At 36.5% G+C, this 72,089-nt stretch overlaps 2 protein-coding genes across 5 annotated transcripts in view; one reads left to right on the plus strand and one right to left on the minus strand.

Annotated features, from left to right (window-relative positions):
- Positions 1-5,051: 5,051 nt before the first annotated feature.
- On the minus strand, positions 5,052-42,349 carry LOC115219648 (AP-1 complex subunit mu-1). Of its 3 annotated transcripts, XM_036509603.1 has the most exons (12): positions 42,196-42,294; positions 40,136-40,191; positions 25,636-25,696; positions 24,788-25,012; positions 22,162-22,292; positions 20,982-21,126; positions 18,163-18,289; positions 15,717-15,862; positions 11,891-11,962; positions 10,301-10,459; positions 8,389-8,514; positions 5,052-5,221 (listed from the first exon to the last, which is right to left on the minus strand). In XM_036509603.1, the coding sequence occupies exons 3-12, from the start codon at positions 25,675-25,677 to the stop codon at positions 5,123-5,125; spliced, it is 1,272 nt and encodes a 423-aa protein (XP_036365496.1). In that variant the 5' UTR covers positions 25,678-25,696; positions 40,136-40,191; positions 42,196-42,294; the 3' UTR covers positions 5,052-5,122. The 3 variants fall into 3 exon arrangements, with proteins under 3 accessions (XP_036365496.1, XP_029645676.1, XP_029645677.1); XM_029789816.2 differs by lacking the exon at positions 40,136-40,191 and having other exon boundaries at positions 42,196-42,349; XM_029789817.2 differs by lacking the exon at positions 40,136-40,191 and having other exon boundaries at positions 15,717-15,859; positions 42,196-42,348.
- Positions 42,350-64,781: 22,432 nt separating this feature from the next.
- The window catches only part of LOC115219898 (E3 ubiquitin-protein ligase Praja-1), a 45,847-nt gene continuing 38,539 nt past the window's right edge, over positions 64,782-72,089 (plus strand). The window contains exon 1 of one of the 2 annotated variants that reach the window (XM_029790205.2): positions 64,782-64,889. The gene's annotated coding sequence lies outside the window, so the exon portion shown is untranslated. Of the gene's footprint in view, positions 64,890-67,453; positions 67,594-72,089 lie in introns of those variants that run through there. The other variant, XM_036509605.1, reaches the window with a different exon arrangement.

The raw sequence follows: 72,089 nt of genomic DNA on the forward strand, positions 1-72,089 counted from the left end.
CAGGAACTGGTAAGACCAGGGGGGTCACACCAGGTTCCACAGTCTGTTTTGACTTGGTTTCAACAGCTGCATGCCCTTCTTAATACCAGATACTTATTTTATCCACCCCAAAAGGATGAACGGCAAAGTCAACATCAGCGGGATTTGAACTCAGAATGCAAAGATGGATGAAATGCTGCTGAGCATTTTGCCCGGCATGCTAATGATTCTGCCATCTCACTGCCCTAACCCATTAGCCTTTATATATTCAGGCCATATCAGGCCCAATTATTCTACCTTGCTTTATGTTTAGACTGGCCAGATTCAGCCTCTCACACTTACCCTACAATGTCATTCTAAAAATAAACAATCACTTCATCAAAATCTTGAAGCTACATGTTCCTGCATGACTAATTCAAAACAATAAGCATCACACTTATTTCTTTACTACCCACAAGGGGCTACACACAGAGGGGACAAACAAGGACAGACAAACGGATTAAGTCGATTATACTGACCCCAGTGCATAACTGGTACTTTATCGACCCTGAAAGGATGAAAGGCAAAGTCGATCTCCGTGGAATTTGGACTCAGAACGTAGCGGCAGACGAAATACCTATTTCTTTACTACCCACAAGGGGTTAAACACAGAGGGGACAAACAAGGACAGACAAACGGATTACGTCGATTATATTGACCCCAGTGCGTAACTGGTACTTATTTAATCAACCCCGAAAGGATGAAAGGCAAAGTCGACCTCGGCGGAATTTGGACTCAGGATGTAGCGGCAGACGAAATACCTATTTCTTTACTACCCACAAGGGGTTAAACACAGAGGGAACAAACAAGGACAGACAAACGGATTAAGTCGATTATACTGACCCCAGTGCGTAACTGGTACTTATTTAATCAACCCTGAAAGGATGAAAGGCAAAGTCGACCTTGGCGGAATTTGGACTCAGGATGTAGCGGCAGATGAAATACCTATTTCTTTACTACCCACAAGGGATTAAACACAGAGGGAACAAACAAGGACAGACAAACGGATTAAGTCGATTATACTGACCTCAGTGCGTAACTGGTACTTATTTAATCAACCCCGAAAGGATGAAAGGCAAAGTCGACCTCGACGGAATTTGGACTCAGGACATAGCGGCAGACGAAATACCTATTTCTTTACTACCCACAAGGGGTTAAACACAGAGGGAACAAACAAGGACAGACAAACGGATTAAGTCGATTATACTGACCCCAGTGCGTAACTGGTACTTATTTAATCAACCCTGAAAGGATGAAAAGCAAAGTCGACCTTGGCGGAGTTTGAACTCAGAACATAAAGACAGACGAAATACCGCTAAGCATTTCACCCGGCGTGCTAACATTTCTGCCAGCTCGCTGGCCTTCAATTACACTTGACAGAGTAATCTAATTACTGAAGGGTTAAACAGCAGATTAGTAATTCTTTCTACTCAAGGCACAAGGCCTGAAATTTGATGGGAGGAGACTAGTCAATTACATCGACCCCCCAGCGTTTCACTGGTACTTAATTTATTGACCCCAAAAAGATGAAAAGCAAAGTCAACCACAGTACTTATTCTATCGGTCTCTTTTGCCAACCCGCTAAGTATATATATACATATATACATACATACATACATATATATATATATATGTTCTTTTCTCCTCTAGGCACAAGGCCCGAAATTTTGGGGAAGGGGACCAGTTGATTAGATCAACCCCAGTATACAACTGGTACTTAATTTATTGACCCCCTGAAAGGAAGAAAAGCAAATTGACCTCGGCAGAATTTGAACTCAGAATGTAAAGACGGACGAAATGCTGCTAAGCATTTCGCCCGGCATACTAACAATTGTGCCAGCTCAGCACCTTACAACAGATTAATAACGACAGTTATTTTACTATAGGAGTGGCTGTGTGGTAAGTAGCTTGCTAACCAGCCACATGGTTCCGGGTTCAATCCCACTGCGTGGCATCTTGGGCAAGTGTCTTCTGCTATAGCCCCGGGCCGACCAATGCCTTGTGAGTGGATTTGGTAGACGGAAACTGAAAGAAGCCTGTCGTATATATATATATGTATGTGTGTCTGTGTTTGTCCCCCTAGCATTGCTTGACAAGCGATGCTGGTGTGTTTATGTCCCTGTCACTTAGCGGTTCGGCAAAAGAGACCGATAGAATAAGTACTGGGCTTACAAAGAATAAGTCCCGGGGTCGAGTTGCTCGACTAAAGGTGGTGCTCCAGCATGGCCGCAGTCAAATGACTGAAACAAGTAAAAGAGTAAAAAGAGAGTATTTAAAAAAAAAAAAAACTAATTAAAAATAATCAAAATAAAGACAATATATTTCAACAGAAATACAGTAACAAAAAAAAAAGATTAATCAGTAATTACAAAAGAACGTTTTTCATTTAGTTATATTATATTCTTTAGAACACGTGTCAGTTTCATTCACAGGTCATCTGAAACTATGCAGAAAGAAGACAGATTGAAACAATGGGATAAATGCAGTAACTGATATCTGTAAGACAGTAATAGAGCGAGAAACTAACACTAAACACTCACAATATTTATTTCACCTTTCTAATATATACATGACAGTGATTAAAATGATTGCAATCAGTCATGAAGATTATTATTATTATTATTATTATTATTATTATCATTTATGATGGCCAGAACATGGGATCAACAGCGCAAGGATGATAATGGGGGTTTCCCAAAATAATGGATAGCAAAAAAAGAAAGGAAAAGAAAACAAAACAAAAACAACAACAAAGAAAAACAAAAAAAAAACACAAACAAACAAACAAACATGTAACAAAAAAAACCTCCTTTAACAAATACATCAGATACGAACAAATGTTGCAATTAATTAAAATAAAATTTTAATAAACATTGTATGTATCAAACAGCAGAGATGCTTAAAAACATCTGGTTTGATTTTTCGCTCTTCACCGATAAATCAAATTATTGAATTTAGATGGATGCAAGAAGAAGAAGAAGAAGAAGAAAAAAAAAAAAAAGAAATAACATTTTTCGTTAACAGTCAATTGAAATATTGAACAACATTAGTTTCTCATAGTTATTTATGATTGCTTCATTCAAATGTAGCTGCAATTAACTCCTCTTTCTTTCTCTCTTACTCGCTCACACACTCTCCCTCTCTCTCTCAATTTGTGTCTTTTTTTTTCTCACACTCTCCTCATTCCAAATAAGTTGCAAAACATTGAGAAATAGAGCAACAATAGATTGTCTGGGAACCCGAGCAATTAACAGTTGACTAGTTTTTTCAGTAAAAGTTGAACAAGTCAAGTCACAGTTAAAACACCAGAAAAATGTAGCAAAAATTGAGAAAAAAAAAAAGAAAGAAAAATAAATAAACAAACAAACAAATAAATAAGTTACAACTTGAAGGGAAAAAAATTGATTCCACATAGTGAAATAATTACCCTTATTAATTAGAGATATGTTGTAAAATGATGTCCAACAAAAAAAAAAAAAAAAAAAAAAAGATTTGATCTCATCGTCATTAGTAAACATTCTGCTAATCTTTCAAAGTTCGTTAGTTTTAGATTCACTGAAAATCTACAATTTGAATAAGGAGATTTTTTTTTTCTTTTTTGAAACATACAACATTAACATTAATCTGATGTATTTTATAATTAATGCATTCAGTTCTAATATACTGACAATATACAGATATTAACCTCATTAACAGTAAAAATAGGTAAAAGTTAACTAAACAACAACTATTACTACAAAGTTTTGGAGAGCCTGGCCTCAAGTGTCAAGAACTAGCCATAACACTTACTGGCTTTTTAAACATCTGGATGTTGGTAATTGGGGAAGATTAGGGACACTGAAGATGGAACAGTGGTCGATGAGTGATTGTGGCAGTCTCTTTCACTAAACAAGACAATATAAATAAATTGGATCTTAGAGAAGTAGATTCTGAGAGCAGACTGCACCAGAAAGAGGCTCCCTCTGAAAATCTATCTTGTTTGTTATCTTGGAAGATTATTTAAATTTCAGTCAGACAAAAATCTGTCCTATTGCGAAAAAATACAGATGTGGAAAATGGACTGGAAAGTGATAAAACCGTGACGGAATGGTGGCATAGAAGAACTGATTCTCTGGGTTTCGCTTGTATTCATGCTCTTTTCAAAAGGAATAAAGATAAGTCATATATTTTTTTTAAAAAAAAGGAAAAAAATAAAAGGAAAACTGAAACGAGCAAAATCTGTTCACCTTCAGATTTGCTCACTTTGTACCGAAAGAAAATGAGAAAGAAAAAAACTCAGTATTAAGTAAATACTAAACTTTTCAGTAGACTGACTTGTTCTAATTGTAGTAAAGATTATCAACAATATATTCTGATTTAAATTCAAATAAATCTGAAACCTAACAGAACAGAGAGAGAAAAGAAAAAAAAACAGTAAAGAAAGAAGGAAAATATGTTGTACAACTCAGCTACTTTGTAATCACTGAAAAACAAACTGATTGAGTTCAAGATTAAATCAAAAAGTAAGTGATAACAAAAAAAGGTGTCTACTTCAAAAGTTCAGTGAATATCATTGATAAAAACTGGTCATGTGTTTATAAAGTTTTAAACAAAAGAGTGAGTGTATGGGAGTATATGTGTGTGTGTGTGTATGTGATTGTCTGTGTGTGTGTGAGTGAAAACATGGAAGTATCTAATGTAAAATATAACCAATGGAAAAATAAATTTATTTTTAAAGGAAAAAAAATAAAGAAACAAAAACAATAAATTCATAAATTATATAGATAGTTAAGGTTTTAATTTATTTTTTAAAATAATTTGTCTAGATAAAAAAAAAAAAATGGTAATTGAATAATAATCTGAATGAAATTAATAATTGAGTTCACAAACATATACATATAAAAACGCATGGATATTCAACGAGGTTTACACGACCTGTTGAACTTTTCCCTAACTGTAAATAATGTCAGATAGAAGCAGCGGCAATATGTACCTGTGCCAATATTCATTTGGATCGTTACAATATTGATTGCACTCTATCAACATCTCATTCCCTTTTCCAATCTGTTAGTGAGTTTGTTTTGTTTTGTTTGATTTTTTTTTTTGTTTTTTTGTTTCTCATTCATTAATTGGTACGTAATTGGTAGTCTCCGTTTTGGGTGATATAACGCACCCATGGTAGAGCTTGGTAACCACTCTTCTCGATGATTTTCAAGTAGCGTACCTAGAAGTGGGAAAAGAGAGAAAACGTTACATGGAAATCAGAAATCAAACTTATAACCTTATGATCATGAGCCGAATACCCTAGCAATTTAGCCCCGTGCTTTCACCCAGTTATAAGGATAGTGCCTAAAATGTCCACCAGTCACACATCCACCATCCACCTGCATATTCAATTATGTTACAAGCTGTCAACCCTTTGTACATTGTCCTCAATACTCACAAAGCATTTATTTTCCCCAAATAAAATTTTAGAAAAATAAATATCAAATGGAAATTGTAGTTAAGATACCCGTGCCAGTGGCACATAAAAACACCATCCGAACGTGGCTGATGCCAGCGCCGCCTGACTGGCGTCCATGTTGGTGACACCAACTGATCGTGGCCGTTTGCCAGCCTCCTCTGGCCTGTGCCAGTGGCACGTAAAAAGCATCCACTACACTTACAGAGTGGTTGGCGTTAGAAAGGGCATCCAGCTGTAGAAACTCTGCCAGATCAGACTGGAGCCTGGCGCAGCCTCCTGGCTTCCCAGACCCCGGTCGAACCGTCCAACTCATGCTAGCATGGAAAACGGACGTTAAACGATGATGATGATATTCATTGTGCTACAACTGAAAAGTTACCATTTTCTAGTAGATGAATTATTTGCAGTAGTTTAACCCTAGGTCATAACCATCTCAGCCATAACAATCATTTTTTTTCTTTTCAGAGGAGTGTATATGGGACTATGTGATCCAATGAGAACTTTGCTGTCCCAAGGCAGTAGAGTTTGATTTGAAGGAATTTCAACTGCTTTTCTGAGCAAGAAAAGTGACCATAAATATAGTAAACTATAGAAGCTATAAAATATCTTTGATGAATTGTTCATGATAAACAACTTTCCTAGAACCATTCAAATAATTCATTATGGTTTGGTACTTCCTTTTCAGTATAGACACATATTTTGCAACAGTTTTGCACATAAAAAATTTTCATGCCTATAAAAAAAATCAAATGATAAAATGCAAGAAATTGAATGATTATTTTCATAATGTAGATATTTGTTGAAAGACATACTTATCTTCCAATTATATTCACAACTAAGTTCATAAATAACAAATTCTATCTTGAATGACGCACAATGTTTGTGAAGTTAGAAGTATTATTGATCAAACAGTCATAACTTCATATTGTATAAGGTGATATTGTTTTGCCCCAGTACAAAGCCAAACCATTGTGTACTTAATCCAGTTTGCTTGACTAAAGGAAAACAAGTTCCACACCTACTTCATGGACGAATGATTAACAATAGGTATCCAGCAATATAAATAACAAGTTTCAACAGTAATCATTCCACACATGCAATCATGAAAAAAAATACCATATTGCTTATTTCAATCACTTTTACAATCATGTTCTTTCAATGAATTCGAATCTCATCACGAAAAGAATCTTGCATAATATAATGTGAACAGAGTTTTTTAAAAAATACTGAACTTAGAACTTGTATTTTTTAAATATATATATAAATAATAATAATCCTTTCTACTAAGGGCACAAGGCCTGAGATTTTGGGAGGGTGGGGACTAGTTGATTACATCAGCCCCAGTATTTTACTGGTACTTTATTGGCTCCAAAAAGAGGAAAGGCAAAGCCAATCTCTGCGAAATTTAAACTCAGAACATAAAGACAGAAGAAATGCCACTTAGCATTTTGCCCCACATGCTAATGATTCTGCAAGTTTGCTGCCTTTATATAATAATAATAATAATCTTTTCTACTATAAGCACAAGGCCCCAAATTTTTGATGAGAGGACTAGTCAAGTACATCAATCCCAGTGTTTCACTGGTTCTAAATTTATCGACCAGCTTGGTGCCTTATCAATAATAATAATAATGATGATGATGATGATTTCAAATTTTTGCCACAAGGGCAGCTTGAGGGGTGGATTTAGTCAATTACATCGACCCCAGTACATAACTGGCACTTATTTAATCGACGCCGAAAGGACGAAAGGCAAAGTCGACCTTGGCAGAATTCGAACTCAAGCAGACGAAATACCGCTAAGCATTTCGCTTGACATGCTAACAACTCTGCCAACTCAGCACCTTATTAATAATAATAATCCTGTCTACTATAGATAGGCACAAGGCCCAAAATTTTGGGGGAGAGGACTAGTCAAGTACATCAACCCCAGTGTTTCACTGGTTCTAAATTTATTGACCAGTTTGGGGCCTTATCAATAATGATAATAAAGAGTACAGAGACTTGAACATCCACAAAATTTATTTTATAATCTTATACAGCATATTATAACGACCTACACACGTTTCTGCTGCAGCAACTGCTAACTGTTGCAAAAACAGTGTTGCAATATTGTTGGGGCAACTTCATCAGGGTTCGTCCATCATTTGGTCATCCTCTAAGTGATCGTTGCGATTAGCTGTTAACAGGAACTTAACCAAGCACTAACATGGTATCCGCCTGGGTAATATATCCCTCCAAACTCACTTTTATTTACATTATACATATATATATATATATATATATATATATAATATATATATATATACTACACTTTGATATATATATATATATTATTTATATTAAGGGCATTACTATACATAAATGCCTCATGCTAGGAGGGACTCTTAAGTCAAAACTACTATAATAACCACATTGTACAATGTGGTTATCAAAGTAGTTTTGACTTTAAGAGTCCCTCCTAGCGTGAGGCATTTATGTATAGTAATGCCCTTAATATAAATAAATATACTTATAGGGAATAATGAATAAATTTTTCCCTTATGAGGTTTTTCACGATAATTACTTGATAAATTCTTATAAAGATTTTATCCTATATTTAAATTATATATATATATATATAATTAATGCTACAGGTTTAATAATACAAACAAGAAAAACAGAACTCAAAACATGTGTGCATATGTGTACATATATATATATATATATATTCAAGAGTCATATGCATGGCACTTATCAAACAGTGCCATCCATGAAACTCTCATGCTTCGAGTCTTTTTGTAGCTTCTGTAGATTAAAAATAATATAAGATATGTAATAAATGCTCATTATCTACCCTCATCAATTCTATTTGATAATGACTTGAGAATGGTTTAAGATTATATTTTGAGCACCATCAGTAAGTTATTTGAAATTTTGCCACTTACCTGTATTCCTGAAACTGTAAAATAAGGAATTTCAAATTTGACTTGTATAGGGGGCTTGCCTTCTGAGTCCTCTCCAATAACACTTGGGAGACCAAAGTGAGCTCTCATCAAATATTCTTTCCCACCCTGAAATGTATAACAGCAGCACTTCAGTAAATGATGCACAACTAAACATAATTGTAATAATATCTATTTTAGGCACAACATAGCGTAAATCAATGTTAGTAATAGATTGACAGACATAGTTAACCCTTTAGCATATATATATATATATACTGGCTATATCCAGCCCAAATGTTCTGTCAGTTTTATGTTCAAACAAACAAGATCTTGTGTATCACACTTACCTTACAATGTCATTCTAAAAATAAACAATCACATCATTGAAATCTCAAAGGTACAAGATAATGCAAGTTTAATTCAAAGCGATGTGAATAAATAAGCATTACATTTGACTGCTAAAGGGTTACTGTCTAGCAAAGTGAATCCATGAGGAAATGAGAGAAATTATAGCAGTACAATGTGATAAACAGAATGCATCGACAGTTGGATAACCTATAACAACTAATAATAATAATATTGTAAAATGAATGAAGCAGTGTAGTAGAAGTTTGGCAGAAGATAGTGAAACCATTACAGCTGTTAGGAAATGACAGTAAAAAAGAAACAAAAACAATAGAATTGTGTAATTCGTGTCAACATTGAACCAGTAAAAACAATGCTATCAACATTGATGAAACCATTACAAGTGCATTATACAGCTATTTTGTATTGAAATATACAGTCTTAAACAACTGAAACATAGTTTTTTTTTATTCTTTAAACTATGCTAATTTTTCACACCTACTTGTATACAATACAGTAAATTACTTAATGATTCTTTCGTCTGCAGAAAGTATGAGGTGAGTCTGTGCTTTGTTGAGGTCTAAAAAGACCAAAACATATTCAGAGTTGTCTGTTGTACTTAATGGAATATTTAAAATATTAACTATTAACACGGTATCTTCCTTCCTACATAATTATTTTCCAATTAACTTTTTAATGCCTATTGCATTAAACAATATAGAAACATTAACTTGATTTTCTATCAATTGTATGCAAAAATGTATCGTATTGGACACATAAGCAAGACAGTTAATTCCGTTTTCCTTGATAGACTGTAGTTTCACGAGCAGCTTTTGCATATATTTTCTCTATATTATTAAACAGATTGCAAAGGCATGGCTATATGGTAAATAAGTTTGGTTCCCAACCATGTGGTTTCAGGTTCAATCTCACTGCAAGGCATCTTGAGAAGGTCTCTTCTATGATAACCTTGGACCAACCAAAGCTTTATGAGTGAATCTGATTGACAGAAAGTGAAAGACACACATTGTATATGTATCTGTGTGTGTCTTCTTGATTTGACATCAAGCAATAGTTGTAAACAAGCATCACTGTTGTTTAACAGTTTTATTTTCTATCTTCCATGAAAACACGCCCTGCTATTTAGAAATATTACCTTGCTTGGAAACAGCTAAGGATTGTGCTATAAATTATAATATCCTGTCATAAATTCCTTTCTACAATAGTAAATAATAGATAAAAATATACATATCTTATTTTGTATTGAGTACAAAAATGCAGCATAGTGTCAAATGATATTGATAGATGGATACTATCTTTGCTTAATATAAAACAATGCATCTTAATCGTTGGACAGCTGTGATTAACAGATTAAATGGCGAGCAGAATAAAGTTTGAATAAAAGCCTTCTCTGAATTGGTTTTTGACAGATTGGCAACATAAAGAGCATCCAGCCATAGAAAATCTGCCTCAACAAATTCCAAGTGACCCATGCAAAAATGTGGATATTAGAATGATGATAATACAGAACAAAAGAAAAATACGATCAAAATACATCAATACTCACGGGAAAAGATTTTATTGTCCAGATAACAGCATTTAATTCTGGGGTATATTTGCAGCTTCCAACAGTAGTCTTGAATTTAGGGGAGTCAGCATCTTGTGGGACTGGAATGATGATTTCCACATTGTTCGCTGTGGAACGGCGCTTGAACTGACTTTTAGCCTTTTAAACATAACCAAACAATTCATGAAACAGTCACTTTAACGAATTTTAAATCACTGATTTCAAACCAACTTATTACATCATATCACAGACAACAAGAAAGAACGTGGACTTGATCATAACACATTAACTGATGTTCTTCAGCACTCAGTGGAAGTGGTGGAGTATCTCACAGCCATGTTGTAGGCTAATAGAGGCTATTAATGTTCGTTATTTTTGTTTGTATGTAGGGATTTTTAAAGATTTTGGGGGATTAAGTAGGAGGAATGTTGTTATAATTTTACTTTAGGATGCAGTTGTAGTTGTGTTCTAAAGTTCTCTATATTTCTCGGTATTTGAAGGTGAAACAGTTGAAGATGAAGCTTGCTACAGCAACAAACACAACTTCTCACCTGTTCAGGTGGGTTTTTATTTTCAGCAATCTTGTTTTGTTGGCTATGATGCATAGTGAGACGTTTGGTATAGTTTATTGTGAATTGTGAGTTCATATAGACTAACAAAATTCATGATGAATCTAATGTATTGTTTCTACACCACTGCTGGGATTTCTTTCTACTAGGTAAATACAATATTTGTTATTATTCTAAGTATGTTTAAGGCAGCAAGTTGGCAGAATCGTTAGCATCCTGGGCAAAATACAAAATGGTATTTCATCTGTCTTTACGTTGAGTTCAAATTCTGCAGAGGTCAACTCTGCCTTTCATCCTTTTTTGGGGTCGATAATTTAAGTACCAGTGAAACACTGGGGTCAATGTAATCAACTAGTCCCCTCCCCCAAATTTTCAGGCCTTGTGGCTTTAGTAGAAAGGATTATTCTAAATATGTTCCTGCAATGTGTATTGTGAATGTGGAAGCGCACCATCTAACTCCTAGTATGCGTGGTATATTTATGTTGTTGAGTGTGATGGTTGATTATATATGATGTTCTCAAGAGTGCTGGCAAGGAGGGAAAACATTGAATTTTGCAGGTGCTAATTTAATAGTACATTATGTTGGGGTTGACTAACTGAATCTCATCACATCATTTAAGTTATAAGGAAATTTCACTGATATATTTTAATTTATATATGAACACTTGAGTACAGGTAATCTCCAGAATGTTGATATTAAAAAGTATTAAAAGGGTTAACATTGCCTCTATATCTGAGTCCCTATTGATTCAAGCCACTTTTAATATTAATACTTTTAATCTTGCATCCACACATACCTACAATTAAATAAATAAAAAATAAGTGATCATATTTATAACATTACGAATAGCACAACAGTCAACTGACTCAAACATATTCTGCTCTTCTAATTAAACATATTTATAAGCTACTCGTGGATGTGTGAGTTATAGGTATCCCTGGAAAGGAATAAACTGTAGAATATATTACAAAGTAATTTAATACGTGTTTCAAAACCAAACCAATACAAATATCATCTTACTTTAATCATATATTCGACACGGCTATGGGCGTGACGTTCAATCACAGACTCAACCCAAATCAGAGGTTTCACCTGGAAAACAGACAAGTGAATTGATCATCAGGTTTTATAAAACATGCAAGGAGATCAGATGATAATTATTTATTATCTTGAAATTTTATTTTGAAGCAGAGTGTAATGATAAAACAAATAGTAAAATATTTCTCGATTAACGAATCACAATCTTGTTAGATTGTAATTAAAATTATGAAAATCATAATTTGATACGTTAAAGTCACCATGTGTAAATAACTTTAAATGTCAACATCACATCAAAAAATCATGTTTATTGACATACACTGAACTTAACATATGCTCCCTTCTATACTTTCAATGGTGATGGTGACCCCCTTCAGTCAGACACTGACCATGGGTTTGCACCTAGAGAGTTACCCTCTGAGGCACAAGTCTGGGCAAAGTTGTTTTATGGAAGACCTGCAGTTGCCCATGCATACCGGCCTCCCCTCTCCACGTTACCGATGTTGTCCAAGGGAAAGGCAAGGGCCAATACAGCTTGGCACCTGTGACGTCGCAACTCATTTCTACAGCTGAGTGAACTGGAGCAACGGAAAATAAAGTGTCTTGCTCAAGAATACAACACGCAGCCCGGTCTGGGATTCGAGCTCACAACCTCACGATCGTAAGCTCAACGTTCTAACCACTGAGCCACGCGAGAATCCTATGTATAATATGTACTCTCATTAAGGACCTACTGCAACTGCTGGTTAAGTCAGTTGCTGGGGTACTGGAGTAGCAAATTGTTGTTAGTTTCCATCTTGTCATCTGTGCTGAATCCATGACAAAATATTTAATTCTCCATGGCCTAACCAACCTGTTTGAAAATAGATATGATGAGGTAGTCCAGCTTACAAGCTTAGGAACTAGTGGAAGCACTATAAAATTGACAAGTGTTTCTTTACTTTGTAGAGCTGAGTTCAGTTCTTGCTGTTTAGTCCACAAAACCCTCTTGATAGAACAGACCTATAATCAATGACATTCCAGACATGACCAACCTGTCCTTATGTATATGTAAGACTATACTGTCCAATGTGTTCTTCCTTTTTTAAGACAGTAGGGTGAGATTTGAAGAAATTCGACTGCTATTTCTAGCAGGTCAAGTGACTGTATAGAAGCTCCTTTGTTGTGTTTTTTATTTTTTTGTTAGTTCTATACATGAGTAATTTGGTGAAAAAAATGAAGTGTTGAGTTAAAAATAATAATCAACAATAAATAACAATTAATGCAATAAAAGAATCATTACAAGATATCTTGAGAAGTTCAAAATAACTTTAAAACAATTTTCTTTTCATTGGTCTTGCAACATTTTCAGACAATATTGAAATAACTTAATCACATCATCTGAAAGATTTTTTTTTGTTTAGCCCTAGGTCAACCCTGACTGAGCAGACCTATAATCAAAATCATTCCAGTTGTGACCATCTCATTTTTTTTTTGTGTGTGTATCCAAAACTACTACATTACACAATATTGTTATTTTTTTCTTCAGAAATGGCAGGATGTGATTAGAAGCAGCTTTGACTTCTGTTTGTAGCATATCAAGTGACTGTGTAAAGACTTCCTCTCTAGCTTGCCTGAAAGATGTCATGTAAAAATTAATCTGATGAATTCATCAAGATGTTCCACTTGAATAGTTTTAAACTTTCCAAATAATGTCCTCCAACATTGATATCAATTGCTTAAAGCTTATTTCACAAATAACAAAGATTTTCTACTTGGATTGTCATGAAATAGTGAACAAGTTGCTTAGGCAAGAGTCTTTTACTATGTATAGCCCTGGGTCGACTCAAGCCTTGTGAATGAATTTGGTTGACAGACACTGAAAAAGAAGCCCATTGTAGTGTGTGTGTGTGTGTGTGTAGTTTTGGGTTCTGTCCCACTGCTTGGCACCTTGGGCAAGTGTCTACTACAAAAGCTTTGCGAGTGGATCTGGTAGTCAGAAACTGACTACCACTAAAAGGCAGCGAGCTGGCAACAGTGTTAGCATGCCAGGCAAAATGCTTAGTGGTATTTCGTCTGCCACTACGTTCTGAGTTCAAATTCTGCCGAGGTCAACTTTGCCTTTCAACCTTTCAGGATCGATTAAATAAGTACCAGTTACGCACTGGAGTCGATATAATCGACTTAATCCATTTGTCTGTCCTTGTTTGTCCCCTCTGTGTTTAGCCCCTTGTGGGTAGTAAAGAAATAATAAACTGAAAGAAGTCCATTGTATATATATATATATATATATATATGCATGTGTGTGTGTGTTTGTGTATCACTGCTAACACAGTAGAACAAGGTACTGACTTACAAAAATGTTTAATATACTTTGTAATATATCATGGTTGCATAATGAAATACTATGCCCCTACAAATCATTTATATATATATATATATATATATGTATATTTTTTATGCATGTATGTGTTACTGTCTCCTTGCCTTGACATTGCTTAATAGCTGCCAAAGTGTGTCACCATCATGCAAATGGTGTCTCTCATTCCCAATCTTCCATGAAAACATGTCTGGTCATGGGGAAATATTACTTTACTTGGAAACAGGTGAAGGTTGGTGACAGGAAAGGCATCCAGCTGTAGAAAATCTGCATCAACAAATTCTGTGTTCAGCTCATGTGAGCATGGGGAAGTGAACATTAAAACGACGACGATGATGATGATGATGATGGTGACATATGTACATGTGTGTGTGTGTGTATCGTTCGTTTACATCTGCACTTGCTTATTTGAAAGTCATGTTGTTTGTTCGTATGGTGTTCTTGTTGGCATTTCTCCTGTCAATAAGTTGCTCATTCGCTTCATGGCTTTGAAGTCATATGGAAGACGAGATCCCTTACTTGAAAAATAGGTGAAGATTAACATCAGGAAAGGGCATCCAGCTATAAAAATAATGCCTCGATAACATGTAAGTCAAAATCTGATCCATACTAGCATGGGGGAGGAAAAAAAAATGACCTAAAAACAAATGAACAACCGAAGTGTATGAAGCGTCACTTTTGAAATTATATTTAAATTTTTGACAAAAATTGTAAATACTGAATAGAATTTCAGCTTAACATTTTAGCTTTTAAACTGACCATATCCTGCCTGAATATTCTATGTTTTACGTTCAAATTGGCCAGATTCAAACTCTCATACCTGCCCAAAAACCAAACAGTTATAGCACTGAAATTTCAAAGCTACAAGATAATGCATGATTAATTTGAAACACTGAATAGTTAAGCATTACAGTTGATAGAATAATGATAAGGGATTAAATGCTGAAAGATTGAAGTGATGAAATAATTTCTTTCAATAGGCACAAGCATGGCTGTGTGGTAAGAAGTTTGCTCCCCAACCACATGGTTCCAGGTTCAGTCCCACTGCACGGTGCGTTGGGCAAGTACCTTCTACTATAGCCTCAGGCCAACCAAGCCCTTGTGAGTAGATTTGGTAGACGGAAACTGAAAGAAGCTTCTGAGTGTGTGTGTGTGGTTGTGTTTGTCCCCTGACACCACTTGACAATCAGTGTTAGTGCACTTATGTCCCCTTAACTTAGCAGTTCAGCAAAAGAGATTGACAGAATAAGTACCAGACTTCAAAATGACTAGTGGTGGGGATTAATTCAACTAAAAATTCCTCAAGGCGGTGCTCCAGCATGGCTGCAGCTTAAGGACTAAAACAAGTAAAAGAACAAAAGTGAGGGTGGGGGGGAACAGGTTAAAAGCAAGAAAGAGAAACATACACAAAAAAAAACAAGAAAAACAAAAAAAAAAGATGATATTTACATGAGTGGTTAAGCGGTAAGACATAAGTTCAAATTCTCCATCTGGTGGAATGAAGGAGATGGTGCGATCATTTTCAAATCTTGACAACCGAACGCATTGATGGAATTTCACATCTTCCAGCTCCACAGACTTGCTTTTTCCTCCTACATTGGGTGTTAATGAAGAAAAATAAATTAAAAAGACAAAAGCGAGCCTTAAAACTAAGAGGAGACCTTTCCACATCGGAATTAACTTTACATACATATACAAGCACAGTTATGTGGTTAAAAATTTTAGTTTGCAACCATATACACCATTTCAGGTTCAGTCTCTCTGCATGCCACCACGAGCAAGCATCCTCTACTATAAGCCCCTAGCCAACCAATGCCTTATGGGTGAACTTGGCAGATGGAAACAAAGTGGAAGTGTGTTGTGTATGTGTGTGTGTGTGTGTGTGTGTGTGTGTGTACATGCGTGTGTCTTTGGGTTTGTCCCCATCACTTCTTGGCAACTGGCGTTGGTTTGCTTACATCCCTGTTACCAAGTGGTTTGGCAAGACACTGATAGCTTGAGGACCAGTCTTAGAAATAAGTACTAAGGTGGTTGATTTGTTCAATTAAAACATTCATGGTAATATCTCAATGACTGAAACAAGCAAATACACACACACACACACACGAATACACACACATATCACAAAGTCAAAGCACCATAGATTTGTCAGCTCTCTTTCTTTTTTACTTCCCTTCACCCTCTTCAGTAATTTCTCAGATTTATATTTTAATATAACAAATATTAAATAATTCTTTATTAAAATCAGTAAACTCATAAAATGTTTTTGCTTTCCTTCCCATCTGAGATTTTCTATTAAATACACACAAACTTTCTTGTAAGCTGATCCATTTTATTAAGAAGTAATTTAGCGAATATGAGTTCAAGGCACAGGCATGGCTGTATGGTTGAGAAGTTTGCTTCCCCACTATATGGTTGCAGGTTCAGTCCCACTGTGTGGCACCTTGGTCAAGTATCTTTTGCTACAGTCTCAGGCTGACCAAAGCTTTGTGAAACAGAAACTGAGGGAAGCCTGTCTTGCATGCATGAGAGTTGATGTCTCCTTGTCTTGACAATGTATCATCATCATCATCATCGTTTAGCGTCCGCTTTCCATGCTAGCATGACAGTTGTAAATGAGTGTCACTGTCAAAAAGCATCCATTTTCAATCTTCCAGCGAAGCAGGTGAAATTTGGTGACAGGAAAGGTATCCACAGGTAGAAAATCTACTTCAAGAAATTCAATCTGACTCATGCAGATATGGAAAAGTTGATGTTAAAACAATGAAATGATAACAACTCCAAACATATAAAAAACATTTGTCCTAGTGGATATTTATCTGTGTGAGATGCTTCTCTTTTATGTGATTGACTGGTGAAGCATGTTATATCAAATTACATGGATTATATTTATTTCCTTCATACAAGAAATGGTTATATGAGAGTTATAAAAACTAACAATAATACAGAATTTAACATCTTATTACAGTGATAATTTTATGAATTTCAACTAGTAAAAACACACTTTAATAACATTAAAATATTTTGTCAACAAAACTGAACACTAAAGATATCTTTAACTCAAATACCACATGACCTCAAACACAACTATATTTACATCATATATAAACAAACATAAGTTTGTTTTTTGAAGCGTTGAAATGTATTATAGACCAAGTAGTAAAATTAATTTTTTTCAACACATAAATACTGAACAGTATATATAAAAGATAAAATCCTTTTAAGAGCAGAAAAGTTTGCTGGCAACCAGCCATGCGGTTCGATCCACATGGCTGGTTGGCGGCAAATTTTTCTGCTCTTAAAAGGATTTTATCCTTTATATATACTGTTCAGTATTTACATGTTGAAAAAAATTTATCTTTCTACTTGTTCTACAGCTATATTTTTATTCATAGTTCCACTTTGCTATTGAATCTATCATATTAAAATAAGATATACAGAATGAATTAAACATGAACGGTTGCACATTAGCCATAATGACCAAAGACACCTGGGTACTTTCATCAGAGGTTGACTACAAAGTAAAGTACAGTTATCAGAGTGCTTTTGCTGTTTACAACAGTAACGTGTACTAACCAGTCAATAATATCAATTGATAGTTAAGTAGACTGAATTCGCAATAGGGTGTTAGCCATAGACATAATGCAATGCAGGAGATGGAGTATCGAATTTCATTGTTTTGGACACTAATCTGGCAGCCACTTTAGCACATAAAATCTCATACAAGAGAGTTTCATATAAAATCTCACAATAAGTTCTTTTCAAGTGAGAAAAGTAGACTATTTTCTTCAAGCTGCATGCAAATCAGACAAAGAGATTACACATACACACAGTACTAAGTTTCAAAACCAGTAATACAAGACATGACAACCAAGAATATGCTGTAAAAACTTACTTCCAGTACTCTCAAAGAGCACTTTATCGTTGAGACCAAGTCGAAGCTCTGGCATCCCAGACAGATAAACTCGCATCTTGATGCAGCCAACAATTTCACTACGCAAAACATTGCCGTTAGCACTCACCTAATGAATGAAAATTAAGAGTACTGACAAACTCTTCAAAAATTGTTTGGGGGAATTTTCAACTAAATAGAGGGTATATAGTTTTTAATTTACATCAAATTTTTCAGCATTTGACATTGGTGAAATGGGTTACACCTATTCTTTATCTGAAGTAGCTAGTTTCTACACAGAAAGTCAACATTTCCCTAAAGTTTTCTATTGGTATACCAGTGTGATCTTTTATAGAGGTATCCATTACTAGTTTGTCTTGAATCACTGAGTGCTTCACTGAGACTTTGGTAAATAAACTTATCACATCTAGACTAACCATCTGGTTAGATCCAATAGGAGTATCTTTGATCAATTCTGTGAAGTGTGTGGAATTCTTGACATATGATGTTGACTTACCAGCTAATAGACTGATTATATTCACAAGGAAACAGTTCAGTGGATGACATGCCGAACCTCTACAGCTCACTATAGGTCTTAATAGAATACCATCCTTGTGAATCTTAGAGAGTCCATACATATGTGGCAATTTAGTGTTGGATCAGTTGTCTGCACTTCCTTAGTATGAAGTGATCCTAGTTCTTGATTAAGATCTGTGACAACTTCCTCTCTATTTTCAGAGTCTTTCTTTATTTTGCTGTAGATACTATTACTTATAATTTTTCCGAGTATTCAGACTTGTTCAGCACCACCGTAGGATTGCCCTTGTCTGCTGGAAGTATTATAGTTGTAATGTTTTAATAGCGAACTTTTCTTCTTTAGTGATGTTTGGTTTGGGAAATTTCGCTTTCTCTAGTACCTGTATCACTTTCCACCCTAGTTCTGAGATTTTGGTATCTTTATGGCTACCTCCTGAATAGGGACTATTATGTCCAAATATGGAATACGCTTGATGGTTGTCACAAAGTTGAGACCTTCATTTAATACTGCTTCTTCAGAGTTGTCCAGATGTCAGCTACTTACATTAATTACTGCTTTCAAAGCTGGGTGATGAACTTCCGTCTTTATTCTCTGACCTTTGAGCTTCATAAGCTTCTTAATCTGGCATGTCTTCACCTTTTCAAATTCTTTCTAGAATGACTTTTCTAGATCTTGTTGGATTTTCTCTCTGTCATCATCTCTGGTTATTCTCCCAAGTAATGAAGATAACCTGTCTCTGATTTTGTTATTTAGTTGATATTTTTACCAACGGTTATAATGGATCCTTTCACAGACGAGGGCATGCCCTGCTCTTTCTGCTACTCTTCAAGCTTTATTTGAATCCACTGATGTCATTATAGTCAAGCCAGATGATAGTAGCTTTGAGTCTCTACATCCTTATACACTATTGAAGAAATAATGTTAGTACTTAATTCACTACCTACTATCATTATAAACTCAACTGTAATGTTCCAGTATTCTGAATTTAAGTATTCTAAATCAGAGGGAGTTACGCCCCTTACTTCAGGACTATACACTACAACAGTGGAGGCTGATTTTTGTTCCATCATGCAAAACTGCCAGTTTTTAAGTCTTAGTTTTGTACTGTAACTGCATTCAGATCTAGGATTCTTAAAATTGAAATGTAAATGTTCATTTTTTAGTTCAATCTTACATTGCTAGAATCCTATAAATATCATTCCAGCCACCAAATTTAATAATAAAAAATTTAGTTAATCTACTAAATCCCTCTAAATTATTGAATATTTTAAAAATTGATTAAAACCCACATTACAGTTGCTACAAAGCATTGTTTCTTTTGGCAAATTATGTATTATATCTGTTAGCCATTTAACATACAAAAACTGTAAGTACATGGAGACCAGAGGGAAGAAAACTGCAAAACGAAACAGGTCTGGCCCAAGAACAGTTGGTACTAAACATTTCAGGAAGACCTCAAATATAAGAGAGCCAGTTACAAAGGAGTAGAGAGAACTACAACAGATCGGCTATACTGGAAGAAGCTTGGTGCTGTATGTGTCTCACACTGCAGGAGACTACTAAGTTGTAGTCAGTTCTTCATCTAAGCCAGTGATTCTCAACTGGGGTCCTTATGGCCTAATATTTAATTATAAAAATTTAATAAGACTTTTTTCAAACATTCAAATGGCTAAGGGAGTCCACCGAGTAAAATAGGAATTAAATGAAGTCCACAGGTAAAAACATCATAGAGAATCATTGATCTAAGCAGTAATATGTGAGCTATTTGCAGTTTGTTGAGTTGTGAACTTTGGTTGAGATTTAGGATATATCTAGGAAAGGCAGCTTATCATTTGCTTCACTGTTTCAAATGAGTTAAGGATGAAGCACATTTGATGGCAAGCATGCTCAATTTAGAACCGGTAGAGTTCCAATCAATTCACAGGTTTGTAAGGAAGAGATTTAGATGTGCCTGTTTGTAGGACATCAGTTTTCTTGTTTGTGTAGGAAAAATATTGAAGCAAAGACATAATTTCACTATTTTCTCTCTTCATAACAGGATGGCACTCTAGTCACAACAAACTGTAGTGAAGCCATTCACAGATGATTGTGATCGTCTACTAATACATCATTTCAATTTTTTCATATGCAACCACAAATATTCCATCATTACTTCAGTTTTTTTCTCAGATGATTGTAGAATATAGAAAATGACAAAAACTGGTTCTAATGACAAGGCTGTAAATAAAAATTTTTGTTGAAATTTTCCATGTTAATATAAAGAAAGAAAAACTGGAATGTTTACCAATAAATTGACCGATTCAATCACATCCAGGAAAACCTCATTCTTCCTGTATTTGATTCCCTCTGATCTCCATGATACTGCGTTAGTGACAGCCATTGGAGGTCGGGGGGCAATCTCCAGTTTGTGGCCTTCTTGAGTGATATACCTGTTTTGCAAAGTAAAAAGAAAGAAAAAAGACTTCATTACAATATGTAGAGTAAAGGGAGAAGAAACATTGATTAATTGTGGAAGAACAAACGATGATTTCTATTGGTTTAGCTCTGAGTGATGAAAGAAATGTCTGTCTATCCAAGCTGGATCCTATGCTAGATATCGTAAAATATCTACTCACTACTTACACCAATGATAATGTAAAAATGTAATCTGTAGTCAATTAGTTTAAATCGAACTGAATAAAACAGTTTGAGGAAACTACTGATGGTCTGCAGTGGTAAAAATCAGTTCAATAAATTTCACAAGATGAAAGAAGCTTGTGTGCTGTGAAAAGAAAAAAACTTTAACATTTTGGGGTAGGGCCTGAACGTTCTTTTCCATTTACTGAACGGTCTAACATGAAACATGTCTTCTAACAGCACACAAGTTAATTTTATTTTGGGAATATATCGAATAAAGCAGAGTTATGTCCCTTACAAAAAAACTATTTGTAACTCGTAAAACGTAATTCTTAATAAGTAATTCTACTTTAATAGAGTTAAACAATTATAAACCATCTTCATATATCGGGGCCCAGTGCTTGCTTATTTCCAGTTCCCATACTGTTCAGTAAGTGAGAGATAAATTTATCCTTGGAGAGGATTCCAGTCTTAATGCAGGTAGGCGATTCCCACAGAAGAAATTGAACATTACTAGTCAAATCAACAGTACTGCTACTGGTTGGAGTGATCAGTATTTCCTAACCTGTAGTATGTATTTTACACTCAGGTAGGTAAGGTCATTTGAGAGTTTTACAGGGACAGGATATGAGACGATAACCTTTATGTTGGCTCTCTGTCGAATCAAAACTTAATAACTCAGCTATACATCTCCATCTCTCTCTTTCTTCCTCATGTGTCTCATTCAAATCATTCTTTTTATCTCAAAATCTTGTTATCTATTTCCTGCAAGGAGGGGTTAAACAATTATCTTGTCATGTTGTTGAGACAGACGACTCTAAAGAAACTAAAAATAGTTTTATACTTACTCCTGTAATATTTTACTATCTGTGGTCTGGGGATAACCAAAATCCATTATTTCATCCAAAAGCTCATAAATAACTACAAAATTATCACGGATACTTTCTTCTTCTAGTTCTTTAAAATATTCAGCAAAAATCTGGAAAAAAAAAAGAAGAACAGAACCCAATCAATTCGAGATAGAAATTTAATTCTATGAAACAATGAGAGCAGAGCAAAGAATTAATTGCTTAAAGTTTGAATGTAAGTAGTTAGTGGTGTAATTGGGCACCAGGTAAGTGACAGGTACCAAGCTCAAGTCCCATCAGTAGACTTCTTTTTCTATGCTGTCTCAAATTGGATTAAACTGTCATCATCATTTCAATGTCCTTTTTACCATGCTCATATGGGCCACACAGAATTTTCTGTGGCTGGACGTCCTTCCCGTTGCTGACCCTCACCTAGTTCCAAGTAAAGTAATATTACCCCACCAGCCAGACATGAATGGTGGTAACACTTTTTCAGAACCATCACACGATGTTGAGACAAGGATACACCAACTCATTACAGCTCGTCCTTTCAGGAGCCAGGGCCACTTAAAAAGCACCCATGCCAGTGCTACATAAATGGTGACATGTAAAGAGCATCCAGCACACTCTGTTAAGTGGTTGGCATTAGGAAGGGCATCCACAACAGACAGTTGGAGTCCAGACAGCTCCCTGTTAGCCAGCTCCATGTCAAACCATCCAACCCATGCCAGCATGGAAACCAGACATTAAATAATGATGATGATATATATGAGAAATTAAGATTCAGACAAGATTACATTATTAGTTATTACATTACATAACAGTGATTTGAAACCCAGTACAGAGTGTTCCAAGTGCATTTGGATGCTTAACCAGAATGGATCATCAGGGAACAATTTATTACATCTACACACACACAACAGGCTTCTTTCTGTTTCTGCAAGCCAAATCCACTCACAAGGCTTCGGTTGGCCTGGGATTATAGAAGAAGCCACTTGCCCAAGGTGCCATGCTGTGGGACTGAACTAAGGCCACACGGTTGGGAAGTAAGCTTCTAAACTACACAGCCACTCCTGCACCTATGTAAAGCAAATAAAACATTTGCTCTTTGAACCAAATTGATGATTCACAGTTTAATCCATAATCTATATTACTAGAATAGATTAAACAGATTAGGATATAAATTTAAAAGCAAAATGGCAATAGAGGGGATAGAAAACAATTAAAACTAAGTTAAAATTATACATATTAGTATTCTTGAACTCTTTTGCTGGTTTTAGTCAATTGACAGTGGCCATACTTCAGCAATATCATTTAATGATGATATATATTTAGAAAAGAAAGAATAGTGCCTATGACCCTTTTTTTTTTAGTGTTTCTAAGATTGGTAGGAGGAAAACAGAAATTATTTTGAAGCTGGAGACCTGGCATGAGTGCTTGTAGCAGAAAGGCCTCTTTTAAAGGCACCCAAGGGGCTAGGTGGTGGTTTACAGCAGGCAATAGATTAAGCCTACTACCCACGTAGGTGGGGTTTAAATGCTGAATGCAAAGAGCCAGAACAAATGCCACAAGGTATCCTATCCAATATTCCAAGGATTCTGCCAGACACACCTGACTGGTGTTCTATTCAACCCCTGAAAGGATCCAACCCCTATTCTGGTAGACCTGTTAGAAATAGCAGCCAAATCTTTTTCAAATCATACCTTACTGTGTTAACCCTTTAGCATTTAAACTGATCATATTCAGCCTAAGTATTCCGTCTTATGTTCAAACCAGCCAGATCTGGCCTCTCACACTTACCCTACAAATGATGCTACTCTGCTGGCTAGGCAGGCAGACCAACATTTCCAACATTCCCACTGAACATAGCATCAGTCCATCACAGAGTTACCTATTTACAGCCGAGTGGACTCAAGCAACGTGGTTTTCCTCGAGAACACAACATACAACTGGTCTGGAAAGTGAAATCAGAATCTCGCAATTGGGCATACAACACTCTAGCAACTAGGCCATGTAATTTGAAATAACATCTGAAAAAAACTTAAGCCAGTCATGACTAAAACTCTTTTAATAAGTCCACTGGACCAAGTGCTAAACAAAAGGAGTGACTTATTTAATCTACTTAACACTATAGGGACTGAGGATTATAAATGCATTAATTATATAACAATCCTGAATACTAAAGCTATAATAAATAACAAATCAGCAGGTGGTAGCAAATGACATCGAATCAATTATAAGATAGTTATACAGATGAGAAGGTGAAAATATACAAATTAAACCTTTTTTTTTTTCTTGTACTCTTACCCATTATATATCAAAGCTACACATTACATTTTTTCTATTATAGCCACAAGGCTTGATATTTTGGGGGTGGGGGCTAGTTGATTATATTGACCCTGGTGCTCAACTGGTGCTTGTTTTATCAAACTTGAGAGAATGAAATGCCTTGGCAGAATATGAACACAGAATGTAAAGCTGGATGAAATAGCACGAAACATTTGTCCAGTGTAGTAACAATTCTGCAGGTCTGCCACCTTCAGAAAAAAAAAAAAAAATGAACACTGCATTATTGATGTATAAATATCTAAGTTGGTGATGGACAGTTTACAGATAATACACCTACCTGTACAATTTTATGTAAAAATGAAAAGACCATAGTGGCGCTAGCATTTTTCTTGGTAGTTGACACTAGATAGAGGTTGTTGTATTTTATGTAGACATAAGCAATATTTCCATGCTGTAGTATGGGCGTCACATTCCCTTCTTCTTCCTTATCCATCAACAGTGGCATAAACTTGTCAATCGCTGACATATCTATATCTCCTCGGTAGTTGCGACATATCAGCACCTGAAACAAAGAAACAATTACAAGAATGCTTATTGATTTTGATTAATGATAAAACATTGATATTCTAAAACTATTTAACATAAGAAATATTATGAAGTTATATTACGAAGTTCTCAAAATCTGATACCTGTGCCCTTAACATAATTCTCAGGCAGAATCAATATGGTAAAGAGTGTGACAAAGTCAGACTTTTGAATTACAGGTACAGTTCGCCTGATGAGCTTCCACACAGTTTCCGTTCACCCTATTTCAATTACAAGATACGGCTCAACCTGTAGCTATCGTAAAAGACACTGGTTCAAGATGCCATGCTGACGGAGAGAACAATGAATCTTGTAATTGAGGAATGAGTTCAGCCATAACGCACACACACACAGGCATGCATGCGTGCATATGCACACACAGAGGAGGTCACGCAAGTATGCACACACATATGAAGGAGGTGAGAATGTGATTACAACAGGGTTTATTTCAGAAAAGTTTTCAGAAAGCTTTAGGGAATCTAAAAAAAATCTAAGATTCAAATTCATGGAAAATGTGAATTTTAATTTTGTTAAAGAAACAAAACAAAAAAAAAAAAAAAAAAGAAAATTAATTGAATAATTTTAAAAAATCATTTTTACCTTTCCTTTGACGTCTAAAATATAGATCGCTGAGGAAGACATGATTCCACAGTATATTTGTCTGAAAGTATAAAGGAGGTCGAAATACTAGCATTAGTATTAATAAGCTTGTTTCAAACAATAGTTGTTTAATGTTTCAGAGCTGAAAGACAAACTTAAAATTTAACATCCCAAATATTCTTCCTGTTATATGTTCAAACTGGCCTGATCCAGCCTACCCAAAATTGTCATTCTAAATATAAATGGTCACATCATCGAAATCTCAGAGCTACAAAATAATGCATGAGTAATTCAAAATAATGTGAATAAATAAGCATTACATTTGACAGAATAATCTGAATGCTAAATGGATATGTATATATATATATTGTTATATTTCGGAATGGTCATTTTGCCAGTTTAGCCAATAAAAACACACGCACTATAGTGCGTGTGTTTTTATTGGCTAAACTGGCAAAATGACCATTCCGAAATATAACAATATCTGTTTCAACACACGACTTCACATTAAAAATCTTTCACAACAAATATTTAAACGTATATATATATATATACATGTGCATGCGACCCACCCCCAATGCTGTATATTAACTGATATTTATCAAACTTGAGTAGAGAAATACTTTTCAAAATCATTTAAACCAACAATATCTAGCCCAAATATTCTACCTATTTTATGTTCAACCTGGCCAGACCTGACTTGTTATACCTACCCTACAATGTCATTCTAAAAAATAAACAATTCATCATCATCATCGTCTAACATCCATTATCCATGTTGGCATGTGTTGGACACTTTGATTGAGGTCTGGAGAGCCAGCAGTTGCACCAGGCTCCAATCTGATCTGGCAATGTTTCTACAGCTGGATGCCCTTCCTAATGCCAACCACTCCGAGAGTCTAGTTGGTGACTTTTACGTGCCAGCAGCACAGGAGCCAGTCAGGCGGTCCTGGCATCGATCACATTCGGATAGTGTTTTTTACATGCCACCAGCACGGAAGCCATTGAAGCTATGAGATAATGCAGGATTACTTCAAACTAATATGATTAAATAAGCATTATACTTGACTGAGTAATCTGAATGTCACAGGGTTGAAAGCAGGGTTGATTCTAACAGAGACTGAGCTCATATTCTAGAGAAGCTAATACTAAATATTACAAAGCATTTAATCTAACATTCTGCTAAGACAGCTGCCTCTGCCAACACCAAACCATTATATTCCAAACATCCCTCTTATCTTTTACAGAAGAATCCACTTGAGACCTTTTTAAAGTAGAGTGTATTAGATAACCTCAACATTGTCTGTCATCTCTATCTTTCTCCCTTCTTCCCTGAGGTGTAATATCCTTAATTAGACAACAAGCCAACAAGACTCCTTCCATGTGGTGATTTGACTTCCTAAAGCTAGCTTCTAAGACCTCTCTACCTTCTTACATACACTATGTCCCCCTACCACCACAAAGAAAAAAGATGATTTTTTCATGGTTGCTATATCAAGACCTACAAAAGGCTAACAACTCTTAATGAAGAAGGGAAAGAGAAGGGAAAATAGGAAAGCTTCTGACAATACGGAAAGTTTCACAAAGCCATTATATTTCAGGTGCAAAGGCTCATCTTCTGAAGAAAAACAGGTTTTGTGAAACTTTCTGCATTGTCCCTTTTCTCTCCTTTCTTTGATATTACAATGCTTCAAGCAAACTGCAACGATCTTATTAACTTTTAATGAATATTCCACCTTCTGACATGTGAGTAACTATATAACACTGCTACAGCAAGAAACCTATTCTCTTACACTGTGCCCCACTTTTCTCCTCTTCTCCTAGCAGCTGTAGAAACCACGTCAAAGCAGACACTGGAGCATGACGCAGTCCTTAGGCCCATCATATCCTATCAAACCAGCCAACCCATACCAGCATGGAACATGGACATTAAATGAAGATGATGATTATAACAATGACAGCTAATGACATAATATTAGTTGTTTAGCTTTACAGCAAGCTGACCTAAGATAAAAGGCATTCCAACTATGACCATCCTGTCATTTATTCAAACAGAATCCATCTCAGACTACACTTTCTAATGCATCTATCAGATTTTTAAAACAGCAGGGTGTGATATCAAGGGGACTTGGTTGCTGTTTCTAGCAGGTCAGATGACCATATAGATGCACTCCCTCACTGGGACTGACTCAAGTTACATCTTATTGTACAATCATGGCTAATTTAAGTCATTACAATGTTTCCATACCAAGTGAATAGTCCCATTATTGGTAATGCATTTTGACCTTGCACACATTAGAAGACATTAAAACACCAATATATGTATCATCAGACTCTAGTCACACAAATACTAAGATATCTACAATATCAACAGAGCTATTATCAACATACACAGATAACTCTTAACCCAGTAAATTGTGTTATTTAGTTGTTTCCTAATCAACAATTATTGCCCAGTAAAAGCTTTCTATATTGTCCAATAGTAATATAATTTATATTGCTGATCATGGGCTCAGCAAACCCTTTTGATAACCAGCCTTTCAGAAATTGCTGCTGGTTCTATCATACTCTTTACTCTTTTACTTGTTTCAGTCTTTTGACTGCGGCCATGCTGGAGCACCGCTTTTAGTCGAGCAAATCGACCCCAGGACTTATTCTTTAGAAGCCCAGTACTTATTCTATTGGTCTCTTTTGCCGAACCACTAAGTTACAGAGACATAAACACACATGACTGAAACAAGTAAAAGAGTAAAGAGTAAAATGAAAGGATCACCACATGACAAGCTGAAAAAAGCTTGCAAGCACATCTATGCTGGTGCTCATGATCTACAACAGTGCTGAGATGAAGGACTTAAAGTCCAATGTCAGTTTATTACTAGTCGGTTGATCTAGTAGGTGGGGGCCTCATATGAATGGGGCGGGGGTGCAAGGGTGCCATAAATCCATCAAGAGGAAGGCCCTGAAACCATGCACATTCTCTGCCGATGATTCCTGAAACCCACTAGCCTTCGGTATGTGGAGCTTTTGATTAGCAGCACTTGCTCCACTAAGCAAGTCTATCGTTATTCCTGCTGAGCATTAAGATATACTGTTTACATAAGGCATAAATACACAAGCACATACACACAAACACACAGAGGATGTCCAAACAGCTTTTTGTTTTTCTACCAAACTTCATTCACAAAGCATTGTTTGGCCAAAGGCTATAGTAGAAGACATTTTCCCAAGGTGCCACCCACATGATGGATAGAACCCAAAACGATGTGGCTGTGAAGAGAGCTTCATTATTGATTGGAGATGCATTTCCGCATCTGCAGTTAATAATAACAATGATCATTATTATAATTATTTTCATAGACAAAAGACCACAAATTTGTATATTAGTGAAGATGAGTTGGGGGGAGGTACTGTAGAGTGAATTCATAATAACTGATAGAGTTTACATTTATGTATGATATTTCTTGTATGTGGAGCCCGCCTCATTGTTTGTAATTATTCAGTTTGTAGGTAGTGATGATTATAATACAGGAAACACCAAGTTGAAGGTGATGAAGTATATAATATGAAATGACAGCCTCAAAATAAACCCTACATATATACACAAACACACACACACACAAGCACAAAAGACAGAAAAAAAAACATCTGATAAGGAGAAATAAAAATAGTATCAGGTAAAATTAATTGAGATTTTCTAATTAAGATATTTGTAGATAAACAATGTGTTTAGGCTAGAAGTTCTAAGATTAATGAGAACAAAGTACAGGTATAACTAAACATATTAAAGCTATATTAATTGATTCTGTTAAATAAGCAGATATATATATATATATATATATAAAAAAAATTTTGAAAACCCAATGTAGCCTCAGTCTCGTCCAAGAACTAAAATCAGTCAGGAAAAGAGAAGAGTACAAATAGCACATGACCTTACATTTCATGCCTCATATAGACAGGTTTTGATATAAGAAAGGTTTGCTGTCAAACAATAGCAAACAATAGACATTATACTATTTATCTTGCTTCTTCTTTGCAACACTAATTATGTCATATACAAGGTGGGTGCTGAAAAGTTCCTGGCTTTAGTTAAAAGAAAATACTCCCCTCTCAGATTCACACACTTATTGCAATGGTCCTTTGGTTTCTCAAAGTTCTGTAAAAGAAATTAAAAAGTTGGGCCTCCAGCCAGGCCTTTTGTGATACCCTTAAAGCCAGGAACTTTTCAGACACCCTCCCCATACATAAAACATATATGCATAAGTCTATTATCACTGCTCTTGTTGTCAGTCATTCAGTAATCCATTTTATTTGGTGGATGAATAGTGGTGTACACAGTGTATGTGTGTGTGTGTTGCCACTTGGAGTATCTCTTGAATGTGCTGTTCCACCCCTTTACAGGCTTATACAGCAGACCTACAAATGTACTGACTCCACCCTCAGCCTGCCCTAGCTACACTACATGAAGGATATCACATTTTGATTCCTGTTTGACTAATTTTTGTATACTAATTTCTTCTTCACTGCTTTTGCATATTCCCATGACTCTCTGTTGCTATCCAGTTCCATTATTATGAATTTCAATTAAGAGCTTGAATCATAGTGAATTTTTCATTAGCTGATTACACAACCCTAATGGATGCATTGCAGTTACTCTCTTGATAGAGCTTGGTGATCCTAACTGTTGATCTACTAGGGTTTCTCTGCTCAGCATCACTGTAAGAAGTACCATTGGTTCATTTGAGGTCTACCTCTTCACAACCTGCCATGCTGCAGCCCCATGAATTTGTAGCATCCCTGGCAAGATGGTTGAACAGGTACTGTGTCTTGCCAAAGGGCAGCCTGTAACTATGCAGTGCACAGTCTTCACTCTGTGAGGTATTTTCAAAATACCCACGTACCGCATGTACTAATTCTTTGCATTAATTACACATCATTATGCCCCCATCTATTCTCTGTCTATCTTTCCAAGTAAGCTACAATCAAAGATACTGTTGGACTTTATAGCTCACGATAATAAATGTAAACAAACTAAGTCCATTGTGTTAGTCAGGTTCACATTTTCATGGTTTGACTTATGCTTTTAGTTATGGCAGTTTGCTGCTCTTTAACATAATCTGCAATATGGATTAGGTCGTTAGTTTAACTCTTTAACCGTGAAATCAAATTTCATGGTTATTCCAGTAATGATGTTAAATACCTACGAAAAAAAAAACAGAATTGTTAATTTATGCAAGACACATTGCCTCAATAACTTTGACATAGCAAAAAATAGTTTCAAACATGACATATTCCAACAAAAGATAGATTGATATACAAAACTGTTTTTTGTAGCTAAGTCTAATGAAATTTTGTGTGGATATGTCCAATCTCCACAGTAAAAGGATTTTAAATCTTCTTTGCGATTGGCTCTCAAATTCTGAACCAAATGATACACAAGTTAAAAACACCTATACACAATACAGTTCTATATTTAAGAGATGAGGAATTATGTACATTATTTACATTCGACAGATATTTGTCCTCATCTTGTTTGTTGTTAACACAACGTTTTGGCTGATATACCCTCCAGCCTTCTTCAGGTGTCTTGGGGAAATTTTGAACCTGTGAAGATGAGTTGGGGTGGGGTGGGGTGGGGTGGGGGTCATTGTTGAGTGAATTCATAACTGATAGAGTTTACAGTTATGGATGATATTTCTTGTATGTGGAGCCCTTTTCATTGTTTGTAATTATTCAATTTATAGGTACGCTACTATGCCATATGCCCACAGGCATATGGCGTAGTGGTTAAGAGCGCGAGCTACTAACCCCAAGATTCCGTGTTCGATTCCAAGCAGTGACCTGAACAATAATAATAATAATAGTATCGATACCTTAGGAATGAGAACCCAGGTTTGAAATTTCCCCAAGACACCTGAAGAAGGCTGGAGGGTATATCAGCCAAAACGTTGTGTTAACAACAAACAAGATGAGGACAAATATCCGTCAAATGTAAATAATGTAAATAACACCTATACACAAAACCCTTCACTGAGCTCACTACCAACTTTAATGCTACTTTCAGCACTCACGTACACAACCTTAAAAGCTTTTTGCACCTACAATTCTACCACTGTCCAGTAGACAACAGTAATGTTCTTTCTAATTCTTAACAGTTAATGTGCAGATAAATCTAATGTTGTGCAGTAGATATTTTTCCTATGACAAAATATGTGTGCACTGAATGCAAAATAGTATGATTATTAATTACTGTATTTTTAGGCAATTAACTTTTTGTGTGCTGTGTGCACACATGCATATACAGCTTAGGAGAATTGCTAGAGAGCAAGAGGACACTTGCAACATCTGGTCTTACAACACCTGATACAAATGATAATTAAATTCTACCCAATCCGAAGTTACCCTCTGTTAACTTTACTTTTAAATTTGATGTAGGAATTTCACATGTCTATTATTCTTTCTCCCCCAAGTACCTCCCTTGCTACTGTAATTAACAATACAGCTACTACACCAGTCTCCAGAAATAACAATTTTGCTAAACAATCTGATAAATCATCATCATCATTGTTTAACATCCAGCCTCCATGCCGACATGGGTTGGATGCTTTGACATAGAGCTGGCTAGCAAGGAGCTCTCCAGACTCCAACCTACTGCTGTGGCATGGTTTCTACAGCTGGATGCCCTTCCTAACACCAAGGAATGCCATCATCATCATCATCATTATTTAACGTTTGCTTTCCATGCTGGCATGGGTTGAATAGTTTAATAGGATCTGGTGAGCCACAGGTCTGTATCATGCTCCTTGTCAGCTTCCTAATGCCATGACACAAGCCAAAACAAACAATTATTTCAAATATACAGAACCCAGATTATCAGCTGGCATACTCAAATTCTTTTTGTGCAACAAGAATAGCACAAAACAGAAATGACTATGAAAAAATTGTCACACTGCTTGCTTATATTTTGAAATAGGTTACTGTTAACAAATACAACACTGTAATTCCATCTTTTTCCTGTCACCATCTAAGAAGAGAATTTCAATTAACCAAGACTATTTTTTTTTAATATATTCATGTTCTTTTTTGCATATGCCATTCGATGCATCACCTTTTAACTTATATCAAAATTTATGCCACTGGCCCATTTGAATTATTTTTTAATTATGCAAATCAAAAATAATTTGTAATTCTTTTCCTATGTTGATGAGGTTCATTAGACTGAAACTTGACCATAGTTATTCCTTGCAAACAAACCAAGACCAGGCTTTGGCCCAGGCTTGCAAATTAAATTTCAGAGAATAATTCATAATTTCCTGAAATTATCTCTTCTTTTTTTCTTTTAAGAGTCACTAAATTCCCACTAGGTTTTTATTTTCTTTCTCTAAGAAGGAATTTTCATTTAATTAAGAATTTTTTTTAAGTGGCATTCAGTTTATCTCTTTGTAGCTTATCCAATTTCATACCATTGGCCTATTTGAGTCAATTCCTTTCTCTCAATTTTACTGATTTTAAATTCTATTTTAACATAGTAAAACAAATAAAAAGTTAACTGAAAATAATCCAGTGGATAATTTGAAACATATTATGCCTAATTTATTTTTTTTAATGCTTGAACATACAGTTAGCTAGACAAAGCTGGCTAGCTAGGACACAACTATGTGGGCATAAAATACCTCATTTTTTCACAAGAAAAAAAAAACCATGTTTCATCATATATTTAAAGAAATTTTTTTCAAAGAGGTTTTGAAGGGAAAAATTGATTTTGTACATGTAAGTAGAATGTATTTCATAAGACTGCTTGCAAAAGATTTAAGTGCTAATAATTACTGCAGTTATAAGTTGCACACTTTCTTGGTAAGCTGTAGTATGTGCAGCAGGCAAAAATATACTCATTCTAAAGGTAAAGACCCCACTTCAGTCATGAATGAGCATGAGATTGCATCTAGAAACTTCCCCTCCAAGACACAAGTCCAGGCAAGGTTGTTTATGGAAGACCCAGCAGTTGCCCAAGCATTCCAGCGTCCCCCTTTCCACACCACCAATGTTATCCAGGGAAAGGCAAAGGCTGATACAACTTGGCACCAGTGATGTTGCAACTCATTTCTACAGCTGAATGAACTGGAGCAACGTGAAATAAAGTGTCTTGCTCACTCAAGAACACAACACACAGCGTGATCTGGGAATAGAACTCACTACCTCATGATTGCAAGTCCGATGCTCTAACCACTACTAAGCTATTCTACAACCAGCGCAACAGCTAAACCAATGGACACATTTCCATCCATACAGATCACCTAATCAGTACTGGATAGTAGGTGACTCTCCAGAGTTCATTCATCAAACATTCTAGTAAAGGAAGAGATATTGAGGTGATGAAGCCCTTGCTGGCTTGGGAAGAAACTTGGTTGGCAAGACAAATCCTTTAATTCACAGTTGTCGAGTAGAATGTGAAATCTCAGTTATACAGTGAACTGAAGTACAAGGATGCAACAAAACACGAAGAGATTAGAGATTAATAGCTATAGCAAGACCACAAAAGCTGAGAAGACCAGTAGAGTTTAATTCACTTCTGATATTACAAACCCCAACATTTCATATGGATAGTCATCACTGACTTATAAACAGGTTGCTTCTGATAATCTTTTATATTTACTTGTTTCAGTCACTGGACTGCAGCCATGCTGGGGCACTGCCTTGAAGAGTTTAGTTGAACAAACTGACCGCAACACTTATTTATTTTTGAAGACCGGTACTTATTCCATCAGTCTCCTTTGCTGAACTGCTAAGTTACATGGGTGTAGACAATTGAACACCAATCAACAAGTGGGGGGGGCACATAATGATAGGCTTCTACACAGTTTCCATCAACCAACTCCACACACAAGGTCAGCCCAGGACTACAGTAGAAGACATTTGGCCTAGGTGCTGCAGAATGGAACTGAACCTGAAACCACATGGTTGCAAAGCAAGCTTCTTAACTACACAGCCATGCTTGCATCTATGATTAAATATATTCTGGAATCAAATACAAAATCAAAACTAATAGTAGTACACTAACCTCGAAAGGAACAGAAATTTACTATAGCTGAAAAGAAAATACCATTCACTTGTACCAGCAACAAAGGATACATGTAGACAAAGTAAATACAACAGTAAAAACCAGTGCAAACAAACAGTGAAATACAATAAATGTGCATGAATTCCTAAGCTTGCTTCCCAACCACAAGGTTCTGAGTTCAGTCCCACTGCATGGCACCTTGGGCAAGTGTCTTCTACTATAGCCTTGGGCTGACCAAAGCCTTGTGAGTGGATTTGGTAGACGGAAACTGAAAGAAGCCGTCGTAGATATGTGTATATATATATATATATATATATATATATATCGATCAAAATCAAATTCGATGATTGGTATCTGTGCTAGTGGAGCGCTAAGAGCACTATCCAAGCGTGATCGTTGCCAGAGCAGCTGACAGGCTTCTGTACCAGTGGCACATAAAAAGCACCATTCGAGTGTAATTGTTACAATTGTCACCTTACTGGCATGTGAAAAAACATTCAAGCGAGGTCGTTGCCAGTGCTGCTGGACTGGCTCCTGTGCAGGTGGCACGTAAAAAACACCATTTGTGCATGGCCGTTGCCAATACCGCCTGACTGGCCCTCATGCCGGTGGCACGTAAAAGCACCCACTACACTCTCAGAGTGGTTGGTGTTAGGAAGGGCATCCAGCTGTAGAAACTCTGCCAGATCAGATTGGAGCCTGGTGCAGCCATCTGGTTCGCCAGTCCTCAGTCAAATCGTCCAACCCATGTTAGCATGGAAAGCGGACGTTGAACGATGATGAAATCTGTACCCTGTCCATCACATGACAACTGATGTTGGTGTGTTTATGTCCCCATAACTTAGCAGTTCAGCAAAAGAGACCGACAGAACAGGTCCTGGGGTTGATTTTTTTTACTAAAGGCGGTGCTCCAGCATAGCCGCAGTCAAATGACTGAAGCAAGCAAAACAGTAAAAGAGAGCAAATATTTCACTAATATTAGTGCACAACAAGCAGTTAGGGAAAAAAAAAATTTTATATATTCTACCAGAAACTGATTTTTCAATGAAGAGTATATAGAATATATGACAGAGCAAGAGGTAAAAGACAGGTATATAAAATAAAAATTATACAATGAGAGTTTATTTAATTATCATCGTCCACAACACCTAGGAAATCATTAACACCAGAATGAAGTAAAACAGTATCTCCAAAGCCTGAAAACCCATTTTCACTGCTGGCATTCATATCATTCCCCTTTATTGATGAAATTCTCAGCAGCAAAGTCTGCATCAGTAAAATTTTCTTGAAACGACAAATTGTCTTCTGGGCATTTGTAACGTTACATTTTTAAAAAATCATTTCATAACTACAACTTCTTTTACAGCATTCAATGAACTTTTAACCTTCTCAAACATGTGTGCAATAGCAGACCTCTTCTTCATTCTTTTGGCATCACTTCCCGATATGAAAGCTTGCATCTATTTGTTCCATTCCTCCATTCCGAATCCCTTAAATGGCTTATTGAGACATCTAAAGGCAGCTAGTGAATGGTTAGGTTTCCTGGTTTTCAGTTGTCCGACTTTCCTGTAAATAAGCTCGAGCGTGTGAATCTGAAGATGGTCCCAAACTAATAAGACAGGTTTCTTTAACAACTTAACAGGACCATCTTTTATCTATCAAGAATTTCATTCCACCCATATCTGCTATAGCCTCGGGCCAACCAATGCCTCGTGAGTGGATTTGGTAGAGGGAAACTTAAAGAATGTACATAATAGGTGCAGGCATGGCTGTGTGGTTAAGAAGCTTGCTTCTCAACCATATGGTCTCGGGTTCAGTACCGCTGTGCAATACATAGACAAGTGTCTTCTTCTGCAGCCCTAGGGTCATAGTGCTAGTATATATATAAATTTAAATTTAAAATGAGAGTGAAAAATTGGATATTAATTTGATTAACATCAATTTAAAAGCAGTGGTCTAGCATATTAAAATCTGAAGGTTCAGTAAATTGTATTACATACATATGAGAGGGATGACCTCTCATATGCATATATATATATATATATATATCTGTGTGTGTGACAGGCCTCCTCACAGTTTCTATGTACCAAATTCACACACAAGGCACTGGTTGGCCTAAGTGACACTTATCTCTGGTGCATCTATCTATAACACTGAATCAGCCTTTCTTTCTGTTTTGGGAACAAGAAAAATACTTCAAGTTCAAATAATTGCAGACTCTGCAAGGCACCTTCCTGTTAGAGAGTACTGCTATATATCTGGGATATGTAGAAGACACCCAAGTGTAAGTGTACCACTTACTATAGTAAAGGACACTTACCTAAGGTGCCTTACAGAGGGACTGAACCCAAAACTGTGTGGTTGCAAAGCAATCTTCTTAACCACACAACTATGCCTCGCAAATTTTACTTTATTTTATAAGAACTTTTAAACCATGATAATTTTGAGAAGTGTTGTGCAATACTCTTTACTCTTTTACTTGTTTCAGTCATTTGACTGCGGCCATGCTGGAGCACCGCCTTCAGTCGAGCAAATCGACCCCGGGACTTATTCTTTGTAAGCCCAGTACTTATTCTATCGGTCTCTTTTGCTGAACCGCTAAGTGACGGGGACGTAAACACACCAGCATCGGTTGTCAAGCAATGCTAGGGGGACAAACACAGACACACAAACATATACACACACACACATACATATATACGACAGGCTTCTTAAGTTTCCCTCTACCAAATCCACTCACGAGGCATTGGTTGGCCCGAGGCTATAGCAGAAGACACTTGCCCAAGATGCCACGCAGTGGGACTGAACCCGGAACCATGTGGTTGGTAAGCAAGCTACTTACCACACAGCCACTCCTGCGCAATATACATAATCTTTTTTTTTTTTCAGCCATTAAAAAATCCAGACCAAACCAAGTTAAATTTACTTTCTATTCATTTCTTGACGTATCAAAATTTTCATCACACAATGACAACCTGATTGCTGATGCAGTTTCACAACTGTGAACAAGTTCGAGTTATGTGGTGAAAATTATGACACCATAATCTTCTTTGCCAAATGAAATGTGTTGCCAAAATGCAACCAGTTTTGTACATGTTTCTAGGTATATGAACTTTTAATGAGCTACACCCTAATGAGAGGATGATGCAAGAAGTGTTTTAATAACTGTACTAAAAAAGAAAAGAAATAGAATAGACTCTATTCTTTACCTATTATAAAGAACCTTGGACTGCAACTTGGTTTCTTTCTCATCTAGATGCCTGATCTTATAATGATTGCCCTTCTGATTATTTTGTTGTTTAAATAGTAAGATAATTAACAAAGTTGGCAATTATTCAGCAATAGTTATTTTTTTATTTTTTTCACTACCAGTAAATTCTTTCTAAACAAATTTTCTAAGACCAAAGATTCAAATCTAACTAAAATTAAGTATTCTATACTATCAACAAAATAATAAGCACTTAAGAGATGTATATATATATATATATATATATACCATTCCAAGTACTGTTCCATCTCTTTCTGATATGCAACTTAGGGTTTGCTTCCTCCAAACCTTCTTGTTAATACACTAATATACTGTTCTATAACATCTGCACAGATATTATTAAAAAAATTAAAATAAACTGGGGGTAGTGCACTTTCAGAAATGTTGTTAATCCAAATAGATAGTCCAAAAGGATTAAATACCAAAAATAAACAAATGTGCTATTCATTTATCTGTCCATAAGCTTAATCCATTACCATTTTTCAACACTACCATCTTGCCACTTGGGTGCTTTTTGCAAAGTCATTCTGCTGCAAGTACTGAGGCAACATCCCTAGTCTGAAGTCAGACAGACCCTGAGAAGGGTCAAAGTAATGAATGCCCTACTTCTATTGACTAAGCCATTAAGAAAAACTTGAAGGCTGGATAATAACAGATGATCGTATAAAAGAAAATATTCTAAAATGAAAGGAAGGTTCATTTTTTAAAACTTTCCTTTTATTTTAGGATATTTTCTTTTACATCAAACATATACACACATGTAGAGTCATGATTTCTTAGTACAGTAGGAATAACATTGAACTTCCTTGTAACTAAGTCAATGAGTTCTTTAATTGAATAAATTCTGGTCCTTACTTAGTCTGATATTACATAAAAACTCCTTCACTGTCTCCAAAGACCATAATTTAAAAAGGATGGTGAGGGTAGTCTAAAACAGTGCTTCTCAACCATTCTTTTTTTTTTTATCTATGGTCCCCTTTGATTGCTACTTTTTACTGGTGGACCCCCATAGCCATTCAATGTTTAAAAACTAGTTCTGTAGATACTTCTTTCATAATTCCTATTTGTTTTTCTCACATTTATTTGTGTAGGTTGAACTACATAAAATGTTAGAGAAAGAAACCTAGCTGCTTCTTGCAGTAGAGACATTTAAATTAAAACTTGACATCAACCCTTAAAATACTGCCATGGATCCCCAATTTACAATTTTGCTAGTGTGGACTCCCAAGAGTCATATGGACCCTGGTTAAGAACCACTGGTCTAGAAGGTTGAAATTTTTAGGAGAAAAAAAGGGGATTTTGTTTAGTATTGAGAATAGAGCTGTGTGAGACAACAGAAGCAATGGGAGGAGAAATGGGTTTAGACAGTAGTAGAATATAACTGGGGAGTTCTGAGAAGCAGATGCTAATGTAGTAGTGGTAGAAGAAACAGGAGAGAGAAGACATGTCAGTGAGTTAGTTACAGCATGACAGTGAGTGGAAATTTGCCAACCAGTCTGATTGTCTTTTGATCTTTTTATATATATAATTGACAATACTTAAGTACATCGCTGTTATGCCATCCTAGATTTGTGCCTTGCAGAGTCAGCAGTTATCTGGACTTGAAGAATTTTTCCTATCCCCAAAACAGAAAGAAAGGCTAATATTTAGGATTCAGTTCTGGCTATGTTATAGATGCACCAAAGATGTTCAAATAAGGTAACTGAAAAGTTTGTTTCCTTTGTAGCTATGGTGATGGTCAAAAGGTCATGGGTTTGTTTCTGGGCTGGATGGTATGTTGTGTCCTCAAACATGGACTTCATTTCATGCTGTTCATGTGTAGTCAACTGCAAATCTGTACCAGCCACCTGTTCTCCTACAGTTCTCTCTTCCTCCTTCAGCTGTCACATTCTCATTGTTTCACTGGGCCAAGTGTAGAAGGACCATGGGAGTGGCTATATCAGCTCATGAATACATAGGCACTTAATTAGCAAAAGTATGGCACACACTTCCAAATCATGCTACCAAGTGACCGCTAAACATTTTAATATTCTTTTTTACCATACAGCAATGGTTAGCATACAATTCCAATAAAAATTACTATCATCATAACAACTACATTAAATAAGGTGTATAGTTTTTTTGCCTGAATCATTAGGTAGGAGTGGAGAATGAGTATAATTAGTTATATAGGTTACCTGTACAAACTTTCTCCCCAGAGACGGAAGGCAAAGTCTTGTGTACAGAATGCCTACTGAAAGTAAAAGGAATTGTGGTGTCAGATAAGTAGATGAGAGAGACAGTTATCTCTGGATAGAACGCTAGTCTCTCAAAAGTTAACTTTCTTCTGTATTTTAAACACAGAATGACGTGTCTTACCCAGGTAGACAATAAGATGCTTTCTGTAAGGTTTTGATTAAAGGCGTATACGTAGTTTCTTCCACCTAAGTCCGAAGTGATCTTAACAGGATATAAAATGTTTAGAAATAAATCAACTATTAAAAACTTGACCTTTTAAAGATGAATAGTCTTTTGTTAAAATTCACAATCCTTAAAAAAAAAAAACTGTAATTTTTATTAATTAGTACGAGAAGGTAGAACTATACAGTATATTCCTTTTAGACAAAGGGCAACAGGTGGACCGCAATCTGTAAATGAGTCATTAAGGGGTGAGATGTGAGCCTCGAACTTTTTATAAAGAATTTTCAAATTTAATGTATTTCTGGCTCTTTCAACAGGTGATGGCTTTCAGATAGTCTTTTGCGTCAGGGTTTGTTCAATTTTTTGGTTGCATAAACATTGCCAGCAATGTAAATGGGGAAATTTTTGTATCGTATTATATACAGGTGGGAAAAGACAAGTTTAAACAAAATAAGAGCAATAATCAAAAGTGGGCCCATTACAAAAAGAACCTGGTGACCCCTGGTTAACAGTTTTGTTAAAATCAGAGTATATGAACACGAAGGTTGCTCCTGACAGCGTTGTCATGAAGAAATTTGGTCAAAGTGATCTGCGGAATTAAGTAGAGTTAACAGATAGAAGACTAGGTGATGTGGAACGTGATTAAGGTTGGGTAGTGTAGATCAATGAGTTCATAGGATAGAAATATGAATTGGGATAAAAACTCAGTACCTAGACAGAACTGGCAGTTCCTTGCTTCTTGGCAACCCTGTTTGAAAAGTTGCATTTTTCATTCCTCACGACAAATCAACTCATTTTTTTTTTCTTTCAAGAAACTTTCACGCACACACCATTTATTTACACGTTGACGAATGAAATGAGATAATTCAATTAAATTGTCGCCCACTTTCTAACATCATTTATAGCGTATATAAGTCTTCATCTCAGTGGAAAAATTGTTTATATCAATCAAATAAGAAAAAAAAAAAGCACGATCTTTTTATTAAATACTAGACATAAATGATCTACAGGTATGAAACTTAAACAAATATGTGTTCTCCCTCATCGCAACAAAGTAACCCGATTTCCTCGACAGGGGTAGTAAATAACACTAATGAATTATTGACGTGTTACGAAGGAAATTAGGAAAAGAGGCGTAACCGACACCACCAGATCAGTTTGGTTATTAAACATATTACACCTCATCTCTGATTGACTCTAAAAAGAAAATTAGCAGAATCTGTTACAAAATATCCATTTATCCATTCATATATCGATATTAAAATCCATTTATTAGCTGCTTCAGAAGAGATTCTGTAAATAACCTGGTATATTCTTAGATCTGTATACACAATTGGTATTCTTTGAATTACTAGTAGCTTTTTTTTTTTTTATCTGCATATACTTTCACATATTCTGTTTTGTTATATATATATAACGACGTTTTAAATAATTGCTACAAAGTAATAAATGAAAAGGCAATTAGACGATTCTTGAGGGATAGTTATGTTATGTGTGTGTATGCGTGTATGTGGCTGACTATTACATTGACAGTTATAGAATGTGAAATCGTTTACTTAGAGGAAGAATAATAACAATAGAAATTAAACCGAAAACAGAGCTATAATAAAATTAGATGATATTTCATGCAATTCATAGAAATGTAAATAGAAGCGGGATGGCAAGAAAAAATGCGAAGTAAATATGTCGTTGCAGAAAGGGAGTAGCAACAACAGATGAGACATATGCTTATAAGCTCGGGAAGAATTTAAGTGAAATTATTGCAGGCCGCAGGACGGAGTGGAGACGATAATTTAATTATGAATAATGGGATGTGTCTAAAATCATTTTAACCTACCAGCAGAACCCGTCAGCCTCAGTAGATAGGAGTAAATGCCGACAGTTGAGGCAATCCGAAGGTGGTGCCCGTCGCTCAGATTACTTCGCTGGCATACAGGAAATTAGCCTAGACCAACATGCAACAGTATGAGCTCATTTCCGGTTGACATGTTTTATTTTTTTCTATTGATCTTGGCTGACATATTTAATCTTCTACTTGTTACAAGATACGTTTTTTTTTTTAATTGCTTTTTTTTAAAACTTTGCTGTCAATTATATAAATTAATCTTATAGTTTTTATTCATATGTGACCTGGCTGGTGAGATATTCTCGGAAACAGCAGGTAAAACTGAAGGATGAAACGATACAATGCCTTTTCTTTATATTCATATGAATGAATGAAACTAAATACCACTACAATTTCGAAATTTATGTTGTGTGAAGAAAGCGATAATAAATATATTCGAATGACAAGAGTCATAAGGCAAACGACGAAGGCAAAGGACGTGTACACCACCTATTTCCGGTGTTTTTTCTTTTTTTTTTTTTCAAAATTTTTTTTTCGGATTTCTATGTTTTCTATATAGCAGAATACCATTTTGCCCCAAAATCACGTTTCCGAAATTCTAATTTCCCCCACCCTACACCAATTTATTAATTTTTAACTTTCTTTTTCGAATTTTGTTTTTTTAATCCACGTAGAAAAATCGAGATTACGAATCTGGGAAATTTTTTCTTTAAGAAACACTCAGTGCTCCTTCTCCCACCCATCACCTCCCCACTTTCAAAAAACTAAAAACTCCGTATGTTTCACTTTCGTTTGATGCTACACGCATGCGTAGAATTCTACTGAAATAGCAGACGCAAAAAATATCAGACCACCACTAGAAAACCCGACATGCTAGAAACAACAGGTAGTAAACGACATTATTTCTGGAAAAACTTCCCTGCTTTCTAAAAAGCTAAAATTCGGAGTTTTTAGCTTTTTGAAAGTGGGGAGGTGATTGAGGTTGGGGAAGGAGATTTGAGTGTTTCTTTAATAAAAATTTTTTTTTTAATTCTTAAAAATTCGTCATCTCCATATTTTTATACATGGATTACAAAAAAAAAAAAAATTTCGAGAAAAATTTGTTGGATAAAGTTTTATTTTATAATGGTAGAAAGCTTATGAATTTGTAAGGTTGAAATTAAGTTTGTATAACGATAATATGAAATGTCAGAGTCATCAGTTTGTAAACGTAGGTTCTTTGTTGATTGCAAGGCGGCTAGCTGGCAGAAACGTTAGTGTGCTGGGCGAAATGCTTAGCGGTCCACCGTTACGTTCTGAGTTCAAATTCCACCGGGTCGACTTTACCTTTCATCCTTTCAGGGTCAATAAACTAAGTACCAGTTACTCACTGGTAGGGTTGATGTAATCAACTTAATCCGTTTGTCTGTCCTTGTTTGTCCCCTCTGTTACATTGTATATACCTTGCCTTGACAGGCAGGTGATAAAATCCAAAAGCATGTGAAGTAAAGATAGGTGTAGATTTTCCTTATATAGTTTGTGTTTGTGTTCTTGTCATTGTGTAGTAGTAATTATAGATAGAAATAGAGTGATGGTTGTAAGAGAAAGTAAAGTGAGCTAGTAAGAGTGAGAGAGTGTGGGATGTTGTCTCGTATAGTCGCTGATTCTAAACTTCTTTCTTTTTCCCTCTAGCCGTTTGTCTGCCTGCTTGTGGCCATTATTCTAGTGGTGGGTTCACTAACTGATGTTAGCTCTCTCTCAACTCACAAGTTGTCACCAACTGACTAACCGAGTTATCACAAAGTGACTAACTGAATTTTGCTTGGGGTTCTTGCTTTTATAACTATCCAGAAGGTTAGACATATCATTGAGAACAATAGATTTAGTTGGTGCTCTTGTTATCTTAATTCTAGCTTTTGGTGAAATAGAAGAGGTTAGAAGGGTCAAGTGGTGAAGACATTATTTTGGCAATAAATTTTTTCTAAATATCTCCCCCCTAATTCTAAAACTTACCACAGTTTTTCGATTTTTTTTGTTTGTTTTGTTTTAAAATGTAGACAATCCGATTTTGCCGTTCGTTTCTCTTATAATTTCCAAATAATTTTAAAAATACTTCAAAATCAAATTTGTTGCATGTTTGTGTAAGAGAAAATCATTTACCAACAGAAAATTATGTTATTAAAATAAATACTCTCTAACATACCTTTAAATTGTTGCGAGAAAAGCGTTTATTAACATAGAATTATACTCTTTACTCTTTACTCTTTACCTGTTTCAGTCATTTGACTGCGGCCATGCTGGAGCACCGCCTTTAATCGAGCAACTCGACCCCGGAACTTATTCTTTGTAAGCCCAGTACTTATTCTATCAGTCTCTTTTGCCGAACCGCTAAGTGACGGGGACGTAAACATACCAACATCGGTTGTCAAGCAATACTAGGGAGACAAACACAGACACACAAACACACACACACACATATATATATATACTAGCAGTATCGCCCGGCGTTGCTCGGGTTGTAAGGGAAATAACTATATAAGCATTTTTAGAGAGTTATAGCCAAAAAATAGCAAAAAAATGCATTAAAAATTGAAAAAATATTAAGGTAAATTTTTTTTTAAATCGTTGACACATCGTAGATATTTTTAGAGAGTTACTTCCCTTATATAAAAGCGAAAAAAATGCATTAAAATGGAAAAAATATGATGGTAAATTTTTTTAAAATCGTAGACTCATCGTAGACGCGTGCTAATACCCAGAAGGGCTCGATATGAATCACGACTATAAGATACCCGCTTTTGGTTAAACTGCACCGCAAAATGTGGGAGTAGTTACGAATCTAAATCGTAGGAGACAGACACACAACTTCACTCTTATATAAAGATGCTTTTTTTTTCAGTCATAGAGTTAGATTTATGAAGGCCTTCAGTAGAAAATCCTTCGAATTCTGACTCGCTGCTTGATATAATGAAATCGTATCCATTTTTTGTCAGAATTACAAATTTGAAAACACAATAGGAACAAATTTCGGAAAAAAAATCTCATAATTCACGGAATTAAAATTACACTTCGATTTTTGTACAAAACTGTATTTGAAGTGTTTACGAAGTATAATACGTGTTTTCACGAATGTACTAAAGAGATTTACTCTGATATTCTCATTTAAATATGAATAGGTAAATTCGGGCGGTTTGGTAACGAAAGGGTTTATATAAGTGTCGTTGTTTATACATAAACACTGTTTCATACTTTCAGTTTAGTCTTCCTCAAATCACTCTGTCACTATTTACTCTCTTCCAAGAACATTTTCACTCACTCTTATCTCTTAGCTTGCCATACATTTTACTCATGTATCTATCAGCGTGATAGACAGAAACAAATATTACATCTAGTTTCACTTTATTCGTTGCACACTGTGTGTGTGCGTTTGCGTGTGCTGTAAACCAGACTAAGAAAAGCATTTGACATACACACCAGAATGTGAGTTTTCTGTAAATTTTGCTTAATTGGAGTTTAAATTTTAAAAACTGGACCTGGCAAAACCCGATGCATTCTACTCTTAAAAATGCTAGGTAAATTGTAATTGAAGAAATCCTATATTGTAGATTTCTATAACTGACAAAGGGAGGCAGATAAAATCTGCCTTTTATAATAAGAGATATATACAACAGGCTTCTTTCAGTTTCCGTCTACCAAATCCACTCACAAGGCATTGGTCGGCCCGGGGCTATAGCAGAAGACACTTGCCCAAGATGCCATGCAGTGGGACTGAACCCGGAACCATGTGGTTGGTTAGCAAGCTACTTACCACACAGCCACTCCTGCGCCTATAATTATGTTATGGAAAAAAAACTATCTGTAACTTACCTTTAAATTATTGTCGATAAAGTATTAAAACTCAAACAACTTACCAATAAAGTGTACAATTCAAATTTCAATTTGTGATCTTCTCGCTAGGGGTCACTCTCATTTCTAAAAACACAAGGTTCTGTTTTGTTAGAGATAAAGAGAGAGTGCATATTTTGTAATTCTTAATAAATTTTCTTGGCAGAGAACAGTCTCATTGCAAATGAGAAAGAAGGGTTACATTCAACTTGTTTCTCGTCGAAAACCAGAAAACATAATTTTTTGTTAGTAAAACATATAATCATAGGAGTGGCTGTGTGGTAAGTAGCTTGCTTACGAAGCACATGGTTCCGGGTTCAGTCCCACTGTGTGGCACCTTAGGCAAGTGTTTTCTGCTATAGCCTCGTGCAAACCAAAGCCTTGTGAGTGGATTTGGTAGATGGAAACTGAAAGAAGCCCGTCGTATATATATATGTATGTGTGTGTTTGTCCCCCTCAACATTGCTTGACAACCGATGCTGGTGTGTTTATGTCCCTGTAACTTAGCGGTTTGGCAAAAGAGACCGATAGAATAAGTCCTGCGGTGGATTTGTTCGACTAAAGGCGGTAATCTAGCATGGCTGCAGTCAAATGACTGAAACAAGTAAAAGAATAAAAGAAACACGAAAGACTTGGTAGGGGAAAATTTTGGAATTAGGAGTGTGGGGTAAAATATTTTTTAAAAACTATTTTTTATTGGGTAATCATTAATTTTAGGCAGAAGTAAAGGATGTGTACAAGAATTTTTTAAAATAGTTTTTCTTAAAGAAACATTCAAATCCCCTTCCCCAACTTCCACCCATCAGCTCCAAATGTTTCACTTTTAGCTTTTTAGAAAGCAGAGAAGTTTTTCCAGAAATAATGTCATTTACCTGTTGTTTCTAGCATGCTGGGTTTTCCAGTGGTGGTCTGATATTTTTACGTCTGCTATTTCAGTAGAATTCTACATGTGTGAAACATCAGAGTTTTTAGTTTTTTGAAAGTGGGGAGGTGATGCGTGGGGGAAGGGGCATTGAGTGTTTCTTAAGGAAAAATTAAAATTTAAAAAAATAAATTCCCAGATTCTTAATCTCTATAATTTTCTACTTGGATTAAAAAAATTAAAAATTCAAAAAAAAGTTTAAAATTAATAAATTGGGGGTGGGGGTGAAATTAAAATTTCGGAAACATGGTTTTGGGGCAGAATCATATTCTCTTATGTCAAAAACTTTTGAAAAAACAAAAAACAAAACAGAAACACCAGAAATAGGTGCTGTACATGTCCTTTACATTTGCCAGGAAAGCTTCTAATTTGTAAGAAGCTTGCTACATTGAAAAAAATATGCTGTAGTTATACTCAGAAAAGTACAGGCTCCAATATATTAAAGGTGCTGAAGACACATAAGCTTCAATGACGCCTTTAAGTATTCTGTAAGAGTTAAGGGCCAAAATTCTGACAATAAAGGATTGAACTATTCTTCAGTGATGAATAAAATTTATTGACTTTTCCCCTATATTTCTGTCTAATCTTTCTTTTTAATCATTTGACCTATGATAGAGAGATATGAGATTATGTGAAATGCATCTTGTCTGAGATGGCTAATGAAATATGTTCATAAATGGCAACAAAGTGAGATTAACTATGTGTCTTGTGTTTCTAAACATATCAGAACCCATTTTACTCCAGGTCTGACAGCCAATATTTTCCATGGAGTAGGTTTCCTACAAATTGTAAGAAACTTGCCTTATGGCTCTTGCCACTCCATTTATAGCCATTTTCTTCACACAACTCAGACTTTGAGACTATGCTATGGTATTTAGTTTTATCCATCTTTAATTTAAGTTGCTTCTCATCATTCCGAAACTGGGTCACTTCAAGAACCCTGATTTGACGAACAATTGCTCCTGACTTAAAGAATTTAGTCTGGTGGAGCTTGCACAAATTAGAAACATTCCTCGTCTATCTCACTCGGCTACAAATAGCAGTCTAGTCTTATTCAAATCATATCCTATAAAGAAAAAAAGTCCATGAGAAACAAAGAATTGGATAATGTAGTCCTAGATACTATGCTGAAAACAAGAATAGATGGATAAGATGCAAAGTCTTTGATCATAGGTCCCTTCAATGCTGGCTGACATGGAGCTAAATAATAATGTTACTTTATATAATTACTAGCAGTATAGCCTAGCGTTGCTCAGGCTTGTTTTCTTCTCGACCCTTTAGAATTGGAATTTTTGAAAAGTAAAAATTTTGCTTTATGTACCTTGTTATTCTCTTTAAGTGAACATTTTTCTGGTTGAAATACACCGAAAAATGGCGACACCACAGTAAAAAAATCTTAAAAAAGGGGATTTTCGTAGAAAAAAAGCACCTTTTTGATGTAAATAATTTTTAGTGTTAACATGGTCCGATTTGAATTTTTTCTTCTACAGAATGAAGAGCAAGCCTTCTTCTATCATACTCTCAATTTTGGTCAACTTGCGCCGCAGGGTCTCGGAGGAGATAGTGTTAATTGAAGCTACCAAACCTGCCATACACAGACAGCTTCAGCTTTATATATATAGAGATATACCAAACTACAGATAGAATTATGATATTTATGAATGCTAAGATAAAAGTGTTGCCGTGATCTTTCCAATGTTTTTGTGCAACAGTTGCTAAATTAGTGTAATATATTTAATGCAGTAGGCATTAAAAATAATTACTTGGTGAGACAAAAAACATTAGATCAATGAGTAAATTTATTTGTATAATTTTGGTAAGCATGGGAGCTAACTCTTGATATGTTTTGATATCGTTGGAAATCTTCAGAGGAATCTGTGCTTCACTGTAATAGCAAGAATTTACAATGAGGAAATCACCAAGATTTACAATACTGTACATGTTCAGGCACGAAAATTAGCATAATTAACAATAATTAATCACTGAGAAAAATTAATTACGCAGAGATGTCATCTGTAAGAAAACAAAACAGGGTTAACATATTTATTGGAGCAAGCATCAAAAAGTTAATTAAAACTGAGATGCCATTTGTATGAAAACAAAAGATAAGGTTAACATTTAAATGCAGTGAGCATCAAAAAACTAATTATAATTATAATTGCAGAGAGAAAAAAAAAACCCCAAACAATATAAGCTCAATGGCAAATAATGTCTGAATCATTTCATGAAATAAATGAGGAAAATAATTAGAGTATCTGAAGATACAAAATTTAAACCCAGAAGGACTGAGATCATCATCATCATAATCATCGTTTAACGTCCGTTTTCCATGCTGGCATGGGTTGGACGGCTCGACTGGGCTCTGGGAAGCCAGGAGGCAGCACCAGGCTCCAGTCTGATCTGGTAGTGTTTCTACAGCTGGATGCCCTTTCTAATACAAACCACTCCGAGAGTGTAGTGGGTGCTTTTTATATGCCACTGGCACAGGGGCCAGAGGGGCTTGGCACCGACTACGATCAGTTGGTGCTTTTTATGTGCCACCGGCACGGAGGCCAGTCAAGGCGGCGCTGGCATCAGCCATGTTCGCATTTTGATTTTGATTTTGATGTACTTGATTCAATAGGTCTCCTCAAGCACTCATTTTAACGTTCCATATTTCATGCTGGCATGGGTTAAATGGTTTAACAGACTCTGATAGCTTCATAAACTACATCATGTTCCAATGACTGCTTTGGTGACTGCTTTCTACAGCTGGGTGTCCTTCCTAACAACAACCAATTTACAGCTTGTAATGGGTTCTTTTTTTCATGACACCAGCACTGAGGTCACCATGAAGCCTGCAAGAGCAAATCCCCTTCACTCAGATACATGTACATATATTTGCATGTACATATATTCATGCATATGAGGTGATATCAAAAAGTTCCCAAACTAGTTATCTTTAATAAAAACTAACTTATATGCTCTTTACTCTCTTTACTCTTTTACTTGTTTCAGTCATTTGACTGCGGCCATGCTGGAGCACCGCCTTTAATTGAGCAAATCGACCCCAGGACTTATTCTTTGGAAGCCTCATACTTATTCTATTGTTCTCTCTTGCCGAACCCATTAAGTTACAAGGACGTAAACACACCACCATTGGTTGTCAAGTGATGTTAGGGGGGACAAACACAGACACACAAACATATACACACACACACATACATACATATATATATACGATGGGCTTCTTTCAGTTTCCGTCTACCAAATCCACTCACATTGGTCAGCTCAAGGCTATAGTAGAAGACACTTGCCCAAGGTACCATGCAGTGTGACTGAACCCAGAACCATATGGTTGGTAAGCAAGCTACTTACCACACAGCCACTCCTGCACCTATGTTTTAACATCATCTATTTCAAAATAGTCACTTTGAGCAACAATATACCTGTCCCAGTGTTCTTTCCACTTTTGGAATCTGGCCTAGAGGTCGTTTTTTGTAAGGGATTTGAGAAACTTCTGTGATTTGCTCTGGATCTCGACAACAATGTTAAAACAGCAATCTTTGAGCTGCATTTACACCTTGGGGAAGAAATGGAAGTCTGCAGATGCTAAATCTGGTGAATAGGGCAAGTGTGGAAGTGATACCATGTTTTTAGTGAGAAACTTGAGAGTCAACTTTCCCTTTCACCCTTTCAGGGTTGATAAAATAAGTACCAGTTGAGCACTAGGGTTGATGTAATCGTCTTACCCACTCCCCATAAATTGCTGGCCCTATGACAAAATTTGAAACCAATGTAGACATTCTATGGCTTTGCTTGTCACTGCCAGTGACATTATTCTTACATTCTCTGTCGATATTATGACAAGTCATTATGAGCTTTCAAAGACCTGTGAAATAACTTACTTGAAAAGTAAGTTATCCCTTACTTGAAAAACAGGCAAGTGTTGGGGACAAGAAGAGCATCCTGGATGTTAAACCTTGCCTTAAATACCATAAATCCTCGAGTATAGTCCACCCTTGAGCATAATATGCAGGGGAATTTTAGGAGGCTGTGCCTCTGAAAAACCTAAACCTTCTGTATAATACGCACCCCTTCTGTATCTTGAGTCAAGGAGGTCTATATAACGTCCTTAGTTTGTAAAAATGTATACGGTAATGTACATTATTATTATTATTATATATATAACATAATGCAAACGCGTAGCATTTTTGTCCATTTTGTTTGCAGAAAATAAAGAAATAACAGTAATAATGTTTGATAAATGTTGCTTACTACAAGTTATGGATGATTTAACCCTTTCGTTACTGTATTTATTTTGAGATGCTCTGTGTTTCTTTCAATTACCTTAAATATAACAAAGAATTTAGTAAAATAACTTAGTGATCATTCAGCTAGTGTTAGGAACATAAATTGTGACTAAGGTTTGGTGGAAGATTTTAATTCCAAACTTATGAAAACAAGACATTTGTACTCAGAGCTAGAGCCGATTTCAGCCGGGTTGGTAACGAAAGGGTTAAGGTATTTTCGTGCCCAACATCACAAAATGCGTCTGAATAAACATTGCCGGACAGCAAATAGAGACTCAAACATTGCTTAGAAAATGATTTTCATTTTTAACTTTGTGTATAATACGCAGTGGGGATTTTGACCTTTAAATTTTGGCAAAAAAATGCAGGTTATACTCAAGGATTTACAGTAAATCTCCATTCAATCCATGCTAACAAGAAAAAAAAGATGGTAAATGAATAGATCCTCTTCTTCCACTCAACCTCCAAATTATCTTTCTTCATGCACTTTGTGTGCCTCTCTCCTGCAGCCTATCCAAACACATATCATCTCTCTCTCTCTTGTCTTCTCACTCACTGTCAAAAATATCATCATTATCATTATCCTCAGCACATGGCACCATTGGCCATTTCCAACCCCTGTATCCACCACTTCCTCCATCCACCCTCCAACTCTACCCCAATCTTTACAGATGTTGCCTACCTCCCCTTTCTCGTTCTCCCCAAGCTCTTGCCTCTCCCCCACCCAATGCGTTCTTGCAAATCCCTACATGCACACACCCCTAGCTTTTCTGTCCCCACTGACAACTACTCATCTTGCACCTTGAGGTGCCACCTGGATACCTCATCAGGACTATTTATCTCTCCCTTAAATGTGAATAGCCATGTATTTTCTCTACAAGAACCTGCTCTACTCCCCCAACTCCTCTCATACCTTAAACCCCAACTAGCATAAGGACACATCCCGTCCTCAGATTTTGTAGGCTTGCAAGCTACATGATGACCTCACAAATGCCAATAACACAAAAAAAGAAGCACTCAATACACACTGTAAAGTGGCCTGTATTAGGACGAGCATCCAGCCATAGAAACCTTGCCGATGCATAATGCACTCCTTAGACCCACTGATCCATGACAGCATGGAACATGAGCATTAAATGATGGTGATAGTGATGATGATGATGATGATGATCATTATGATGATGATGATGATGATGACGATGATAATGAAGATGATGATGAAGATGATGATGATGATGGTGATGATGATGATGGTAGTGGTGAAATAATAACATGATATGAAGCTACTGAATCATGACGACTTAATCACTGAACTGTAACGAAAAAAACAGGAAATGCTTCAATAAAACAATTTGTGAAACACCTAGGTAGAATAAATAGCAATTAGATAAGGGTAAATAAACAGGATATTAGAAAGACTGTCACTAAGAACCAATGACCCATTACAAAAAAATACAGGGAACAACAATAAAAATCAGGGGCGTATATTCTGTGTGTGCTAGGAGTGCACTGCACACCTATCGAAAATGGCAAATTCGTTATAAATATTAACCATACTCATTAATTTAATCACAAATCTTAATGGAAATCTTTAGTTATACCCCTGCTTGAAATTTGGTGGCATTGGGTGTGGCAGCACACCTAGTACAACAACCACCATATGCCACTGATAAACAAATGTTTTGGAACCAGAAAAGCAGGATATGCGAAATAGAACACTGCCAGATCAGACTGGAGCCTGGTGCAGCCCCCAACCGTCCAACCCATGCTAGCGTAGAAAATGGATGTTAAACGATGATGATGATAATATATATATATATATAAATAAAAGTAGTTTTGAGCTTTTCATAAGCAATAAAACATTCTTAAATAGAGAAGAGGTAATTGAAGCATTTGGATAGTTTATCACAGCAAAAGAGGAATTTTTTTTAAAGATGGAATATATGATATAGAGAAACGTTGGGTAAACATCATAAACAAACATGGATCATACTTTGATTAAATAAATCAGTTCTCTAACACTTCTGAAACATTTCATTGTTACCTTTCAAATATAACATGTCATGCGAAACAATCTAATATATATATATACAATATTCTATAATTTTAGATACAAATAATTACAGAGGTATCAAGTTGTTGGATCAGGTAATGAAGGTCACGGAGAAGGTCATAGCCCAACTAATTAGGGAGAGAGTCAGTTTAGATGAGATGCTGTTTGGGTTCGTGCCAGGGAAAAGCACCACTGATGCTATATTTCTGGTAAGACAGCTGCAGGAGAAATACCTAGCCAAAGATAAACTTCTGTACCTGACTTTTGTTGACATGGAGAAAGCCTTTGACAGGTTCACCCAATCCCTTATCCGGTGGTCAATGAGGAAACTAGGGATAGATGAATGGTTAGTGAGAGCTGTGCAAGCCATGTACAGGGATGCTGTCAGTAAGATGAGAGTTGGAAATGAGTACAGTGAAGAATTCCAGGTAGAAGTAGGGGCCCACCAAGGTTCAGTCCATATTATATAATGTATGTATGTGTCTAAGGCAGTAAGCTGACAGAACCATTAGCATGCCATGCAAAATGCTTAGTGGCTTTTCATCTGTCTTTACGTTCTGAGTTCAAATTTCACTGAAGTTGATTTGCCTTTTGTCCTTTCAGGGTTGATAAAATAAGTACCAGCTGAGCATTGGTGTCAAATATAATTGACTTATCCCTAACCCTGAACTTGTTGAATTTGTGCCAAAATTTGAAACCAATATGTCTGTGTATCTTTGGCTTGATTTTTGATGATGGATGTCAGTGAGGCTCACCAGCATACAAGCACTACTGTTTCCACTTTTCCATGTAAAACACGCCTGGCTATAGAGGAACATTACCTTGCTTGGAAACAGGTGAGTGTGAGCAGGCAGAATCGTTAGCACGCCGGGCAAAATGCTTAGCGGTATTTCGTCTGTCTTGATGTTCCGAGTTCAAATTCCGCCGACGTCGACTTTGCCTTTCATCCTTTCGGGGTCGATAAATTAAGTACCAGTTGAGTACTGTGTTGATCTAATCAACTGCCCCACCTCCCCAAAAATTTCGGGCCTTGTGCTTTGAGTTGAAAAGATAGAAAGAGCATCCATCCACAGAAAATATGTCTCAACATGCCTAGCATGGAAAACCATACATTATGGTGATGATGATGATCATTGATGATCATGACATTGATAGCAGTAGCAGTGGCAGATTATATTGGTAGAGAATGCCTTCAAGACCTCTATTGCCATTGAAGAAAAGTTTTCAGAAGGATAAACTAACATGGCTTCTTGGTGGTAATGTTTTGGGAGCTCTGAAATTAGTATAGCTCTTGGAAAAAAAAACTTTGTGCATTGAAAGGGAGAAATAACTTACTGTTGCCTATTTACTGGAAGTTGAATAAGAAGTATGTCAGGCAGGAATGATTCTCAGACAAGGATACAAACCAGTTTTACATTGTTGTGTACAATTTCTGCATCATTATTGATTTGCTACCCAAAGTTATTCCTCTGTCAAACAATGCTTCTGGCTATTGTCCAAATCTTGATGAAGTTCAAACAAAGCTTAAAGTAAATGTAGTTTATATGCTTCTGCACAGCATCTGTTCTGTAGCCAATGGACTAGGATGTAATAATCCTTTCTACTAAAGACACAAGACCTGAAATTTTGGGGGGAAGGGTTAGTCAATTACATCGACCCCAGTGCATAACTGATACTTATTTCATTGACCCCAGTGCATATCTGGTGCTTATTTCATTGACCCTGAAAGGATGAAAGCCAAAGTCTACCTTGGCCGAATTTGAACTCAGAATATAAGAACAGACAAATGCCACTATGCATTTTACCCAGCCTGCTAACAATTCTGCTAGCTCGTTGTCAGACTATGATGTAATAATAGAAATTTATAAGGTATAATTGCTGCAGGAATCCTTTAAGGAAATTACCATTGTCTTAAGTCATAAGTACTGTATCATCATTTATTCACTTTTCCATGCTTGCATGAGTCAAACCATCTAACCCATGCCAGCATGGAAAGTGGATGTTAAATGATGATGATGATAACGACCATGATGATGACAACTATGACAACGATAATGATGATGAATTGTTGGATGCTCAACCAATTATGCATTAATGCAGGAGCAGATAATTCAGTTGAATAAACAACTCAATTGTCATTTTTGAATGGCAGAGGTCTTTCATTCAATTTAGATGTACCTGTTCATATCCTTAAATCCTTAAAAATGTTTTAGCCCGAAGGCCGCGGCCATGCTGGGGCACCACCGCTGAATATAAGACTAAAGCTGTCGCTGATTAGCTCCAAGAGGCCACCGCCTCTAGCTAGCTATTTGACACACAACCTGCGTCCATTACAAACCTTTGAACAGGGGAGGTCAGCCGCTTCATCCTGCTAGTCAGACAGCTGCAGACATGTTTCAGGGTTGTTGCCCTTTATCAATGCAGCATAGTCAGACCCGCAGAAAGCTAGAAATTTCTTGTCCCTAATTAGATCATTTCCCAACAACATGTAAGTATCATAAACTCTTTACTGCTCAAAATATCAAAGTTAGTTACTAAACTTTAGTTAATATCATTTCAAAAATTGTACACTTCAACAGAAATAAGCATATCCCTCACATTCTCTACCCCACATTCCAACTTGTAAATTCCGAAATCACACCAACTGCCCTCTAGGAGGATCCTGCCCAACAGAGGCTGTGATGCAATGCTATCATGTGATACTACACAAGTATAACAGCCAATGAATATGATGGAAAATGATATACATACATTGTCAAGACTTGTTTTGTTGTAACAAATTTGCTAAAAAGTTAATTACTAAACACTCTGCTTTGGGGTAAATAGAAAGCAGTGCAGCAATCATATTCAAAGCAATAACAACATCAACTTAATTGATGTTTCAGACCTGCATCTTTGCAGCTAGAAGGAGACTAAATTCACTGATGCAGAACACAACTAAATTTCCAACCAATTGGAAAAAAAAGTACATTGATGCTAATTAATGACTCATCTTCACGTATGTGTGTGTGTGTGTGTATTTATATATATATATATGTACACACACACGTGTATATGTATGTATATATGTATGTGTGTGTGTGTATATGTATACACTCACATACATATATATTCACACACACACATATATATGTATAAGTGTGTATATATGTATATATATGTATATATATATGTATGTATATATATATACATACATACATATATATACATACATACATACACATGTCCACATACATAAATACATGGAACACATCGCCCCACACAACACACACAAACACAGGTTGACATAATTTTAAGTTCACCCACACATGCATACACATACACACACCATTCTCACATGCACACACACACTTGCACTCCCCAGTTCAGCCTGGTCACTGTTATCTCCCCTTCATTTGGCCTCTTTCTTCCAGTCATTTCATTATGTTAAACTGTTAATCCTGACAATTTTTTTTTTCTATCTCTATTTCTTCTTCTCACCTCTTTCTGTTAAAGAGTGTAGACTTGAAATGTCAAAGACTTTTCCATTCTTCCTGAGCATCAAACTAATACACCTGCTTGCTATTCCTTCACCTGTCTTTGTCTTTTTGAATTATACATATATACATACATACATACATACATATATATATATATCATCATCATTTAACCTCCGCTTTCCATGCTGGCATGGGTTGAACAGTTTGACTGAAAACTGGTATGCAGGTGGGCTGTACCAGGTTCCAATCTGATTTGGCAAAGTTTCTACAGCTGGATGCCCTTCCTAATACCAACCATGTTGAGAGTGTAGTGGGTGTTTTTTATGTGCTGCCAGTACAGGTGCCGTTGACCTGATATTGGCATTGGTCACTTCTATGGTCTCACTTGGCTTGATAGGTCAACACAAGCATGGTGTATTGCCAAGGGTCTTGGTCATCTGCCACTGCTTCCATGAGGCCCAACACTCTAACAGTGCTTTTTACATGCCAATCAGACAACACTGGCATCAACCATGACTATGATTTCACTTGATTTGACAGGTCTTCTCAAGCACAGCATATCACCCAACAATTGAAGGGTGCTTCTTACGGGCCAGTTATGCAACACTGGCATCGGCCACAATTATGATCTCACTTGGCTTGACATCACTGCCTCCATGAAGCCCAACACACAAGTGGTGCTTTTTATGCGCCAGTCAGATGGCACTGGCATCAGCCATGACTACAATCTTATTTCACTTGATGGGTCTTCTCAAGCATGGCATATCTCCAAAGGTCTCGGTCACTAGTCATTGCCTCTGTGAGGCCCAACATTTGAAGATCATGCTTCACCACCTCATCCCATGTCTTCCTAGGTCTACCTCTTCCACAGGTTCCCTCGACTGTTAGGGCGTGACACTTCTTCACACAGCTGTCCTCATCCATATGCATCATATGACCATACCAGTGCAGTCATCTCCCTTGCACACCACATCTGATGCTTCTTATGTCCAACTTTTCTCTCAAGATGCTTACATTCTGTCGTGCATGTACACTAACATTACACATCTAGCAGAGCATACTAGCTTCATTTCTTGAAAGCTTATGCATATCCTTAGCAGTTACAGCCCATGTTTCACTGCCATGTAGCATGGTTGTTCGTACACAGGCACCATATAGTCTGCCTTTCACTCTGAGTGAGAGGCCCTTTGTTGCCAGCAGAGGTAGGAGCTCTCTGAACTTTGCTCAACTTATTCTTATTCTAGCAGCTATGCTCTCAGAGCATCCACCCCAACTACTGACTTGGGCACCTAGGTAATGGAAGCTATTGAGTACTTCTAGTTTCTGTCCCATGGCATGTGATGGAATCTATTTTCTGTACATTTTTGCTGTTTATTGTACCCATGCACCTTTTACACTCAAAAACTGCCTTCCTTTGATATTGCTGCACCTCTTATGAGTCCATAGCTTACACTGGGTACATTTTATGGAGTTTCTGCCTATGCCTTTTCCACAGATCAAGCAGGGCCATCTACCTGAAAGGATTTGTGATTTGTCCACCTCACAATTTACTAAGACTGGTTTTTGCTAAGTTAACTCTAAGGCCCTTCGATTCTAGACCTTGCTTCCACACCTGAAAATTGTTCTCTAACGTATGTATGTGTGTATGTATAGATTGTTTGACGTGGTGTACAAATTTTATATATTCTTTTCTACTCTAGGTACAAGGCCTGAAATTATTGGGGAGGGGACCAGTTGATTAGAACAACCCCAGTGTGCAACTGGTACTTAATTTATCGACCCCCAAAAGGATAAAAAGCAAAGTCAACTTTGGCAGAATTTGAGCTCAGCACATAAATACAGGTGAAATACTGCTAAGCATTTCACCTGGCATGCAAATGTTTCTGCCAGCTTTTACAAATTTTATATCTTAAGAAAAAGAAGACAGAATATTTTTTTCTTTTCCTTTCTTGCAGTCTTCTGTTAAAACATATCCACTCATTTTTGTGTTCATTTTCAATGGATTTGAGAAAATATTACCTTATTTGGAAATAGATAAAGGTTTGCCAAGAAAAGCATCTGGCAGTGAAAACTTTTCCGTAACAAATTATGACAAAGGACTGAGATACCTATCACCTTGTTGTACTCAAGAAGACTCATACTCCATAGCAGAAGTTGCTAAAATTGCCATGAAGGCCGAGGGTGTCTTGCCATCACTCACCAAGTCCTTTGTGAGCTGCTCTCCGGGTATCTATCAGAGGCTTTATATAGCTATGGTGTGGCCTCACCTGGAATTTGCATCACCGGTCTGGAACCCCTATCTTGCCCAGGATATTAATTGTCTGGAAACCGTTCAGCGACGTGCAACCAAGAGCATACCCTCCATCAGGCATTTGCCATATTCTGAATTCCTTACTTCCCTGGGCATGGATACATTGAAACTCCAATGTCTGGTAGCTGACTTGGCAGACACTCATAAAATTATTAACCATCTTACTAATAATAACTCTGAGCACCTTTTCAAACTCCACCTGTCTAACACCTGTGGACATGTTTACAAAGTCAGAAAACAGCACAGCTCCCATGACTTTCGGAAACATTTTTCATGCTAAGAGTTGCTGAAGCATGGAACAAACTATCGGCATCAGTTGTTGTCGGAGCACTGCATCCTTCAAAACTTTCATGCTTCCTGATATTTACCAACACTACACCTGATTTTCTCCCCTCCATGCACACGCAAGCATGTATCTGACTCATACACAGTTCACTTCCCAGACATTTGTACATTACTGCATATGCTTTATATGCACTTTTGACAAGTTGTGATGCACCTGAGCAATGTATACAATAATTTCATTATTATTATTATTATTATATTATTATTATTATTATTATAAGTGTTAAGACCACTCTTCCTGGTGAAGAGGATTAGCCTGAAAGAATCCTGTGCTGGAGCCACATAAAAATTACTCGTACACATTAGCGCACTCCTGTGGTACCACATAAAACCACCCAACACACTCTGTAATGTGGTTAGTTTTAAGAAGGGCATCCAACTGTAGAAACCATGCCAAATCAGACTGGAGTCTAATGCAGCTTTCCAGCTCGTTAAACTGTCCAACCCATGCCAGCTTGGAAAACGGACGTTAAATGAGGATAATGACGATGGAATTCATTTGACCCACACATGGAAAAGTGGTTATTAAAACAAAGATGTATTTATATCATCATCATTTAGCGTCTGTTTTCCATGCTAGCATGGGTTGGACGGTTCAACTGGGGTCTGTGAAGCCAGAAGGCTGCATCAGGCCCAGTCTGATCTGGCAGTGTTTCTACCTTCCTAACACCAACCACTCTGCGAGTGTAGTGGGTGCTTTTTACGTGCCACCCGCACAGGTGCCAGACGGAGCTGGCAAACGGCCACGAACGGATGGTGCTTTTACGTGCCATTGGCATGGGGGCCAGACAAGGCTGGCAATGGACACGAACGGATGGTGCTTTTACGTGCCACCGGCACAGAGGCCAGTCGGAGCGGCGCTGGCAACAACCACGAACGGATGGTGCTTTTTACGTGCCACCATATATATATATATATATATATATGTATATATGTATATGTATATATGTATATATATATATGTATATACGTATTTCAAAATAGAAAATTATCCTTTAAAAGGCAATTTTACATGCTAGAAATAGCAGCCAACATGGCCAAAAAACCACAATTTTATAGCAAATTTCGAAGTAAATGAAAAATAAAAACCTTTACCTTGTTATATAATGGTTATACCATGGTTTCGGATTACTTAAGCAGAATAATATCGTTTGCTATCTTTTAATAGATAATTTAGCAAGACCATATTATCTTCTAGGCAAAAATGTAGGAATAAGCAGGTTAGATAGATTAATATATAAAGTATATTAAATACATGAAATACAAAAAAATGTATATATGTTTATATACAAACAGCTGTTGGATTAGTAATACTTTTTTTTCAGCCCCTTTCATTCTCTATATCATTTGTATTCTGTGTAAGCTAGATTTTTTCATATGTAAACATATATACACTTTTTGCATTTGATGTATTTAATATACCTTATATATTAATCTTTCTGACTTGCTTATTCCTACATTTATTTCTATACCCGTCCAAGTTTAAATCTGTTGAGCAATATTAAGTGTATTCTATACAGAGAATATCTGATTCTCATCTATGAACTACATGTCTGAGTGTGTGTTTGTATACATATACATCCATAAATCCATCTATCCATCCATCCATACATACATACATACAAAAAAAAAACCCTGTTGTTGATGTTGAAATTCCAATGAAGAGCCTTGGATCTAGGTTAGAAACCAGCTCTTTCTCTATTGGCAAGAAATCTTGAAATAGAACTGAACAATGACACATATCTATCTATCTATCTATCTATCTATCTATCTATCTATCTATCTATCTATCCATCCATCCATCCATCCATCCATCCATCTATCTATCTATCTATCTATCTATCTATCTATCTATCTATCTATCTATCTATCTATCTGTCTTTCTATCTATCTATCTATCTATCTATCTATCTATCTTTTTTATTACTTCTTTCAGCCATTAGACTGTGGCCATGCTGGGGTATTGCTTCAAAGAATTTTTTGTCGAATGAATTGACCCCAGTACTTTTTTTTGCCAAACCACTAAGTTACGAGGACGTAAACACACCAACATCATTTGTCAAGCAGTGATGGGGAAAAACACAGACAAAAAGACACAAACACATCATCATCATCAACACCATTATCATTTAACTGCCGTTGTCCATGCTGGCATGGGTTGATGGTTTGATCTGAGCTGACAAGTTGAGGAGCTGCACCAAGCTCCAGTCTGATTTAGCATGGAGTTATATGGAAGCACTCTGTTGGTTACAACGATGAGGGTTCCGGTTGATCCGATCAACGGAACAGCCTGCTCGTGAAATTAACGTGTAAGTGGCTGAGCACTCCACAGACACGTGTACCCTTAATGTAGTTCTCGGGGATATTCAGCGTGACACAGAGAGTGACAAGGCCGGCCCCTTGAAATACAGGTACAACAGAAACAGGAAGTAAGAGTGAGAGAAAGTTGTGGTGAAAGAGTACAGCAGGGATCACCACCATCCCTGCCGGAACCTCGTGGAGCTTTAGGTGTTTTCACTCAATAAACACTCACAACGCCCGATCTGGGAATCGAAACCGCGATCCTACGACCGCGAGTCCGCTGCCCTAACCACTGGGCCATTGCGCCTCCTATGGAGTTATATAATCCTTTCTACAAGAGGTACGAGGCCTAGGGCGGTGAGCTGGCAGAAACGTTAGCACGACGGGCGAAATGCTTAGCGGTATTTTGTCTGCCATTACATTCGACTTTGCCTTTCGGGGTTGATAAATTAAGTACCAGTTACGCACTAGGGTAGATGTAATCGACTTAATCCCTTTGTCTGTTCTTGTTTGTCCCCTCTATGTTTAGCCCCTTGTGGACAGTAAAGAAATAAGAAATGTTAGCACGCCGGGCGAACTGCTTAGGGGTATTTCGTCTGCCACTGCATTCTGAGTTCAAATTCCGCTGAGTCAACTTTGCCTTTCATCCTTTTGGGGTCGATAAATAAGTACCAGTTACGCACTGGGGGTGATGGAATCGACTTAATCCGTTTGTCTGTTCTTGTTTGTCCCCTCTATGTTTAGCCCCTTGTGGATAGTAAAGAAATAGGGGCGATCTTTCGTCTCTAGTAGACCTTTCCGTCGATTTCCGTAAAATTTTTATATTTTTTTACATATGGGCTTGCGGGAACTTTTGAAGTAATATACATACATATACACATACACCGAGTAAAAAATTTCAGTTATCTCTTTCTTTTATACATTACTCTGTCTCTTCACACACACTAACAGAAGCACTTCACTTACACAACATACTGTCTGTCTCCCACACCCCATCAAACACACACACACACACACACGCACACATATACATCAATGCTCCCATGCACGGTAACTTCAAAAGAACTTCCCTCGTCATACAATCGCTTTCTCTTAGTCTCTTTCGCTCTCATTACTTCAAAAGTTCCCGCAAGCCCATATGTAAAAAAAAAAAATTTTTTTACGGAAATCGACGGAAAGGTCTACTAGAGACGAAAGATTGCCGAAATAGGTATGTTCTGATTTCAAATTCCGCTGAGGTCGACTTTGCCTTTCATTCTTTTGGGGTCGATAAATTAAGAACTAGTTGCGCACTGGGGCCTTGTGCCCAGAGTAGAAAAGAATAGGTACGAGACGGGGCAGGGGCTATTCGATTACATCGATCCTAGTGTTCAACTGGTTCTTATTTCATCGACCTAGAAGGGATAAAAGGCAAAGTTGACCACGGTGAAATTTGAACTCAGGACATAAAGACGGACGAAATGCCGCTAAGCACTTTCTCCGGTCTACTAACAATTCTGCCAGCTCACCATCTTAGATTGTTATATAATATCTTCCCTGTCTCATTGGTTGCAGAACGAGTTGATAAATACTAGGAAATTTAAATCTAACTTCTTTTTTTTATATAGTCATAAATGGAATGTTCTTTCTTCGTTTTTAAATTAAAGACCCCATATGGTGTTCATCTCTATGCTAGATCTGCAGAAAGATTTGTCGAAGTGCAGCACCTGCACTGATTCTTTCTTATCTATTATCCTATTTTTCCTTTCCCCCTCTATAAATGATCAACTATTTCTGATTGTTTTAGTTACCAAACAATGTAAACACCTGAAGAAGGGCCGAAGGTATGGCCGAAAGTTTGTGACCAAAACGACCAGTATACACGAAAACACACACTCGCCCCATCTGCCTGTGTGTGTCCGAGTATATCAGAATATATAAAAGTGAAGTTGTGTGTCTGTCTCCTACGATTTAGATTCCTAACTACTCCCACATTTTGCGGTGCAGTTTAACCAAAACCGGGTATCTTATAGTCGTGATTCATATCGAGCCCTTCTGGGTATTAGCGCGCGTCTACGATGAGTCTACGATTTTTAAAATAATTTACCATCATTTTTTCCATTTTAATGCATTTTTTCGCTATTATATAAGGGAATTAACTCTCTAAAAATGTCTACGATGAGTCAACGATTTAAAAAAAAAATTACCATAATTTTTTTTCCATTTTTAATGCATTTTTTTGGCTATAAACTCTCTAAAAATGCTTATATAGTTATTTCCCTTACAAATCCGAGCAACGCCGGGCGATACTGCTAGTCAGAATATAATAATGGTTTCAAATTTTGGCTCAAGGCCAGCAGTTTTAGGGGAGAGGGGTAATCGATTACATCTACCTCAGTACTTGACTGGTACCTAATTTCATCGACCCCGCAAATTGAAAGGCAATCAATAAAATACTGCTTTTCAGCCTTTCGGAGTGTATGGATAAGGATAATTTCCAATCTCAAGAAATCACTCATGTATTCATACATTTACAGAAGAAAATATAAGCATAGCTTAAAAGAAATATATTCCGATATTTTTCCATTTTATTTTCGTTGTCTGTCACTATATAAACACACAAACACACACACACACACACACACACACACACAACACACACACACATACACACACACACACACACATATATATATATATATGCGCACGCACACACACACACCTTTCGCCAGCATATATTAAATACCTTTTTTATTATCAATTTCTCATCATCCACTTAAAATAATAAAAATGTTTATCTTCTTTTCATATAAACATAATAATAAAAAAAAACCCTCAGTTTTACCCATCTAAGATATATGAAACTATATTTAGATATTAATAAATTTCAGGTTTCCTACTTAAATCTGAGTCAGTAACACAGGGGAAAACTTATATACAATAAACGTTTCCACCGTTAATTGTCCAGGTTAGAACCTGACATCTCCATCATTCAATGATGTAATGTTTTTTTTTTTCTTCCCTCCCATTAATGATTTCAAACCGGATGTTGTTCCGGTTTAGCATCTGTCTCTTGGAAGAAAGTCATCTATTGTCGTGGATATAGTCTTACCGTAACGCATAATTTAAGCGAAGCGTTGTAAGTTTGATATTTTCTCTAAATTTACCCTGTGCACAAGAGTGTCAGCTTGTATTTTGATCCCTTTATCTGTTGTTGTTTTGGCTTAGCACTTAGTTAAATGTTGATAGTTCGCATTGCTTTTATTAATGGCTGACTCCATCCACCAAACCTGGCGGCTGCTTGTTTTAGCATCAAATACAACTTGTTAGTCATGTAAATGGCCCAGCGTGCACATTACTGAATGCTATATATTGTCACAGTGTTATTCGATCTTTATTATTAAGGGTAATTGATTGTTGTCATCTCGTGGAATATATCTAAACCGGTATGTTTGTATGTATGTATATATATACATATATACATATACATACATACATACATTCATCATATATATATATATATATATATATATATATATATATATATATATATCCATCCTTATGTATGTGTATGCAAACATACACGTACATAACGAACACGTATGTACGTCTGTGTAGATGTGTTTGTTGGACGAAGTATCTTTTACACTATCCTTAGATTTGACACAGATCTTGTGAGCAAAATTTTGCAGATAGCAACATAGTGTGGGATTGTGCCTTATAATTCAAATGTCCCAGGCCTGTCAAGCATTGTGCCATGTTAAATTCTGTCTGAGAGTTAGGTTAAGAGATACAGGTGTCTCTAGAATACTCAATCACTTCACTATGATGTAATGGTTTCGGTCATCGAACAAACGAACTGGAACACCTCGCCAAACATCGATGCCAGATCCATCGTCATATACATCCTGAATGCATCGCCCTACGTAAAGGCTGGTGTATGTAGCTGGCTTCTCTGTATATATCTAGCATAAATACTTGGCAAGTTGTCGTTTAGCTCCGTGTCCGTACCTATCGAGCAGATCTACGGTTACACATTTTAAAAGATGACCATTTCTTTGGACAACTCTTTTCAGTGTCTCCTATTTCGTTGGGCATATTTGACTGTTCTTTCTAGCAGGTTTACCGTCTACATCGAGGACTTCCTCGAAAATGAGTATTTTTCTGATGTGCATACATGTTGAATGCGTTTACAAATGTATCTAATGTGTATATAAGACATCGCGTGTAGACAGGTGTCTAGAATATGTTTAATGGCAGGTATAGAACATGTATCAGGTCTGTGATTTATGTGAATGTTTGTGTAAATATTGTGTACATAAATGTATGTAATATCTGATGTATGTTACTCAGCATATAGAGACAAAAGACGAACGAGCAATAAAATGCAGCTACAGTTGCTATTTACAAAAATCTAAACCATTTCCAACCGCCCCGCCATCACCTTTTCTGTGACCGTCCGAAGAACCTGTTATGTGTTCGCTCCACTTATTAGAAATAGCAGCTAAATTTCCCTCAAATTATATCCCCACCGTCTTTTTAAATAATGATATCCCAGATAAAAGTTGGGATGACCACGACTAGAATGACTTTGATAATATAAGTTTGATCAGCATGGTTTCACTATGCGATTAAGTCACTCATTGCATGACTGTTTCCTTATAGAAGTCTGTAAATATATAGGAATATATTGCAGGTTTGCTGTAATTTGTGGTTAGTTTCTTTTATATTAATCTCTGCATAATATTTGTTTTTATTTATTTATCAGTTTTGGAAGCACACACACACACACACACATACACACACACACACATGGATGCACATGCACACAGATACTCGTTTCAAGTTAATAATTCCTTCCATCGTAAACTCAATAGTTTCTTGCTATTTAAAGGATCGCAAATGGCAAGGTTGAAAGGGTCGCAAATAGCCAGAAACACTGAGTTGCGACGTACTGAATCATCAGGTTCTGATGGATAAACTCTAATGCGTGTATTGAGTACTTTTCTCCCGTCTGTACACACACACACACACACCACATATGAGAGAGAGAGAGAGAGAGAGAGAGAGAGAAAACTTATGGGTTGCTGCCATTGGGCATATGACGTTTTATTTTCATGTCTGTTTTTAAGAAAATGTGTTTGTAAGTCAGTTTTATGTTAAGCAGTTAATTTTTTTTTTTCTGAGAGTTTGTCAGGTTAATGCGGAGACTGCTTCAATGCACCTAACCAAAATAAATAGACAAATAAAAATAATGCCACTCATACTGCACCTCAATGAGGATACGGTTGTACAACCTGCTCAGAAATAGCAAAAACCTCCCTCAAATCCCATAAATCAAATCTAACCTTGAATAATTATGTGTTACCTAGGTTAATGAAGTCTAGCAAACACACACACACACACACATACGTGTGGGTGTGTACATGTATACACACGGGCTGGTCACAGTTGGAGTGTGTTTGATTACTGGCCTGCTTTCAAAAAACCAGCCTGTGGTTATATAGCTACCAACAACAATAACAGTAGCACCACCAACAATTTTGGCTTTGTTCCCATTCTCTTCCACCCCAAAGAAACCACTGCATATACAGTTATGCAATGTTATCACAGACAAGACTGAAGCGTGACAGTCATGATTGCGGAACTGGTAGCCTGCTCGTAAAAGTTTCGTTGGTGCACCTCTATTAGTATCAATAAGCAGACATGTTCACACCGTCTGTTAGCAGATGAAGTTACCTTTTGCGACGAAGCCGGTCATAACCGATGCACAAATCTCAGTTTTTGTTATTCAACCCTAAATCTTCTACTACAATTCCAGTCACATCTAGGATGCATTATAGGTATATTAAATTGATCGATACATTATTTATTGATTACCGATAAAACTCAGAGCATAAAGGGCTGTGACTAAATACCTCATGGCATTTTGTCTGTCGCACTAATGACTCAGCCAATACACCGCTGCGCTAACCAATGATTAAAGGTATTCCAGAGCTGTGACCTTTCCTTCTTATCTTTTCAGGTTTAGCATATTCTGGATTACGTTATCTGAATGTCCTTTCTATGTTAAAATAGCTGAGTGTAATTTAAGGTAAATTAAGCTGCAGTTTGTTGTAGCATGTCAAAAACAAGTACAATATATAAGATGAATTTTTGTTTTTTCTAAAAAAATGATATTACACTGGGTCCTATATGCAAAGTTGCATTAAATGTTACGTGCTTTAGTGTTCTAAACATTTTTTCTTCCTAGATATGTGCTACAGAAATCGGGGTGCGTCTTTTCTGCTATCAAATATGGCATACACACACAGACAAAGATGTTGTTGGCTTCTACAAATTTCATCTCTTTATGCATGTGCATAAGTTGATATTTGTAGTGATAAAAGGAAGGACAAAAAAATTTTTTAAAAACATAGATGGAAAGGGAATTTCAGAGAGCTACAACCTTTGGGAAGAATTATTCTGAAACTCGTTTAGGGTAGTAGTGATTTGTGGTAGTGATAGGGGTGATTTGTGAGATGCAGTAAAGATGACAAGTAGCAGAGATTGGTGAACTTGGGTGGAGGTAGTATGCAGCTTGCTAGTTTAGAAGTGCAGAGACTGTTGCAGTAGTTTGTGGTGGGAGAGCCAAAGAGGAGAAATGATGTCTGTGGGACAGTGATTTGTAGAACATTGATAGAAAAGGCTTACTAATGAATTAGACAGCCTTTTTGTTTTATAAAGTGGTTGGTTTACAATGATTGCTAACCATGAGTTGCATGACCATTGCCCTAAATTTGTTTCTCAAAAGCGAGTTTCAGGAAAAAATTTCTGGGGTTCTACAATATAAAGTATCTTTGAATAAAATTTGGCATTCATTTATTTTATAAAACAAATGCTGTTCACCATTTTAAACAAGTTCTGTTTTATATATGTGTGTGTATGTGTGAATATCTTCTTTGTCTAAAACAAGTTTTGTTTCATTTAATATCTTATTAAAATTAGGGTGGTGGTGATAGTGGTAGGATTGTCTGTAAACTATAATTGTAGGTTCTGTAATTTTCGGAAAATGGGTTCCATGAGTTCTTTACCAAAATAAGTGCCCTAAATATTTTAATAAGAACTTAATGTGATTAACCCTTTAGTGACTAAATTTCTGCCTTAGCGTTTTAATTTTGAAAATTATCAACAATTACGAAAGGTAATGAAATAACAGCTGAATTTGATAGCATATAAGAGGCACAGTTTTTCCTCAAAAGAAGTTTCAAAAAATACCATCTAGGGCCCTAAATGTGAAGTTGGGCCTCCTATAAGCTTTAACCCTTTAGCGTTCAGATTCTGTCAAATGTGATGCTTATTTATTCATATTGCTTTGAATTAACCTTACAGTATCTCATAGCTTTGAGACTGTAATGACGTGATCGTTTACTTTTAGAATGACATTGTAGGGTGTGTGTGAGAGGCTGGATATAGCCAGTTTGAATATAAAAGCAGGTGGAATATTTTGGCCAGATTAAATACTAAAGGGTTAATTAATATGCATTGCTAAAATCAGAATGCATTTAATATGCCCATGTGTCTTTTCTTCTATAAAATATGGTATCTTAATTGATAAAATGCAAATGTTTATTGAAAGTTGATATTATCTATCATGTAATAACGATTTTTCAGTTTCAAATTTGAATTTAAATATAAATATTTTGATATCGGATATTTCAAGCAGGATAGTGTTGAAAGAGTTAAACCACTCCAGTTGATATGTAAATATGTTTTATGAAAGACTCTACAGCCAAAGAGGGAGCTTCTATTTGTTTATTCAGAGTATTTTAATTACTTGGTTCAAAAGATGTGTGTACCAGTGGCCTAAATAGGCTCTTTGAGAATGGTGAGATTGAACAGTTAATGTTCCTCATAAATAGCTGCAGTAAAAAAAAAAACGTGGGCAGGAATAAATTTCCAAGGGTTTGGCAATCTGAAAATGAGAGACTGGAGAAAGTAGTTAGTTAAGGGTCTGCAAGCTAGGGGTATGGACTCAATATGGGTGATGAAACTCAAAGGGACAATTGAATCAAGAGTCTGAATGGAGTTGGCACTAGGCTAGCACAATTTTGAGAAACAAAGCCCACTATAGCAGTGTTAGAAAAAAAAGATCGAGACAACAGCCTTTTGTGGGCTGTAGGTTGGGAGTGTAGTCGAGCGTGATATCATGCCAGTCATCTTTTAATATGATCTAAGACATAGAAAAATTGTGGCCCACAGGGCTCTCTGACTGGCACACCTAATGAAACGATTATGTTGAATTATTTTAGTAGTGCAGTCTGTCCGATGATGAGTCATGTCTCATGCAGTTTGCTTTTTAACCCTTTAGCCTTCAGATTACTCTGTCAAATGTAATGCTTATTCATTCACATTGTCCTGAATTAATCATGCATTACCTTGTAGCTTTGATATTTCAATGACGTGATTGTCTATTTTTGCAATGACATTGTAGGATAGGTGTGAGAGGCCAAATCTAGCTGGTTTGAACGTAAAAGCAAGTAGAATATTTTGGCCAGATATGGCTAGTTTAAATGCTGAAGGGTTAAATAAAAGTTGCTTATGCCTGGCTTAGGATATCTGTATGTGTAGAAGCAAGCACTGCTTCAGATGTGGAAACAGTAATTAATTGAGTATTAGGCTTAATAACTGTTAGGGGCTGACATTTTTGCTGGCCCTTAAGAGGAATGCCACTCTTTGTTATGCAATCTTACATCATCATCATTGTTTAATATCTGCTTCCAAGCTGGCATGGGTTGGATGTTTTGACTGGGGACTGGCAAGCCAGAAGGCTGCATCAGTCTGATCTGGCAGTGTTTCTACAGCTGGATGCCCTTGCTAATGCCAATCACTCCAAGAGTGTAGTGGATGCTTTTTACATGCCACCGGCACGGAAGCCAGTCAGGCAGCCTGGCATTGGCCACATTTGGATGGTGCTTTTTATGTGCTACTGGTACAGGAAGCAGTCAGGGCTGGGGTGGGGGTACTGGTATCAACCACATTCAGATGGTGCTTTTTACATGCCACCAGCACGGAGCCAGTCAGGCGGCACTGGCAATGACCCATGCATGAATGGTGCTTACTGCATGCCACCAGCACGGGAGCCAGACAGGTGGCACTGGCATCGGCCACAACTACAATTTCCATTTGATTGTGATTTGATTTGATTTTGATTTATTTGACTCTATAGGTCTCCTCAAGCGCAGCATGTTGCCCGACAATTCAAAGGTACTTTTTAAATGGGCTGGTTATGCTCACTGGTGTTGTCTACAGATGTGATCTTACTTTACTTGCCAGGTCTTTGTGCATACAAAAGACAAGCCAGAAGAATGTTTGGTCTTCTTGAATCGTGTCCAATCTAAGTTAACCCTTTTGAATATAAAATGCCATCAACTGAGAATGTTTGTGCTCTTGTTAGCTTTAGCTGTTTATGGTAATTCCACAGCTGTGATGGTGGCAAAACTGATTGAGTTAGGACCTGATTAGATTAGAGATCCTTTCTCCTTGTATGTTAAAGTATTGATTTCTTTTATCTTTCACCTTTAATTGTTCCAAGGGATATCCTGAAGGGATATTTAGTCAAACAAATCAACCCCAGTACTTATTTTTAAACATGGTGCTTGTTTTCTTGGGGTCTGTTGTGAAACTGCTGAGTTAAAGAGATATAAATAAACCAACATCTGTTATCAAGCAATGATGAGGGACAAACACAAAGATACACTCACATACTTACACACACACATACACATATGTTGCAGGCTTCCACACAGTTTCTGCATACTGTATTCACTCACAAGGCATCAATCATGCTGGAGCTATGGTTGCAAAGCAAGCTTCTTAACCATCCACTAGGGACCTACTCTACTATGTCATAAATCGGTTCATTCTTGCTTTACAGAAGTCCAATAAAAGGAAGTTGTTGTTTTAGTAATCAGTTAAACCTTTAGTTGTGTCCAGCAAATCTTCTTTCAAAACCACTTGCTTGCAGGTTCCATTCATCTCTTATCTCTCAGAATGGTAGCTTCCTATCAGATTGTATCATCATGGTATTTGCTAATGGTGCTTTTTCTGCCCTACCCTGAATCACCTCTGGTGTTCCTCTGGGTTTGATTTTTATCTTTCACCCTCTTCATCATCATCATTTTTTAACATCCACCTTCCATGCTGGCTTTGGTTGGACGTTTTGACAGGAGATGGCCAGGCAGGAACCTGCACCAGAGTTCTGTGTTTGTTTTGGCATAGTTTTTACTGCTGGATGCCTTTTTTAATACCAACTATCCAGAAGAGTGGACTGAGTACTTTTTATGTGGCACAAGCACAG

Source organism: Octopus sinensis, linkage group LG15 (genome assembly GCF_006345805.1).
Source record: "Octopus sinensis linkage group LG15, ASM634580v1, whole genome shotgun sequence".
NCBI classification, from domain to species: Eukaryota; Metazoa; Mollusca; class Cephalopoda; order Octopoda; family Octopodidae; genus Octopus; species Octopus sinensis.

Excerpts from the sequence above, each read along its gene's own strand:
- LOC115219648 (XM_029789816.2), bottom strand. The coding sequence starts at position 25,677 with ATGTCTTCCTCAGCGATCTATATTTTAGACGTCAAAGGAAAG. Across the intron at positions 15,863-18,162 it reads GCTCTTTGAGAGTACTGGAA|TAGGAGGAAAAAGCAAGTCT; the intron begins GTAAGTTTTTAC and ends TAACACCCAATG. Across the intron at positions 5,222-8,388 it reads TTACAGTTTCAGGAATACAG|GTACGCTACTTGAAAATCAT; the intron begins GTAAGTGGCAAA and ends TCCCACTTCTAG.